Consider the following 72,089-nt stretch of genomic DNA (forward strand, 5'->3'; position numbering starts at 1 on the left):
CCACGGCAGCGCCGTGTGACGACGCCTGGGGACGCCTGCTCTGCGACGCCCGCCGACGCCGATGGCGACGACGCCGGCGACGCTTGTTCCTTGTTTATTATTTATGGCCGTAATTAGTTTCCTTTCCGTTTATTAGCGGTGCCGCCGCCGCTGTCGCCGCCCGCGCAGGCAGAAAGGAAATGAGGGGCGGCGGCGTGTGGAGCGGCGCGCGACAATGCCGTGTTTGTAGGTAAGTTGGTTTATGAAACGTAATTACGGCGGCGCGCCGCCCCTCCCCTACCCCCAACCCCGCTGAGGCAGCGGCCCTCCCTGCGACGCTCCCGTCCGACTCGCCGGAAAGCGCAGGGGCGGCAGCGCGTGCGCCTGGCAGGCAGAACGGCCGCCAAAGTGGCGGAAAGGGACAGCCAGAGCGCGTGACATCGTGTACAGCTGCTAACGGCCGGACACCATCTCAGGAGTCCGGAATACTGTATACAGGGTGGTCCATTAAAAGTGACCGGGCCAGATATCTCACGAAATAAGCATTAAACGAAAAAAATACGAAGAACGAAACTTGTCTAGCTCGAAGGGGGAAACCAGATGGCGCTATGGTTGGCCCGCTAGATGGTGCTGCCATAGGTCAAACGGATATCAACTGCAATTTTTAAAATAGGAACCCCCTTTTTTTTTAAGCCGACCGGTTCTAGGTGCTTAAGTCGGAACCGCGCGACCGCTACGGTCGCAGGTTCGAATCCAGCATCGGGCATGTCTGTGTCTGATGTCCTTAGGTGTAAGTAGTTTCTAAGTTCTAGGGGACTGATGACCTCACATGTTAAGTCCCATAGTGCTCAGAGCCGTTTGAACCATTTTATTACATATTCGTGTAGTACGTAAAGAAATGTGAATGTTTTAGTTGGACCACTTTTTTCGCTTTGTGACAGATGGCGCTGTAACAGTCACAAACGTATAAGTACGTGGTATCACGTAACATTCTGCCAATGCGGACGGTATTTGCTTCGTGATGCATTACCCGTGTTAAAATGGACCGTTTACCAATTGCGGAAAAGGTCGATATCGTGTTGATGTATGGCTATTGTGATCTAAATGCCCAACGGGCGTTTGCTATGTATGCTGCTCGGTTTCCTGGACGACGTCATCCAAGTGTACGGACCGTTCGCCGGATAGTTATGTTATTTTAGGGTACAGGATGTGTTGAGCCACATGTGAAACGTTAACCACGACGTGCAACACATAATTATGCCCAAGTAGTTGTCTAAGCTGTTGTCGCGGCTAATCCGCACATCAGTAGTAGACAAATTGTGCGAGAATCGGGAATCTCAAAAACGTCGGTGTTGAGAATGCTACATCAACATCGATTGCACCCGTACTATATTTCTATGCACCAGGAATTGCATGGTGACGACTTTGAGCGTCGTGTACTGTTCTGTCACTGGGCACAAGAGAAATTACGAGACGATGATAAATGTTTTGGACGCGTTCTATTTGGAGACGAAGCGCCATTCACCAGCATGATCGATGCCCGGCACATAGCTCGCGTGCGGTTGAAGCAGTATTGAATAGCATATTTCATGACAGGTGCATTGGTCATCGAATCACCATACCGTGGCCCACACGTTCGCCGGGTCTGACGCCCTCGGATTGCTTTATGTGGGGAAAGTTGAAGGATATTTGCTATCGTGATCCACCGACGCCTGACAACATGCGCCAGTGCATTGTCAATGCATGTGTGAACATTACAGAAGGCGAACTACTCGCTGTTGAGAGGAATGTCGTTACATGTATTGACAAAAGCATTGAGGTGACGGATATCATTATAAATATTTATTGCATTAGTGTTGTATTTACAGGTAATCACGCTCTAACAGCATCGTTCTGCATTTTAATTTAAAAGAACCTACCTCTTACCAACTGTTCGTCTAAAATTGTTAGCCATATATTTGTGACTATTACAGCGCCGTCTATCACAAAGCGATAAAAGGGGTCCAAAAAAATGGCTCTGACCACTATGCGATTTAACTTCTGAGGTCACCAGTCGCCTAGAACTTAGAACTAATTAAACCTAACTAACACCACACACATCCATGCCCGAGGCAGGATTCGAACCAGCGACCGTAGCGGTCGCTCGGCTCCAGACTGTAGCGCCTAGAACCGCACGGCCACACCGGTCGGCAAATGGGTCCAACTAAAACATTCATATTTCTTGACGTACTACGCGAATATGTAATAAAAAATGGGGGTTACTATTTTAAAAAACGCAGTTGATATCCCTTTGACCTATTCTAGCGCCATCTACTGGGCCAACCATAGCGCCACCTGGTTTCCCCCTTCATGCTAGACGAGTTTCGTTCTTTGTAGTTTTTTCGTTTGACGCTTATTTCGTGAGATATTTGATGCGGTAACGATCAATGGACCACCCTGTATATGGATGGTGATAACCCCTTTAGTATCAAGTAACGTCTGAAGATGGTGCATTGAAGCGCCGAAACTGCTAGCTACACAGTAAATGACATCATAAGAACGGCTGTTATGTGTTCCATTTTCAGAATGACTCAGCTAAGCTACTAGTCTCAAGTATTTCAAGAGCCCTCTCGGATGTCGTAATTCAGTATTTATGCTGTCCAACTTTATGGAAGGCACGAACTTAGTCGTCTGATGAGTTGAAATTCGTAATAAATAAGCCTCTGGGTGCAAGAATGATTTTCAGTTTCGTCATTGAATTGTCGTACCGAGACTACCAGCTCTGTCTTTAGATGTGTGTTGCATAGGCAGCGTGATTCAGCCGCCCCTACCTGTGCGTTTTATGCAACCTTATATATCTTCAAAAACCACGCGTGAGACTTTCATTTTCTCTCTCTCGCTACTGGACAACTATTAGTCCTACAGAGAAAATGAACAATGTTTGTTGGAAATTTCTGTACTGTGATATGTTTTCTCTGGAGGCCACGGTTTTCGAGTTATTAAAGAAAATCTTGTTTGAAGTTCACTTTTGAAAGCTTTTCTTGAATAATGTGAGCACAGTGGCCTCCAGCGAATATATATCCATGTACAAAATTTAACTACATTGAGTTTCCTATAAAACCGCCCCATTGAGTTTTTTTCTGTAGCACTAACAGTTTATACATAGCGGCGAGAGAATGTGAAAAAAACCGCGCGTGGCTTTTGAATCCGTTGCAGCTTGCGTAAAACGCACTGGTAGGGGCAGCTGAATCACTGTATACAAATTTAATCGATGCTAGGTATAATTTCTCTGGGATCACAAACTGCTGTCACCACTGATCAACAATATGTGCAACACTCGTTTGACTGCAACATTACACTAAACTGACAGATTAGCTGCATATAATTTTGATGATCAGCTTTACAGAAAATTGTGTTATAACTCTCAATGATTATGAAATCAGGAGACAGAAAAATATTTTGGGTGAGCACTAAGCATACCCAAATATTACAATGACCGATGCGATGAACAGTACCTTCTTCAAATTCACACTGAAGCGCCAGAAAAACTGGTATAGGAATGCGTATTCAAATACACAGATATGTAAACAGTCAGGGAACGACGATGCTGTCGGCTTTCCTATATAAGGCATGTGTCTGTCGCAGTTATTAGATCGGTTACCGAAGTTACAATCGCAGGTTATCAAGATTCAGCTGAGTTTAAATGTGGTGTTATACTCGCCGCACGAGCGATGGGTCACAGCATCCCCGAGGTAGCGATGAAATGGGGATTTTACCTTACGACCATTTCATGAGTGTATCGTGAATATCAGCAATCCGTAAGACATCAAATGTCCGACATCGCTGCAGCCGGAAAAAGATCCTTCAAGAACGGGACCAACGACAACTGAAGAGAATCGTTGAACGTGACAGAAGGGCAACCATTCCACAAATTGCTGCAGATTTCAACAGTGGGTCGGCAAAAAGTGTCTGCTTGCGAACCTTTCAACGAAACATCATCGATGTGGGCTTTCGGAGCCGAATGAGTGCACGTCACAAAGCGTTACGCCTCTCCTGGGCCCGTCGACACCGACATTGGACTGTTCATGACTGGAAACATGTTGCCTGGTCGGACGAGTCTCGTTTCAAACTGCATCGAGCGGATGGACGTGTACCGGATATAGAGACAACCTCATGAATCCATGGACCCTGCCGGCCGCGGTGGTCTCGCGGTTCTAGGCGCGCAGTCCGGAACCGCGCGAATGCTACGGTCGCAGGTTCGAATCCTGCCTCGGGCATGGATGTGTGTGATGTCCTTAGTTAGGTCTAAGTAGTTCTAAGTTCTAGGGGACTGATAACCACAGCAGTTGAGTCCCATAGTGCTCAGAGCCATTTGAACCATTTGAACCATGGACCCTGCATGTCATCAGTAGATTGATCAAACTGGTCGAGGCTCTGTAATGGTATGGGTCTTGTGCAGTTGGATTCATATGGGACCCCTGATACATCTAGATACGACTCTGGCGGGAGACACGTACGTAACCACCTGTATGATCACCTGCATCCATCCATGTCTATTGTGCATTACGACAGACTTGGGCAATTCCAGCAGGGCAGTGCAACCCCCCAGATGTCCTGAAGTGCTACAGAGCGGCTCCAGGAACGCTCTTCTGAGTTGACAGATTTCCGCTGCCCACCAAGCTCGCCAGACATGAGCATTATTGATCGTATGTGGGATGCTGTCAACGTGCTGTTCAGAAGATATCGCCAACCCCCGTACTAGTACGGACTTATGGACAGCCCTGCGCATTCATGGTGTCAATTGCTTCCAGCACTACTTCAAACATTAGTCGAGTCCGTAGTACGTCGTGTTGCGGCAATTCTGCATGCTCACGGGGGCCCTACACAACATTAAGCAGGTGCACCATTTTCTTTGGCTCTTCAGTGTAATTGAATTTAACTTGATTTGAGCTACTACTATTGTTGTAACGTACTGTTGCTCGCTGTGTACCATCATGGTAGACCTTGGTGCACGTTGCAGCATCGGTGGATCAGCCAGGGAGCGTCCCTACAGTGGCCTGCAACAGACCTTCCCCATTACATTTCTTTTTCTAGGGCTACACAATATTCAAATTGTATTCTTGCCCAGTGGAGGAATTAGCTACAGCAATTCTTGGAGCAGCCATCCACATGCAGAACGCTCCCCACATTTCCCGCCGAATACACATCACTCTGATATGTCATTACAGGCTCTGCACTTAAGTTAATGGTGCTCAGTGTCAACATTTATTGTAGCACTGATCTAAATAATAAAGGAATGAAACACGTTTAACATTGTTGTATTGCTTATTACAACCAGTGACCTATTGGGTACTCAGCACTCACTCAACATGTCTGTTGACAGTTGATGGTTGGACTGACGACATATTGAGTGAGTGCTGAGTATCCAGTAGGTCACTGGTCGTAATTAGCAATACAACAACAGTTGATGGCTGGACAGACAGCATCACAGTTACAGACAGTCAACGTAAATCAGTTATGTTGGCCACTGATGAATCGTGTATATGGATCGTGGCAGCCGTAACTGGTAGCTACACAATAAAAGACGTCATAACGACGGCTGTAGGTGTTCCATTTTCTTACAAATATGTTCATTGTCAATTCCATCATCATACCTCTCAGTGTGTGTACACAACTTTTGAACACCCTGCGTACTGTGTGTCAGTCCAAAGAGTCGATAAGGGCATTCTTTTTGGTGTTTCGGCAGGTATTTGCAATTTCTGTTTGCAATGTGTCGCTGGAGTCATCACACACAAGTACTGCTCACCATATCGTCTACGAGACACTCACTATCGACGGAAAATGTTGTTTGGCTTCCCATTGTAAGGTGGCGGGTTGGTTAACAAAATAATAAATACTCTTTAACCTCTGGAGGAAATTGGAATTGTTGCAAATATTGTTCGCCGTATTTTACAAGAGCCTGGCAAACATTTCTGTGGTCAACCACAAAGCAATGGAGAATATACGGACCATACCTGTAGTTCGCTCTCTGCAAGTCCACATTCTTGTCCAGCCCACTGACTGAAATGTTTCTATTCTCTTTCCGCTCAGCGGGATGAGTACTGTGATTATAAATGAAAGTTTTGAGTGCTAAGTCATACTTATATTTGGTAAAGCTACTCACGCACATCATTGTAATAGTCATTATCTTCATACTGACAGTAAATGATTCGCCCTAAACACACGGCAGCAGTCTCTAAACGACCGCTTTCTCGGACACACAGTATTTTATAACAACGTCATGAATCAATTTAGAAGCATCGTAATTTTTGTATGAATGTTGGTAAATTGGTCAAAATCACAGAAAAAGCTATAGCTCCCCTGCGCTCAAGCTTTGACTTCTAGAATTTTTAAAACGGAACTGACAGTAGAACGTGACCTCTGAACAACAACTTTAACAGACCTTGTATTGGCTGTTATTAACATCAAGGTCCTAAAACTTCTTATAGCTGTATTATTAATAGGTTTCATCACGTGCTGTAACCAAAATTTTCCATCATTAATATAACAGATAATTAATCTACTACAAATAAGGAATTTTTTGTTCCAAATTTGGTTTTCATTAAATTACTCGAAAACTATTAGAGGTATATTAATGGGTTTTAAGTAGTTCTTATTTTTATGTTGAACTGAAGCGTCATACAAATCTTCACATTTCAAAGTTTGATATCTAACGCCTTCAGTTTTTATTAAAAACGTGTATTCTGACCAAAGTATGGCTTTAATCACCTTGAGACTTGAATCAGTTAATTTTGTCACACATCTGCGAATTATGACCAATTACTGGCATCCTAATTTTATTATTTAATGTAACTACTTTGTTTCTTAAAATGATGTATTTAGGTAAAATATTGACTTAAACAATCTGAGACTTCACAGTTTAAACATTATTACAATGAAGTATATGTTGCCAAAGTTTGAAAAATCAACTTTAACTTCTAATTTCATTTTTAATTATGGTGCAATACTGGTGTGCTATGTACAGAGGCGCTATGGTGACGTGGGTTGTTGTTTGGGGGAGGAGACCAGACAGCGAGGTCATCGGATTAGAGAAGGAAGTCGGCCGTGACCTTTCAAAGGAACCATCCCGGCATTTGCCTGGAGCGATTTAGGGAAATAACGGAAAACGTGACGTGGCGCTACTAGTAGTGAACTGGGGTAAGTCCCGGCACACTCGCTCACCTCTGTATCTCTCAAACGATACAGCACTTGTTTCGCTGCACCATTACAAACATAATGATGCATATGTAAGTGAAGTTTTACTTGCCCATTCGACAGAGACATCCCACGATTGTCTAGTGTCATATTTGTTTTAGCGATATGTATTAGCAGGAACAGTTAAACACGAAGAATAACCAGTACTCCATCAGTGACATCACTGCCCTGGGACCCGCCGTCTAGTATCGCTATGCAGCAGCTCTGCTCTATCGCTGTTGGAGTACCTGGTTTTCTTCGCGTTATATTGTCCCTATTAATACATATCACTGAAATAAATATTACACAACACTAATATGGGACCGCTATATCGAATGGGCATATAAAATGCCGCTTTACAAATCATTATGTTTATAACATGAAACAGACCGACGCTGTCCGTCAGCTCTGGGCGTCGCATGAGAGACATGATGAGTAGAACTTCTTTGGAATGACTCCAGTTACACACTACAAAAACGAAATTGCAAATATCTGCCGAAACACAGGGCCAAATTGGCATGACGACTCTTAGGGCCGTCACCCTGCATACAGAAGTCGCATTTGAAGATGAGCTTGGTGGTCCCGAAACCAGTAATACAACAAGGAAATTGCAAAACAATCCTTGCAGCCCGAGGCTAACTTATTTACAATTCCAGTATAGCAATCCTGTTTTCACCGACATGCATTGCGAGAAACTCCTCACTAAACGAATTACAGTCTATTTTTATAGCAATATTAATTACAGCGGTATTGGTAGCAATTTACCTTTTTCAATTGAAACCAGAGTAATTTCTGCTTCCAATACCGTACTTCTAAAAGAGCTGAATTCAGCGACGTTTCACTCTTCAAAATTCAATTACAAGTGTCGCAGTAACCGCAGTATTTAAAATTTTGGAGTTATTATTTTCGTTGTGTAGGATGTAATCGAATGCAGCTATACAGATTTAGCCCATATGTCCACAATAGAGGAAAAAAGTTTCCCTGCTGTGGTTTCTCAGTGGTGGATAATTTGCACACATGCAGATAAACACTTTTCTGGCGGGACGGCCTATAACAAAAGATTAGCTCAGCAGCCGCTATTCCGCTCACATACACTGTATGGCCAGAACAGATTTTTTTTGTTCTTCTTTAATCAAATATTTATGTTGTTCTCAGATTGCGACACTTAGCTTTTCACGCTAATTAAAGCCATATAAGCATGGTGTTTTCCGAATATACTTCTGACCAAAAAGCTGTTCTGGTAGATGGTGTCCAAATTTTTCGTTCGGCATGCCTTTTGCGTTGTTGTGGAGATTTTTCCATGAAAACTTCCATCCCGTGAAATACATTTCCTTATATGTAACTGATAAATGAATTTCCAGTTTGCATTAATTGAGCTCTAAATTTTTTTTAATATAAATAAATGCCCGCATCTTGTGGTCGTGCGGTAGCGTTCTCGCTTCCCACGCCCGGGTTCCAGGGTTCGATTCCCGGCGGGGTCAGGGATTTTCTCTGCCTCTGATGGCTGGGTGTTGTGTGATGTCCTTAGGTTGGTTAGGTTTAAGTAGTTCTAAGTTCTAGGGGACTGATGACCATAGCTGCTCAGAGCATTTCTTTTTATAAATAAATATTTTCTGAAAGAGGTTAATACATTTTTATTTGTTTCTAACAGAGAAGCTAAATACAAATTTTCGTATATATAGCTTTGATAGTACTTTCGTAATGAAATAACGTCGTAAAACTTTTCGCACCCTCTTTCACATCATTAGAAGGCTCAGTTACCACAGGCACTGAAACACAAATTTTCTTATCTTCCAACCAAGAAGTCAGACACCAATTGTTATAAGTGTAGCGTAAAGATGCCTTAGTGGTTTCTCTAATAATGATTTATTTAAGACAACGTTCAGCCACTATTTTAACCCCTTAGTGTTTGAATTTCCGAAATGCTGAAACACATTTTTTTAAATATATATTTCTGTCTAAGAAATGAAATACCAGTTTCCTTATGTCTAGTTACAAAAATGCCCTTGAGTGTGTCAAAATACAATAATTATCTACGGTACAGTTGGATGCACGACACTCGATGTCCTAACCCAGTACCAGGAAGATGTAGGCCCTCAATGTCCTAATCAAATCCAAAGATATCTAAATAACTTGGATCTCTCCTGGCAGCCTACGTTTTGTCATTATAACTGAATGAAATACTGCAGACACTTTTGATACTCCAATTCCTACCCAATTAGCGACTGCTAAGTCAGCAGGTAGTCTTCAGAGTGCTGTAGTGAAAGGAGCGCACACCCTGAACTGTCTAACAGTTGGTACGTAACTGTCTAAGTGTCTGCAGGGCGTCGTATTTTTGTGCCCGGCTGCTGACAGATTGCCATGTCCGCCAATACGAGGCAGGACCAATACTGTCGGTGGCTGGCAGAGTTCCCTATTGACTGTTGTCCACACTATCGCGTGACATATACAGCATGCTCGAGGAAGTGCCACCGAAGAAAGAAGAGGTCTGGGTTTGTGAACGCCACCTGGAGGCTACTGCACGGTACAGAGAGAGACGTCAACCGAGTGGCTCTGCTGTGTGGTGGCGGCCTCTTGTGGTATCTGTTGTTTACCTCATGCTTGGTACACAACAGTTCTGAACCGACAGCTGCCTTGTGTGAAGTTCATGTTGTTATATGGAACTACTGCACCAGGCTGTGCTCTAGCTTGTTGCTCTTGAGAGAGACTATTTACAAAATCGGAATAGTGGAGAGAACTGCGTTTCACAACTGATACAAAACCATACTTGGCCGCATCTGATTACATTGACACATTAAATGGAGCCAAGGGGCGTGGCATATAACGACGATTCTCAGATAACTGTGGTAAAGGGTCTGTTCTTCTCTTCGAACTACCTAAGTAATATAACATTTTAACTACTGTATGGAATGTTGGACGTCACATGGCGCCAGGTCAGCGTGACTATCGCGCCAATAGGCAGCCTCCAACAATAGGCAGTTCAATGAAGGGGAAAAAATAGCGTGTGTCAACACCGAGCGGTTACCATGCACTGTGATGGTATTCTCCACTATAACATGGTCCAGAGACAGCATATGGATGGCTTCACACGCAGAAGAATAACTAGGAACTGGAAGAAGGATAAAGTATGACGAGTGTAGCCCAAGGGTTTGGTGCGTACAGTAAACCTACATCTACATCTACATATACTGAGCAAGCCACCATAAGGTGCATGACGGATGGCTTTCTGTATTACTACGTTATTTCCTTTGCTTATACACTCACAAATAAAGCGAGGGAAGAACGACTGTCTGTATGGCTCTGTCTGTCTTTCTTTCGCTTACGCCATAGTCCCGCAGCGATCGCTGGGTCGGCGTGGTTAGAACGGATTTGGCAAGGTCAGTGTTAGGGGTGGCCGGATGCCCTGCCTGCCGCCACCCCTTAAACCCAGGGATGGAATCAGTGCACTCCAGCATCTGCATATATTGTAAACCGTGAAATAGTGCGAACGTGTTTCAAATTTCTGCAACGTGTGTAACTGAGGCGGAACGTGGGGAGCAGCCCGGTATTCACCTAGCGAGATGTGGAAAACCGCCTAAAAATCACATCTAGGCTGGCCGGCACATCGGCCCTCGTCGTTAATCCGCCGGGGGGAGTGGATTCGGGGCCGGCGCTCCTACCCGAGTCCAGGGAGCACCGCGTTAGCGCGCTCGGCCGCCCTGGCGGCTTCTATATGGCTCTGTATGAGCCCGAATTTCTCGTATCTTATCTCCATGGTCCTTACACGCAATCTATGTTGGAGGCAGTAGAATCGGTCTGCAGCCAACTTCTAATGACAGTTCACTGTATTTTTTTCTCTGTAGTGTTCCTCGAAAAGGACGTCGCCTCCCCTCCAGTTCCTGAAGCATTTCTGCAAACCTACATGTTGTACGGACATACCATTTACAAATCGTGAATGACGACGTCGTTGGGTCATTATGGGAAGTCTAGAGGCTATCTGATTCGGAGCCCCCATGCTCAGATATGGGTACTGAATCGTGTGCTCTGAAACATTTGTGGCTGTACTGCCAGAGCACTCTGCCGTCAGACCTCTCACAAATCGCCGAGTATCCCACTTTGGAGAGCAGGTAGGCACCCAGTGTCTACGTTCTGTGACGAGGTGTGAACGTCCAGCATACTGTCGCCTACACTTATGTTCATAATCCTTCATCAATTTTCCATAGATGTTCATGACAATAGGACGCTTACAGCCGATCTATTTATCCACTCCCACTCTCTCTGTTAATTTCATCCATCTCATACTCCCCTTCGCTCTGTCCATTACACACCCCTTCCTCTACCTCAATCTTCTCTGGCCCTCTTCTCTGTTCATCTCTTCTTCCTCTTTTCTCTGCCCATCTAGCCCTGACTTCACATTTATCCATCTCCTGCTCCCTCCTTTCTCTGTCCACCTCCTCTACCCTCTCTCTGGCTCTCTGTCTCTCACCATCTGACAGTCCGCTCTCTATCTCCGTCTCCTCTCTTTGCCCATTACCTGCTCCCCCCTCTTTGTCTATCTCCTCTTCGTCCTATCTGTGGCCAACTCCTATTTGCCCCTCTCTGTCTGTCCATCTCCTCCTTCTCACTTCTCTCTCCAGTAGCACTTTATCATACCCACTCCAATTGGAGGCTGGTGGTTCTTACCCCAGTAATATTTACTTTCAGATAGTAAGTAAGCAAGTAAGCAACTTTGATTGCAGTCTGTCGAGTAGTTTACGAGGCGCTATGCACCTGCTCATTCATCTGCGTCTGCACAAGTCAGATTTAGTTAAGATATATTAAACATATTTCACACATATTTGTACACACATTTCACCTGCATCTCTAGCGAATTCCAGCAAGCAGTTTTGTTTTCACGCAGCCCAGTGTTGACGACATCATAATTCATGAACTATGCAAACATAGTTAGTAGTAAAAAAAAGAAATAAATAAATAAAAATATCAGGCACTATGGGGTAATTTTTCACACATATCAGTGTTTATGATGTCATCTCTTCTCAACTATGTATCGTATGATCATTTAATTTTGTGGGCAGAATCAGTGGTATATCTGAATATTGCCTGCAAAATGTGTTGCGAATATTGTTAACAGTAAAGCAGTAATAAATTAAAACTTCAGCATAACACAACAGCTGCACTACAAAAACATCGAAAATGTAGCAAGTGAAAACTATTTTCCTTTCGTAATTTTGTCGGCGCGGGGTGAAGTAGCTGGAGGAAGCCTGTCAGTAGGAAAAAGTTTCATAGAGGGTTGGAATCATGTGTAACGTTTACTGCAAGTTGCTAAGTGCTCTCTTTCTCAAATACTAGGTGAATGTAGTCTGGCTGTTTTGCGTACGGAATGTTGTGCTCATTTTTCACCCTGCCCATCTTTTGAGGTGTACATGATTCCAAATTTGGTTAAAATCGATTCAGCGGTTAAGGAGGAGATGTGGAACGTACATACATAGATATATTTTTATAATATTTATGGTTTCCATTTTGAAATACTAGCGTTCAATTTGTGTGTGTTAAAGTATTTTCTGAAATTACAAAAGTTACTTAGGAAAAGAAAGTCTTTTCACAATTGTGAAAAACTCTTTCAAGGTAGAACATAGTCATCTGCCTACGAACAAAAATTCTGGTCAGTTATGTTCCAGTCGAATAAATCTCTGTCAGTACTGTTTTTAATAGTCTTTGAGTTACATTATTACTCAACTTCAGAAATCGAAACCTAATTCAGAGGAAGTATTTTCAGAAATGTTACAAGTTGACCAGATTTTGAAGTAGAAGCTTTTGTTTACTAAGTCCGCAGCTCGTGGTCGTGCGGTAGCGTTCTCGCTTCCCGCTCCCGGATTCACGGGTTCGATTCCCGACGGGGTCAGGGATTTTCTCTGCCTCGTGATGACTGGGTGTTGTGTGATGTCCTTAGGTTAGTTAGGTTTAAGTAGTTCTAAGTTCTAGCGGACTGATGACCATAGATGTTAAGTCCCGTAGTGCTCAGAGCCATTTGAACCATTTTTTTTGTTGCTGACTAACACAAATTTCCAGTTTCAAGAAACGGAAAATTGTTAAGAAATTAAAGAAACTCAGTTCATTAGCAAATGTCACGAATTCAATGGTAGAAGACCTTATTCCATCTCAAGGTACAAGATAGTACACGCTCGTCCACACGTTATGTAACTTGTCTTGAAAATATACTAAATTATACTCACCATAACACTCAGTAACTGAAGAATTAACGAAGTCCTTCACTTACCTATAGTATGTTGTGCAGTACTTAAATATGTAGAACTCTAATGTTTCCCTACATTGCACGAAACACAATCTCATGTCTCACAAGAAGAAAAACAGTAAAAAAATGCAGCAAACTGTTAAGGGGACATTCTATGTCCTATACCACCAATGTTATATTATTGAATTTTGTGACCCATTATCTTGGAAACTTTTTAAGACATCAACTTACAATTTTCCATAATTACTTAATGCACCTTTCTAGATACACTCAACTAGAATTATTACTAAAATTATGTTGTGGGGCATGTTATCTTTTTTTTCAAACACTCAATGTTTGACAGAATTTTGTAAATGGACAAAAAAACAAAACAAATCAGTATATTTTAATTATTCTAGTTCCATATTTGTTGAATTTCACACCTGGCACGCTGTGAAAATTTAATGTCTCTACCATCACAACTTTTTCAGAAAATGGGTCATTTATTGCAAAAAAATGTAGTTCAGAGATATTGAGGTTTGAAACATTTTTTATTACAAATTCTCATACAGACTTACATTTCTGCGTCTTTTATTCACTAGAATTGCCTTGGTCCATAGTCTGTGTCTTCTTCAGTGTCACAACAGCCCAATGCTTGCCTCCTCCTTTTCTTTCTTGCTTCTTCTGTCATTTGCTGAGCAGCTAACTCTGCTTCATGTACAAGAAGCTCATCCAGTTCACGCAGTCCTTCAGCTGTGTTCTGTCCAAGTCTTACCCCTAACTTCTCCTGAACCTTAAGTATTTCATAGTTCACGCAATTAAAAGTCATTACAGCATCAGGCACTGCTAACGTAGGAGTCATAAGGTCAACAAATACGTTTTTATTCACTCGACACCACACAACATTACTGAAGGATTCTTCCACATTCTGTGTCTTCCCATATAAACACGTCTTTAGTAGCTCAGGATTTGCGAAATTTCTGTAAATAGGTTTGATTGCCTCCATTAATGCCAAAGGAAGAGAACGTTTATGTGTAAATTCATGCAGCGTGCCAGAAAATTCAACTTGCTGGTATTTATACCAAGTGTTTGGTGGAGGTGGACACAAAGCATGACATGGCGTTTCACCGGGTGATATTTGATGAAAGAAAGTGCTCCATACAGCTCTTTTCATCTTCTCTAAATTGTCACAGTTATCTCTAATTGCCTCACCATAATATTCATGTGATTCATCAATTACTTTGTACGTTTGTCTTCCAGCACATTTTATTGTCTTGTCATCGGACAGTTTTGGGCTAATCAGCTTAGGTTTTAGGTTTATTCGTAATGACAACTTCGGAGACGTAGCAGTAGCCAAAAAAACAAAGCAATTCACAACCATTTAGACTGTGCACTTCCCAAGATACGACTGCTCCATTGTGAAAGTATATGCGTAGCCGCGAAATTTGACAGTCACACGTCAACATTCAAAATATTATTTGAAGGTCTCACAGTTTTAATGTATTATATACGAAAATTTTCAGGAAAGTCCAAAGTACACTATGGAGTAGAAAACAGAAAATCGATCTCTATATTGAAACAGCGATCAGGAAATGTGTTTTCAGGTACTCTGTTCTCACAGTAGAACACTTTACCTTATCTTTAAATAAAATAAATGTATCTGATAGAAAACGGCACAGAAGTGTCAGTGTCTCGCAATCTGATTGTTGTACATCCAATCTGGTAACGTTCAAAACCTTCACACTTTTCTCAACTAAATGATGGGAATTAGAGCTCTGATACGAGAGGTAGCAAATTAATTACGTCGGTCACATTTAGGAGTAAATAATGCGACGGTTAAATTTTTATCACTCATATTCAGATTTTACTGAGCGCATCGACAAATACCTGCCACAGTAATATATTTGACGCTAATAATTAACTCGACAGCTTCGCGGATAAATTTGTTCGGTCGACTATCAGTACGAAAAATTCACGACCTCGTAGTGTTTCGCGATCTCTGACATTTTTCTATCGCCCGAGTGAGAAATTCCGTGCGCTTTCATTCAAAATATGGTCTGCGTGATATTCTCTGAGTTTACTCTCACAACAGCACCTTCATGTACTGTTCTCCTGGGAAAACGGTGACGTATACGTAACAGAGACTGCAAGAAACTTGCCGCCACCTAAAACGTTTCGTTAGTTTCGTTGGGAAGGTGTGTTTTCTTTTTTACTCTGGCTTTCCTCCACGCTCACAAACATTGTAACTAAAATGACTTAGAGTCTCTCCAATATCGGAAACATCGGTGATGATTATCTGTCTGATTAAAAAAGTCAAGGAGCCCCAACGGGAGAATGAAACGAAATGAAACTTCATGGGTTGAGAGGGCACGTGAGGTTATTTCCGTGATTCCAAAATTTATTAAAATTTGTAAAGTGCTTAGCAATATGAGATTCTTATCATTATGACGTTACACCTTCTCCGACGTGGATGGAAGAGCTGATACGGTTAACAAGGGGGTCATAATGCCGTGGTACCTTCTCCTGATGGAAGCTGGCACACTGCTGTTGTATATCTGGTCCTTTATATCCCCAATACCGGCATTCAGACGAAGTTAACATTCGAACTGGTCCCACCCATGTTCTATAGGGGACAGGCCTAGGGATCCAACTGGCCATAGGAGTACCAGAATATCACATCGACAGTTCATAGAGACACGAACCCTTTATGGATGTGCTTTGACCTGCTGAAAACTGACAACATGTTACTGTCCCTCGAAAGACTGGAACATACCCGTTACTCTTTCGCTATTAATATTTACTTTAGGTATTGATACTACCTATTGTCTCATTATTAACTGAATACGAAACTGAATTTTAATTAAATACAAGTCCACGTTTTTGCAATATGCTATGGACTTAGTGAAGCCACTGTGCTTCTTACCTTGAGCACACAATGGCTCTCCATTTGAAAGTTTCACTGAGTGCAATGTTATCTGAAGTCAACAATAGAATATAAATAATTTTAACCTAATGATTAAGCCATAACATTTATTTCTCTTTTATTTATTTACCCTGATCTGATTACAGCCATCACGTCCTCCCTTACATCGGAAAAGGGTTTCATACATACAGTACATTTGTTGCATCATAATTACCTAAGAAATAACTTGTTTAATAAACACAGTCGTTGTTAATTTTTAATTTTTAGATTCGCCGGTTTCCAGATTCTGTGAAGGGGAATAAAACATAGTGTTTTAGTGACAATCGAACTGAAGCATTTCTTATTAATTTTCACATAATGTAGATCTGATGATGATGTGTTAGAGGATCGAACCTAGTCATCTAAAAATTAAAAATATTAACGATTTAAATGAGACCACGACTGTGTTCATTAAATGAGACATAATATTAAGATATCGTAGTCTTTCATGGAACAATGTTGTTACGCTTTTTCACTCTGCACTTGCCCGCGAAAGGCAAAGGTCCCGAGTTCGAGTCTCGGTCGGGCACACAGTTTTAATCTGCCAGGAAGTTTCATATCAGCGCACACTTCGCTGCAGAGTGAAAATCTCATTCTGGAAACATCCCCCAGGCTGTGGCTAAGCCATGTCTCCACAGCATCCTTCCTTTCAGGAGTGCTAGTTCTGCATGTTTCGCAGAAGAGCTTCTGTAAAGTTTGGAAGGTAGGAGACGGATACTGGCAGAAGTAAAGCTGTGAGTACGGGTCGTGAGTCGTGCTTCGGTAGCTCAGTTGGTAGAGCACTTGCCCGCGAAAGGCAAAGGTCCCGAGTTCGAGTCTCGGTCGGGCACACAGTTTTAATCTGCCAGGAAGTTTCATATCAGCGCACACTTCGCTGCAGAGTGAAAATCTCATTCTGGAAACATCCCACAGGCTGTGGCTAAGCCATGTCTCCACAGTATCCTTCCTTTCAGGAGTGCTAGTTCTGCATGTTTCGCAGAAGAGCTTCTGTAAAGTTTGGAAGGTAGGAGACGGATACTGGCAGAGGTAAAGCTGTGGGTACGGGTCATGAGTCGTGCTTCGGTAGCTCAGTTGGTAGAGCACTTGCCCGCGAAAGGTGAAGGTCCCGAGTTCGAGTCTCGGTCGGGCACACAGTTTTAATCTGCCAGGAAGTTTCATATCAGCGCACACTCCGCTGCAGAGTGAAAATCTCATTCTGGAAACATCCCCCAGGCTGTGGCTAAGCCATGTCTCCACAGTATCCTTTCTTTCAGGAGTGCTAGTTCTGCATGTTTCGCAGAAGAGCTTCTCTAAAGTTTGGAAGGTAGGAGACGGATACTGGCAGAAGTAAAGCTGTGAGTACGGGTCGTCAGTCGTGCTTCGGTAGCTCAGTTGGTAGAGCACTTGCCCGTGAAAGGCAAAGGTCCCGAGTTCGAGTCTCGGTCGGGCACACAGTTTTAATCTGCCAGGAAGTTTCATATCAGCGCACACTTCGCTGCAGAGTGAAAATCTCATTCTGGAAACATCCCCCAGGCTGTGGCTAAGCCATGTCTCCACAGCATCCTTCCTTTCAGGAGTGCTAGTTCTGCATGTTTCGCAGAAGAGCTTCTGTAAAGTTTGGAAGGTAGGAGACGGATACTGGCAGAAGTAAAGCTGTGAGTACGGGTCGTGAGTCGTGCTTCGGTAGCTCAGTTGGTAGAGCACTTGCCCGCGAAAGGCAAAGGTCCCGAGTACGAGTCTCGGTCGGGCACACAGTTTTAATCTGCCAGGAAGTTTCATATCAGCGCACACTTCGCTGCAGAGTGAAAATCTCATTCTGGAAACATCCCACAGGCTGTGGCTAAGCCATGTCTCCACAGTATCCTTCCTTTCAGGAGTGCTAGTTCTGCATGTTTCGCAGAAGAGCTTCTGTAAAGTTTGGAAGGTAGGAGACGGATACTGGCAGAGGTAAAGCTGTGAGTACGGGTCATGAGTCGTGCTTCGGTAGCTCAGTTGGTAGAGCACTTGCATGTGAAAGGCGAAGGTCCCGAGTTCGAGTCTCGGTCGGGCACACAGTTTTAATCTGCCAGGAAGTTTCATATCAGCGCACACTCCGCTGCAGAGTGAAAATCTCATTCTGGAAACATCCCCCAGGCTGTGGCTAAGCCATGTCTCCACAGTATCCTTTCTTTCAGGAGTGCTAGTTCTGCATGTTTCGCAGAAGAGCTTCTCTAAAGTTTGGAAGGTAGGAGACGGATACTGGCAGAAGTAAAGCTGTGAGTACGGGTCGTGAGTCGTGCTTCGGTAGCTCAGTTGGTAGAGCACTTGCCCGTGAAAGGCAAAGGTCCCGAGATCGAGTCTCGGTCGGGCACACAGTTTTAATCTGCCAGGAAGTTTCATATCAGCGCACACTCCGCTGCAGAGTGAAAATCTCATTCTGGAAACATCCCCCAGGCTGTGGCTAAGCCATGTCTCCACAGTATCCTTTCTTTCAGGAGTGCTAGTTCTGCATGTTTCGCAGAAGAGCTTCTGTAAAGTTTGGAAGGTAGGAGACGGATACTGGCAGAAGTAAAGCTGTGAGTACGGGTCGTGAGTCGTGCTTCGGTAGCTCAGTTGGTAGAGCACTTGCCCGCGAAAGGCAAAGGTCCCGAGTTCGAGTCTCGGTCGGGCACACAGTTTTAATCTGCCAGGAAGTTTCATATCAGCGCACACTTCGCTGCAGAGTGAAAATCTCATTCTGGAAACATCCCCCAGGCTGTGGCTAAGCCATGTCTCCACAGTATCCTTCCTTTCAGGAGTGCTAGTTCTGCATGTTTCGCAGAAGAGCTTCTGTAAAGTTTGGAAGGTAGGAGACGGATACTGGCAGAAGTGAAGCTGTGAGTACGGGTCGTGAGTCGTGCTTCGGTAGCTCAGTTGGTAGAGCACTTGCATGTGAAAGGCAAAGGTCCCGAGTTCGAGTCTCGGTCGGGCACACAGTTTTAATCTGCCAGGAAGTTTCATATCAGCGCACACTTCGCTGCAGAGTGAAAATCTCATTCTGGAAACATCCCCCAGGCTGTGGCTAAGCCATGTCTCCACAGTATCCTTTCTTTCAGGAGTGCTAGTTCTGCATGTTTCGCAGAAGAGCTTCTGTAAAGTTTGGAAGGTAGGAGACGGATACTGGCAGAAGTAAAGCTGTGAGTACGGGTCGTGAGTCGTGCTTCGGTAGCTCAGTTGGTAGAGCACTTGCCCGTGAAAGGCAAAGGTCCCGAGTTCGAGTCTCGGTCGGGCACACAGTTTTAATCTGCCAGGAAGTTTCATATCAGCGCACACTCCGCTGCAGAGTGAAAATCTCATTCTGGAAACATCCCCCAGGCTGTGGCTAAGCCATGTCTCCACAGTATCCTTTCTTTCAGGAGTGCTAGTTCTGCATGTTTCGCAGAAGAGCTTCTCTAAAGTTTGGAAGGTAGGAGACGGATACTGGCAGAAGTAAAGCTGTGAGTACGGGTCGTGAGTCGTGCTTCGGTAGCTCAGTTGGTAGAGCACTTGCCCGCGAAAGGCAAAGGTCCCGAGTTCGAGTCTCGGTCGGGCACACAGTTTTAATCTGCCAGGAAGTTTCATATCAGCGCACACTTCGCTGCAGAGTGAAAATCTCATTCTGGAAACATCCCCCAGGCTGTGGCTAAGCCATGTCTCCACAGTATCCTTCCTTTCAGGAGTGCTAGTTCTGCATGTTTCGCAGAAGAGCTTCTGTAAAGTTTGGAAGGTAGGAGACGGATACTGGCAGAAGTGAAGCTGTGAGTACGGGTCGTGAGTCGTGCTTCGGTAGCTCAGTTGGTAGAGCACTTGCCCGCGAAAGGCTAAGGTCCCGAGTTCGAGTCTCGGTCGGGCACACAGTTTTAATCTGCCAGGAAGTTTCATATCAGCGCACACTTCGCTGCAGAGTGAAAATCTCATTCTGGAAACATCCCCCAGGCTGTGGCTAAGCCATGTCTCCACAGTATCCTTTCTTTCAGGAGTGCTAGTTCTGCATGTTTCGCAGAAGAGCTTCTCTAAAGTTTGGAAGGTAGGAGACGGATACTGGCAGAAGTAAAGCTGTGAGTACGGGTCGTGAGTCGTGCTTCGGTAGCTCAGTTGGTAGAGCACTTGCCCGCGAAAGGCAAAGGTCCCGAGTTCGAGTCTCGTTCGGGCACACAGTTTTAATCTGCCAGGAAGTTTCATATCAGCGCACACTTCGCTGCAGAGTGAAAATCTCATTCTGGAAACATCCCCCAGGCTGTGGCTAAGCCATGTCTCCACAGTATCCTTTCTTTCAGGAGTGCTAGTTCTGCATGTTTCGCAGAAGAGCTTCTGTAAAGTTTGGAAGGTAGGAGACGGATACTGGCAGAAGTGAAGCTGTGAGTACGGGTCGTGAGTTGTGTTTCGGTAGCTCAGTTGGTAGAGCACTTGCCCGCGAAAGGCAAAGGTCCCGAGTTCGAGTCTCGGTCAGGCACACAGTTTTAATCTGCCAGGAAGTTTCATATCAGCGCACACTTCGCTGCAGAGTGAAAATCTCATTCTGGAAACATCCCCCAGGCTGTGGCTAAGCCATGTCTCCACAGTATCCTTCCTTTCTGGAGTGCTAGTTCTGCATGTTTCGCAGAAGAGCTTCTGTAAGGTTTGGAAGGTAGGAGACGGATACTGGCAGAGGTAAAGCTGTGAGTACGGGTCATGAGTCGTGCTTCGGTAGCTCAGTTGGTAGAGCACTTGCCCGCGAAAGGCGAAGGTCCCGAGTTCGAGTCTCGGTCGGGCACACAGTTTTAATCTGCCAGGAAGTTTCATATCAGCGCACACTCCGCTGCAGAGTGAAAATCTCATTCTGGAAACATCCCCCAGGCTGTGGCTAAGCCATGTCTCCACAGTATCCTTTCTTTCAGGAGTGCTAGTTCTGCATGTTTCGCAGAAGAGCTTCTCTAAAGTTTGGAAGGTAGGAGACGGATACTGGCAGAAGTAAAGCTGTGAGTACGGGTCGTGAGTCGTGCTTCGGTAGCTCAGTTGGTAGAGCACTTGCCCGTGAAAGGCAAAGGTCCCGAGTTCGAGTCTCGGTCGGGCACACAGTTTTAATCTGCCAGGAAGTTTCATATCAGCGCACACTCCGCTGCAGAGTGAAAACTCATTCTGGAAACATCCCCCAGGCTGTGGCTAAGCCATGTCTCCACAGTATCCTTTCTTTCAGGAGTGCTAGTTCTGCATGTTTCGCAGAAGAGCTTCTCTAAAGTTTGGAAGGTAGGAGACGGATACTGGCAGAAGTAAAGCTGTGAGTACGGGTCGTGAGTCGTGCTTCGGTAGCTCAGTTGGTAGAGCACTTGCCCGCGAAAGGCAAAGGTCCCGAGTTCGAGTCTCGGTCGGGCACACAGTTTTAATCTGCCAGGAAGTTTCATATCAGCGCACACTTCGCTGCAGAGTGAAAATCTCATTCTGGAAACATCCCCCAGGCTGTGGCTAAGCCATGTCTCCACAGTATCCTTTCTTTCAGGAGTGCTAGTTCTGCATGTTTCGCAGAAGAGCTTCTCTAAAGTTTGGAAGGTAGGAGACGGATACTGGCAGAAGTAAAGCTGTGAGTACGGGTCGTGAGTCGTGCTTCGGTAGCTCAGTTGGTAGAGCACTTGCATGTGAAAGGCAAAGGTCCCGAGTTCGAGTCTCGGTCGGGCACACAGTTTTAATCTGCCAGGAAGTTTCATATCAGCGCACACTCCGCTGCAGAGTGAAAATCTCATTCTGGAAACATCCCCCAGGCTGTGGCTAAGCCATGTCTCCACAGTATCCTTCCTTTCAGGAGTGCTAGTTCTGCATGTTTCGCAGAAGAGCTTCTGTAAAGTTTGGAAGGTAGGAGACGGATACTGGCAGAAGTGAAGCTGTGAGTACGGGTCGTGAGTCGTGCTTCGGTAGCTCAGTTGGCAGAGCACTTGCCCGCGAAAGGCAAAGGTCCCGAGTTCGAGTCTCGGTCGGGCACACAGTTTTAATCTGCCAGGAAGTTTCATATCAGCGCACACTTCGCTGCAGAGTGAAAATCTCATTCTGGAAACATCCCCCAGGCTGTGGCTAAGCCATGTCTCCACAGTATCCTTTCTTTCAGGAGTGCTAGTTCTGCATGTTTCGCAGAAGAGCTTCTGTAAAGTTTGGAAGGTAGGAGACGGATACTGGCAGAAGTAAAGCTGTGAGTACGGGTCGTGAGTCGTGCTTCGGTAGCTCAGTTGGTAGAGCACTTGCCCGTGAAAGGCAAAGGTCCCGAGTTCGAGTCTCGGTCGGGCACACAGTTTTAATCTGCCAGGAAGTTTCATATCAGCGCACACTCCGCTGCAGAGTGAAAATCTCATTCTGGAAACATCCCCCAGGCTGTGGCTAAGCCATGTCTCCACAGTATCCTTTCTTTCAGGAGTGCTAGTTCTGCATGTTTCGCAGAAGAGCTTCTCTAAAGTTTGGAAGGTAGGAGACGGATACTGGCAGAAGTAAAGCTGTGAGTACGGGTCGTGAGTCGTGCTTCGGTAGCTCAGTTGGTAGAGCACTTGCCCGCGAAAGGCCAAGGTCCCGAGTTCGAGTCTCGGTCGGGCACACAGTTTTAATCTGCCAGGAAGTTTCATATCAGCGCACACTCCGCTGCAGAGTGAAAATCTCATTCTGGAAACATCCCCCAGGCTGTGGCTAAGCCATGTCTCCACAGTATCCTTTCTTTCAGGAGTGCTAGTTCTGCATGTTTCGCAGAAGAGCTTCTCTAAAGTTTGGAAGGTAGGAGACGGATACTGGCAGAAGTAAAGCTGTGAGTACGGGTCGTGAGTCGTGCTTCGGTAGCTCAGTTGGTAGAGCACTTGCCCGTGAAAGGCAAAGGTCCCGAGTTCGAGTCTCGGTCGGGCACACAGTTTTAATCTGCCAGGAAGTTTCATATCAGCGCACACTCCGCTGCAGAGTGAAAACTCATTCTGGAAACATCCCCCAGGCTGTGGCTAAGCCATGTCTCCACAGTATCCTTTCTTTCAGGAGTGCTAGTTCTGCATGTTTCGCAGAAGAGCTTCTCTAAAGTTTGGAAGGTAGGAGACGGATACTGGCAGAAGTAAAGCTGTGAGTACGGGTCGTGAGTCGTGCTTCGGTAGCTCAGTTGGTAGAGCACTTGCCCGCGAAAGGCAAAGGTCCCGAGTTCGAGTCTCGGTCGGGCACACAGTTTTAATCTGCCAGGAAGTTTCATATCAGCGCACACTTCGCTGCAGAGTGAAAATCTCATTCTGGAAACATCCCCCAGGCTGTGGCTAAGCCATGTCTCCACAGTATCCTTTCTTTCAGGAGTGCTAGTTCTGCATGTTTCGCAGAAGAGCTTCTCTAAAGTTTGGAAGGTAGGAGACGGATACTGGCAGAAGTAAAGCTGTGAGTACGGGTCGTGAGTCGTGCTTCGGTAGCTCAGTTGGTAGAGCACTTGCATGTGAAAGGCAAAGGTCCCGAGTTCGAGTCTCGGTCGGGCACACAGTTTTAATCTGCCAGGAAGTTTCATATCAGCGCACACTCCGCTGCAGAGTGAAAATCTCATTCTGGAAACATCCCCCAGGCTGTGGCTAAGCCATGTCTCCACAGTATCCTTCCTTTCAGGAGTGCTAGTTCTGCATGTTTCGCAGAAGAGCTTCTGTAAAGTTTGGAAGGTAGGAGACGGATACTGGCAGAAGTGAAGCTGTGAGTACGGGTCGTGAGTCGTGCTTCGGTAGCTCAGTTGGCAGAGCACTTGCCCGCGAAAGGCAAAGGTCCCGAGTTCGAGTCTCGGTCGGGCACACAGTTTTAATCTGCCAGGAAGTTTCATATCAGCGCACACTTCGCTGCAGAGTGAAAATCTCATTCTGGAAACATCCCCCAGGCTGTGGCTAAGCCATGTCTCCACAGTATCCTTTCTTTCAGGAGTGCTAGTTCTGCATGTTTCGCAGAAGAGCTTCTGTAAAGTTTGGAAGGTAGGAGACGGATACTGGCAGAAGTAAAGCTGTGAGTACGGGTCGTGAGTCGTGCTTCGGTAGCTCAGTTGGTAGAGCACTTGCCCGTGAAAGGCAAAGGTCCCGAGTTCGAGTCTCGGTCGGGCACACAGTTTTAATCTGCCAGGAAGTTTCATATCAGCGCACACTCCGCTGCAGAGTGAAAATCTCATTCTGGAAACATCCCCCAGGCTGTGGCTAAGCCATGTCTCCACAGTATCCTTTCTTTCAGGAGTGCTAGTTCTGCATGTTTCGCAGAAGAGCTTCTCTAAAGTTTGGAAGGTAGGAGACGGATACTGGCAGAAGTAAAGCTGTGAGTACGGGTCGTGAGTCGTGCTTCGGTAGCTCAGTTGGTAGAGCACTTGCCCGCGAAAGGCCAAGGTCCCGAGTTCGAGTCTCGGTCGGGCACACAGTTTTAATCTGCCAGGAAGTTTCATATCAGCGCACACTTCGCTGCAGAGTGAAAATCTCATTCTGGAAACATCCCCCAGGCTGTGGCTAAGCCATGTCTCCACAGTATCCTTCCTTTCAGGAGTGCTAGTTCTGCATGTTTCGCAGAAGAGCTTCTGTAAAGTTTGGAAGGTAGGAGACGGATACTGGCAGAAGTGAAGCTGTGAGTACGGGTCGTGAGTCGTGCTTCGGTAGCTCAGTTGGTAGAGCACTTGCCCGCGAAAGGCAAAGGTCCCGAGTTCGAGTCTCGGTCGGGCACACGGTTTTAATCTGCCAGGAAGTTTCATATCAGCGCACACTTCGCTGCAGAGTGAAAATCTCATTCTGGAAACATCCCCCAGGCTGTGGCTAAGCCATGTCTCCACAGTATCCTTTCTTTCAGGAGTGCTAGTTCTGCATGTTTCGCAGAAGAGCTTCTCTAAAGTTTGGAAGGTAGGAGACGGATACTGGCAGAAGTAAAGCTGTGAGTACGGGTCGTGAGTCGTGCTTCGGTAGCTCAGTTGGTAGAGCACTTGCCCGCGAAAGGCAAAGGTCCCGAGTTCGAGTCTCGGTCGGGCACACAGTTTTAATCTGCCAGGAAGTTTCATATCAGCGCACACTTCGCTGCAGAGTGAAAATCCCATTCTGGAAACATCCCCCAGGCTGTGGCTAAGCCATGTCTCCACAGTATCCTTTCTTTCAGGAGTGCTAGTTCTGCATGTTTCGCAGAAGAGCTTCTGTAAAGTTTGGAAGGTAGGAGACGGATACTGGCAGAAGTGAAGCTGTGAGTACGGGTCGTGAGTTGTGTTTCGGTAGCTCAGTTGGTAGAGCACTTGCCCGCGAAAGGCAAAGGTCCCGAGTTCGAGTCTCGGTCGGGCACACAGTTTTAATCTGCCAGGAAGTTTCATATCAGCGCACACTTCGCTGCAGAGTGAAAATCTCATTCTGGAAACATCCCCCAGGCTGTGGCTAAGCCATGTCTCCACAGTATCCTTCCTTTCTGGAGTGCTAGTTCTGCATGTTTCGCAGAAGAGCTTCTGTAAAGTTTGGAAGGTAGGAGACGGATACTGGCACAGGTAAAGCTGTGAGTACGGGTCATGAGTCGTGCTTCGGTAGCTCAGTTGGTAGAGCACTTGCCCGCAAAAGGCGAAGGTCCCGAGTTCGAGTCTCGGTCGGGCACACAGTTTTAATCTGCCAGGAAGTTTCATATCAGCGCACACTCCGCTGCAGAGTGAAAATCTCATTCTGGAAACATCCCCCAGGCTGTGGCTAAGCCATGTCTCCACAGTATCCTTTCTTTCAGGAGTGCTAGTTCTGCATGTTTCGCAGAAGAGCTTCTCTAAAGTTTGGAAGGTAGGAGACGGATACTGGCAGAAGTAAAGCTGTGAGTACGGGTCGTGAGTCGTGCTTCGGTAGCTCAGTTGGTAGAGCACTTGCCCGTGAAAGGCAAAGGTCCCGAGTTCGAGTCTCGGTCGGGCACACAGTTTTAATCTGCCAGGAAGTTTCATATCAGCGCACACTCCGCTGCAGAGTGAAAACTCATTCTGGAAACATCCCCCAGGCTGTGGCTAAGCCATGTCTCCACAGTATCCTTTCTTTCAGGAGTGCTAGTTCTGCATGTTTCGCAGAAGAGCTTCTCTAAAGTTTGGAAGGTAGGAGACGGATACTGGCAGAAGTAAAGCTGTGAGTACGGGTCGTGAGTCGTGCTTCGGTAGCTCAGTTGGTAGAGCACTTGCCCGCGAAAGGCAAAGGTCCCGAGTTCGAGTCTCGGTCGGGCACACAGTTTTAATCTGCCAGGAAGTTTCATATCAGCGCACACTTCGCTGCAGAGTGAAAATCTCATTCTGGAAACATCCCCCAGGCTGTGGTTAAGCCATGTCTCCACAGTATCCTTCCTTTCAGGAGTGCTAGTTCTGCATGTTTCGCAGAAGAGCTTCTGTAAAGTTTGGAAGGTAGGAGACGGATACTGGCAGAAGTGAAGCTGTGAGTACGGGTCGTGAGTCGTGCTTCGGTAGCTCAGTTGGTAGAGCACTTGCCCGCGAAAGGCAAAGGTCCCGAGTTCGAGTCTCGGTCGGGCACACAGTTTTAATCTGCCAGGAAGTTTCATATCAGCGCACACTCTGCTGCAGAGTGAAAATCTCATTCTGGAAACATCCCCCAGGCTGTGGCTAAGCCATGTCTCCACAGTATCCTTTCTTTCAGGAGTGCTAGTTCTGCATGTTTCGCAGAAGAGCTTCTCTAAAGTTTGGAAGGTAGGGGACGGATACTGGCAGAAGTAAAGCTGTGAGTACGGGTCGTGAGTCGTGCTTCGGTAGCTCAGTTGGTAGAGCACTTGCATGTGAAAGGCAAAGGTCCCGAGTTCGAGTCTCGGTCGGGCACACAGTTTTAATCTGCCAGGAAGTTTCATATCAGCGCACACTCCGCTGCAGAGTGAAAATCTCATTCTGGAAACATCCCCCAGGCTGTGGCTAAGCCATGTCTCCACAGTATCCTTCCTTTCAGGAGTGCTAGTTCTGCATGTTTCGCAGAAGAGCTTCTGTAAAGTTTGGAAGGTAGGAGACGGATACTGGCAGAAGTAAAGCTGTGAGTACGGGTCGTGAGTCGTGCTTCGGTAGCTGAGTTGGTAGAGCACTTGCCCGTGAAAGGCAAAGGTCCCGAGTTCGAGTCTCGGTCGGGCACACAGTTTTAATCTGCCAGGAAGTTTCATATCAGCGCACACTCCGCTGCAGAGTGAAAATCTCATTCTGGAAACATTCCCCAGGCTGTGGCTAAGCCATGTCTCCACAGTATCCTTTCTTTCAGGAGTGCTAGTTCTGCATGTTTCGCAGAAGAGCTTCTGTAAAGTTTGGAAGGTAGGAGACGGATACTGGCAGAAGTAGAGCTCTGAGTACGGGTCGTGAGTCGTGCTTCGGTAGCTCAGTTGGTAGAGCACTTGCCCGCGAAAGGCAAAGGTCCCGAGTTCGAGTCTCGGTCGGGCACACAGTTTTAATCTGCCAGGAAGTTTCATATCAGCGAACACTCCGCTGCAGAGTGTAAATCTCATTCTGGAAACATCCCCCAGGCTGTGGCTAAGCCATGTCTCCACAGTATCCTTTCTTTCAGGAGTGCTAGTTCTGCATGTTTCGCAGAAGAGCTTCTCTAAAGTTTGGAAGGTAGGAGACGGATACTGGCAGAAGTAAAGCTGTGAGTACGGGTCATGAGTCGTGCTTCGGTATCTCAGTTGACAGTCGTGTTCCTTCACTCGGCCAGTGCACATCGCTCGGTGACGGGCGGTAGCGCTTGCCAGTGTTTACGTCGCGAGCAGTGCTGGGGTGGAGAGCTGAGCAGCGTGTGCGAGCGCTGTTAACGTTTGTTTCTGTATAACTGTTGTAAGTAAGATGTCGACAATTAACAGAGCGAACAGCGTTCAGTGTGTTTTCGATCGCGCTGCCTTGCGACCGACGGCGTTTGAAATTTATGAGTGGATCTTTGAGGATTTGAAATTGCCTGAAGACATAGTCGACACATTCCAGTTGGACTTTGTGCAGTACTCGTTATTTATCAAATTTATTTCGAGTGACACTTACGAGAAATTCGCTGAGGAGCATGTTGGTGTGAGACCATTCCGTCATAATGATGGCAGTATTAGTAATGTCCAAATCGTGCCTTCGGGATACGGAGTAAGAACCGTCAGGGTATTTAATGTGCCACCTGAGTGCCCTAATGATCTGATTGCACGTTCTCTGTCACTGTACGGCGCTGTTTTGTCAGTTACAAATGAAAAATGGTCGAGTGCCTATCGCTACCAAGTTAATAGCGGGGTGCGCAGTGTACGTGTAGACTTGAAAAAGGATATACCTTCGTTTGTTGCCATTGGCGGCTGTCGTGCACAAGTAACTTACATTGGTCAACCCCCTACCTGTTCGATCTGCCATTGAACTGAACATCTGCGGATGAACTGTACACGTAGACGTCCATTTCAACTTCCACGGGAACGTCCTGCAGACGGTAGTGAAAAGCTAGTACCACTATTGAGTGAGGTGGTCGCGGGGGCTGTACCACCATCCCGGCAGCCGGAACATGTCAGCGAGGCGGAGGTGCCAGTTCAGGTGGAATGCAGTGCCAAAGACATTCGCGGTAGGACGGACGTCGATTCGGCACCGTGGCAGTTACCGCTGGATACCAACGATGCGCCAGCCACCTCTGAAACTAAGCAGTGTGAGATACAGGAGCGGGTGCAGATCAGTTTGCCTGAACCACCCCTATCGGTAGAGACTGTTGCAGACACGAAGAAAGGCCGCCGAAGGAGAAGCAAAGGGAATAGTAGCAAAGAGGAAAAGTCGAATGATTTAGGACCCGTACACATGTCAGAAAGTGGCAGCGAGACTGAACCTCAATCTTCTTGCTCCGTGCGCTGCGAGGACACCGCGAGGCAAGAACGCATTCGTGAACAAACCAAACACCTGAAGGCACTACTGAGCGCTGAAAGGGATCAGAGCACCGTAACGGCCAAGAGGAAGAGCGAGCAGAGCAGCGAGCAGCTGCAGCAGCGCTCCCGCAGGAACTCGCTGACGTCAGTCGCAGCCCCGCGTTGTGGCCAGGCGGATGCGACCACGTTGACGGACTCAGCCGGCGGTGGCGGGCAGGGCGGCGCGCGCACCGCGCAGCACCCCGACAGCAATGAACCGTGGTGGCAGCAGAACGTGGAGATGCAGCAGTAGCTGCTCTCGCGCATGACCATCGCGCTGCGACGTTCCCCTCCCTGGCCCGTTATTGGTTTTGACATTTCGTTTCGTACTCCAAACGTTACCAACGAGTTTGGTTCAAAGCCGGAGAGAAGGACGATGCGAAACTCACAGCTCATTGTCCTCTGAACCATCATGGGTGACAGCCAAACCTACAACATTACCACACTTAACGTCAATAGAATTCAAAAAGCGGTGAAACTGCGTTCGCTCGATGATTTCTTGTATGGTACCAGCGTTGACATTGCCCTCCTACAGGAGGTAGTCACAGCCTTAGAAGTGCCCGGTTACGTTCTTATTGATAACATCAATCTTCAGGATGCTGTAGGCACTGCCATCCTTCTGCGCGACGGTATACCCTTTACGGATGTGCAGCGGCTGCCCAGTGGTCGTGGCATTTCTCTTCGAGTGGATGGTGTGCAGATTGTTAACGTGTACGCCCCCTCAGGTAGCACTCATAAGAGAGATCGTTAAAAATTTTATAAAACCCAGGTTCCCATTCTTCTTAGCGGTTATCGTGAACATCTCATCCTTGGTGGTGACTTCAATTGTGTGCTCAACGACAGAGACCAAACTCCTAACACGAACAGATGTATCGAACTTGAACATTTAATTCATGGCATGCGTCTTCACGATACATGGGAACAACTGCACGGTGAACGGGTAGCGTACACCTTCGTAACCAGTCATTCTGCCAGTCGGCTGGATAGGATCTATGTGTCCGATGCCCTCCAGCGACACACTGTGAACTGTGACATAGCTCCTGTCAATATCTCCGACCATTGTGCATATCAGTGTTACCTCAACCTACACCGCCAGCCAATTTACCGCGGGAAGGGCTACTGGAAATTGAATGTCAGCCTTCTGCAGGATGCCCAACTTGAAGAGGAGGTGAACTTAACGTGGCAACAGCTCCAGCGGCACCGACGTCGTTACGCTAGCGTTCTACAGTGGTGGATTCAGTGTGCTAAGCCTAAATTACGCCTGACCGTCATGAGCTACGCCCGACAAAAAAGCTTTTGGCAGAAACAGACTATTGAATTTTATTATCGCTGTTTGAGAGAACTGTACAGTCGCACTAACAATCCTTCTCGAGACATCGACGTAAAGATCAAACGATATAAAGCGAAAATCACGGCGATACAACGCCAACGAATGCATGGCATCATCGTGCGAGCCCACCCTAAGGACGTTGCCGCCGAAGAACGGGCCTCTCTGTATCACATCCTGAGAACGACGAAACGGTGTAAAGCCATGTTGATTGAAGCCGTCGTTGATGACGCTGAGAATGCCATCACGAAGCAACGTGACATCATCTCGCACGTCTACGACTATTATAGTCAACTTTACAAGAAGCAACTCGTTGATGAACACTCGTGCGAGGATTTTCTTAGGACCTTGAGCTGTCGCTTGTCACAACAGGATAATGCAAAGTTGGAATCTGTTTTCACACAGGACGAAATCCGACTGGCGGTTCACAGTGCAAAGAAAGGGAAATCACCAGGACCTGATGGTCTCAGCGCTGAGTTTTACCAGCGATACTGGAACGTCCTCGGTCCGACACTCCTCGAGATAGCGAATGAACTCTGGCGCCTGGAAGTCATACCCAAAGCATTTACGGAAGGTATCATCCTGCCCTTACCGAACAAAATCATCACCAGATCGATTAAGCTAAGGATGCAAACCGTTATGTACAAGGTTTTAGGCAGTTACCAGTACAGTGCAGTGCAAGGTCGAAGTGCAATCTCAGCTGCCTGCGATTTGAGGGACATCATCTGTTCATATGCTGAAACTAAAGGACAGGGCGCTCTGATCTTTCTAGATTTTGAGAAGGCTTATGACCGTGTACGTCATAATTTCCTCTTTCAAAGCATGAAGAAACTAGGATTTGGACCTCAACTCATAGAATTAATTCGCAAACTTACTACAATCGCCTCTTCACGGATTCTCATTCATGGCCATTTTACAAAAGAAGTTTCCATCGAGCAGTCCATCCGCCAAGGATGTCCTCTCTCAATGATTTTGTACGCCATTGCAGTAGAGCCGCTCCTGAACAACTTAGTGCATAGCGGGATCGGGCTTAGCGTCGAGTCTGTCACTATCCCATGCATTGCGTATGCTGACGATATATGCGTAACTGTGTCATCATCGCAACAACTTCTGTCAGCAGCAACTCTTCTACAAACATTCACGTTTCTTTCAGGAGCAACACTCAATAGAACTAAAACCACAGTTTTGCAGATCGGTGGCGGTATCGGAGACATATCCCATGTTACCTGGTGCAAGGTAAAGGATTCTCACACAACCCTCGGTGTTACTTTTGAAGCCAAACCAGACAAATTCCTGACGAAGAACTGGTCACACATGCTTCATAAATTACGTGCTGCTTTGATACTTCACTCCGACCGTGACTTGAACATACTACAGAAAGTTAAGACCATCGAGATCGCCATTACGAGCAAGATGAATTATTTGGCGCAAATTCTTCCAATCTCCGACCACCTAGCCAAGAGTATACAACAAGCGTTATGTTGGTTTATTTTTAGGGGGCATATTTTCAAAGTTCAATTCGATACCTTAACCTTACCTTCGTCCAAAGGTGGCCTTAACCTCATTAAAGTACACAAAAAATGTGTCACCCTGCTCCTAAATCGCATCAGGAAGGAGTTTCGTACCCGGAGGACCAGTCTCATCAGAAACCTCATTCAGCGGTGGAAACCTCATAGCTTGGACCCAACCGTTAATATCGCGGGCATTCCACTTTCTTACCGACATGTGCGACTATACTACATGGAAATGAGGTACATTCGACACAGCATCGTCGATACCGGAAGCCTGACGAACAGGAAGCTTTATGACCTTCTCATGACAACAAACCACAGGAATCGTCTCGAAGAAAAATATCCACATACTCATTGGAGTATAATATGGCGGAATGTGCACAACGACATGTTATCATCACGCGTCATAGCAGACTGGTATATCACAGTCAACGATAAAGTAGCAACGAATGAAAAGCTACATAAAATAGGCCTTCAACCAACGCCCAACTGTGACGCATGCGGAAGAGTCGATACGCTCCTTCATAGGTTCACTTGCGGACATGCAGAAGAAATTACAACATTTCTTCGTCAACGATTGTCAGTGATAGACCGTACGACGCCCAGTGGTGTAGAACTTTTAGAGATCACTCAGCCACAAAAACTGAGGTATCCGCGAGCAAAAAACAACGCTACAACGTGGATCATGGGCCACACAGCATCGTTTATTATGCAGAATAGGCATGCTACTTTTCTAGACTATTATTCTTACATAGAAATTGAACACTTTAAAATAAGATAACATTGTGACTATAGGAGGATATTTGGAAATATGCTGAAAATCATAATTAACGGTTAAATGCTTCAAATACAATATTTGGATAGTAGAGGTTGCCAGTTGCCTGTATGTATGAATCCTATTTGCTTCCTGGGACTTTATTTCTTGCCGAAATTTTACGATACTATTCAGATGCTCACCAATGCAAAAGGCATTTTTTTTCCTTCCCATTTTCCTCTCAACATTTTCCTCTCTCGCAGAGCAGCGGAGCAACTTTCCTTTCGACAATGATGTGATAGTCTTTTGTGCACCTCAAGAAGACATTTCCTTTCTTTTCTTATATTGCGTAACGGCAGCCTACAACTCATAAATACTATTTTCATTCTATTTTCATTACGAATCGAAGCACATGTTTATTTTTCCCCGCCTAAAAAAAAAAAGTTGGTAGAGCACTTGCCCGCGAAAGGCAAAGGTCCCGAGTTCGAGTCTCGGTCGGGCACACAGTTTTAATCTGCCAGGAAGTTTCATATCAGCGCACACTCCACTGCAGAGTGAAAATCTCATTCTGGAAACATCCCCCAGGCTGTGGCTAAGCCATGTCTCCACAGTATCCTTTCTTTCAGGAGTGCTAGTTCTACATGTTTCGCAGAAGAGCTTCTGTAAAGTTTGGAAGGTAGGAGACGGATACTGGCAGAAGTAAAGCTGTGAGTACGGGTCGTGAGTCGTGCTTCGGTAGCTCAGTTGGTAGAGCACTTGCCTGCGAAAGGCAAAGGTCCCGAGTTCGAGTCTAGGTCGGGCACACAGTTTTAACCTGCCAGGAAGTTTCATATCAGCGCACACTCCGCTGCAGAGTGAAAATCTCATTCTGGAAACATCCCCCAGGCTGTGACTAAGCCATGTCTCCACAGTATCCTTTTTTTCAGGAGTGCTAGTTCTGCATGTTTCGCAGAAGAGCTTCTGTAAAGTTTGGAAGGTAGGAGACGGATACTGGCAGAAGTAAAGCTGTGAGTACGGATCGTGAGTCGTGCTTCGGTAGCTCAGTTGGTAGAGCACTTGCCCGCGAAAGGCAAAGGTCCCGAGTTCGAGTCTCGGTCGGGCACACAGTTTTAATCTGCCAGGAAGTTTCATATCAGCGCACACTCCGCTGCAGAGTGAAAACTCATTCTGGAAACATCCCCCAGGCTGTGGCTAAGCCATGTCTCCGCAGTATCCTTTCTTTCAGGAGTGCTAGTTCTGCATGTTTCGCAGAAGAGCTTCTGTAAAGTTTGGAAGGTAGGAGACGGATACTGGCAGAAGTAAAGCTGTGAGTACGGGTCGTGAGTCGTGCTTCGGTAGCTCAGTTGGTAGAGCACTTGCCCGCGAAAGGCAAAGGTCTCGAGTTCGAGTCTCGGTCGGGCACACAGTTTTAATCTGCCAGGAAGTTTCATATCAGCGCACACTCCGCTGCAGAGTGAAAATCTCATTCTGGAAACATCCCCCAGGCTGTGGCTAAGCCATGTCTCTACAGTATCCTTTCTTTCAGGAGTGCTAGTTTTGCATGTTTCGCAGAAGAGCTTCTGTAAAGTTTGGAAGGTAGGAGACGGATACTGGTAGAAGTAAAGCTGTGAGTACTGGTCATGAGTCGTGCTTCGGTAGCTCAGTTGGTAGAGTACTTGCCCACGAAAGGCAAAGGTCCCGAGTTCGAGTCTCGGTCGGGCACACAGTTTTAATCTGCCAGGAAGTTTCATATCAGCGCACACTCCGCTGCAGAGTGAAAATCTCATTCTGGAATATATAAATGTTTGTAAAAGTTTCTTTTTGGGGGAAAGGCAACAGCTTTTTTATATTTTTGTAGCGCATGGAAAGATGCTAATGCTTTTCATCTATTATTATTCCTAGACTCTTTGCTGATGGAGAGAAGTTGCTCTTTATCCCGTTTAGAGTTGAACTTGGTAGGGATTCCCGACATTTCGACTTAAATGAACCTAGAGCGCCCAACCAGTACCTCTTGGGTATGGATGGGTTCAGCTTCAACTAGTGCACACAGGTCGATATTGAGATTCTTGGTTTTGTACTTAGATACAACTGGAGGTCATCAGAGTACATGTGGTATTTGCAATAGGACAAAACTGATAATACCTGGGGCTCGCCTGATACTATTTGCCCCCACCGTGACCTTACGGAGCCGAACATGACCCACCGCTGGCGAGACGCTAGGTGTGATCGAAACCATTGCATTGCACTGGCCGACGGCTATGTATTCCAAGATCTTGAATACCGCAGGAGAAATGAAAATAGGTCAGTAATCAGAGGGTGATGTGACAGTGTCCTTTTTAGATAATGGCTTAACTCGTTTCTGGGTCGTGTACGCCCGTTTTGGTGTGCGGTTGGTCCCGACTTTACGGACGACATCACCCTCGCGCAGGGGATCGCTGAGGTGTCGTACACGCTGGAGTGTTGAAATACTGAACATAAGAAAAGGAGTGCGTATTCTCCGGACCTAAACGTAATAGAGCATGTCTGGGATACTCTTGGCAGACGTATTTCTCAGCGGATACTCCTACCGCGAATCGTATAAGAACTGAAAACCGTGTTGGTAGCCGGGGTGAATAACAGTGTAAAATGTGTTCGAGTGTCAGAGGAGGGAATATTCCTTACTGACAGTACAAAATCGACCTTTATGTTGGGAGTTTGACCAGTGTCGAACATCAGCGTTATTAATGTCTATTATACTGCTTCGTGCTGAAATCTGTACCGTTTTTATATAAATATAACACGGCACACCTGTTACCTATGTACCGTTTCATGTCGTCCATAACTGTCTGAAATTTTTCATGTCCAACAATGTCTGTTTCTCAGCAGTTATGAAGCAAATTATTCTTGAGATGGAGCTACGTAAGGAAAGAATGTGTGGAAGATGGCCAATTGTAATGTGAGCGTTTGAAAGTAACCATGTACATCCGATGCTTATTTGATCACAAATGGTATCTGTGGTGTCACCGCCAGACACCACACTTGCTAGGTGGTAGCCTTTAAATCGGCCGCGGTCCGTTAGTATACGTCGGACCCGCGTATCGCCACTATCATTGATTGCAGACAGAGCGCCGCTACACGGCAGGTCTAGAGAGACTTGCTAACACCCGCCCCAGTTGTACAACCGACTTTGCTAGCGATGGTTCACTGACAAAATATGTTCTCATTTTCCGAGACGATAGTTTAGCATAGCCTTCAGCTACGTCATTTGCTACGACCTAGCAAGGCGCTATTATTAGTTACTATTGATATTGTGAATCATGTACCGTCAAGATCGACGTTCATCATTAATGGATTAAAGTTAAGTATTCCACCAGTTACGTCCGTTTTCTCAATTCTAATTTCCTTGTCATGTTCCAGACCTCACGCCAGCCTGTGTGAGCTAAAACACGTGCCTTCCGGCCTCCTCTAGTAACACGGTGTTTGCTCTCCTGCCAACCACAACAATATCTTTGTGGATATTCTGTTGATTGTCGAGATCTAGAACACCAAATTCGTCAGAGAGAAACACTAACAGTAGTCTACCAGATAAATGCAGCAAAACAGCGTTTTTATTTCTTGTTTTTTTTTCGTACTTCATACCTTCATTAGTAGCAGTGCTGAGATATACTCTCCATTCTTGAGCCTATACTTAGCGTCTTTCATTAGTAGTTGCGCCATGGGCTGCGATGTTTACTATGTAGATGTGACCGCTGGTCACTGGTTAAGCGATGGAGGATACGACCTACCACCCACGTCCAGAAACCTTTGTTGGATATCGGACAGTAGTTTCCGTCAGGTTGTAGCAGTGACGCAAGTGAGATGAACCGTCATGCTTGCGTGATTTCTGCCCAGACGCCAACGCGGAGACGGGCCTGTTCTCATTGGCTTCACCACTGTGCTCCAATCGCCGTACGGGGAGCAAGCTTGTCGAGTCCGTGAGCAGCGGGCGTCATGTTAATTAAACCTGAATCAAAACAAGCAAGGCCGAGCGTGCAGGCTAATCCGGCGAGACCGCGCCTGCGATAAGGCTATTCGTAATTCAGACTGCCGCCGCGTTATTACGCCGATAACCTCCGCCGCCTGGCGAGCCCATTCGCCACTAACGCGAGGGCTCTCCGGCAGGCCGGGTAATTCATTAGGTGACCCCCCAACCCCTTCCCAGGTACAAGTGGCTGGCGGCCGGTTATCGGCGACCGACTCAGTCGAACAGCCGGGCCAGGTCCCCGTCCGCTGCGCCACGCGATAAATCCCCGTCTCGACACGCCACCCCTGCCGAGTCACACGCCACCTGTTTCGTTTCAGGCCACAGCCGAACCAGATGCATTCCGCTCTGTTGTCCTGAACCGTTTTTCTCCCTTTCGCCATCCTGTCAATGCTATACGAGGAATGCTTCAGGGGCGTTGGGAAAGTAGGAGCAATTGTAGATCCCACCTCCCCTCCCAACTTATGTGACACGGGGATTCTTTGCACATAAACTTGTATGAAACACCCTTGTGCTCTACAGTTTAGCGGTGCTACCCATTTTAAGGGCAAATTCTGTGAGAAGGTCCGGTGGAATACTGCGTTAACTGCAGGTAGCTGGTGAGTGTGGTGTATGGCCATTTGGGCTGACAAAGGCGATGTGGTGCGTCGTCATACACGCTAAGACAACAGCGATGTTGATTTATTGCGAGACAGGGTAGTCTGTAACACCATAGCTCTAATAATCTACTGATTTATTTTGCCTTTTGCTTTATTTAATGTTACATCGTTGACCTTTTGTAAATGTGTTTGATTGAATAGGTAACACTAAATTGCATACTCCTTTCTTTGTAAAACCTTTGATGTCATGATTTGATTCTATGAAATGTAGTGTATCTGTCATTTAAATTCTTTGCCCCAATTGGAGGGTGACAAAACTTACTCTGTACATTTAGAATTTGGGTGAATAATTTTTTTGTAGAAATACCAATATGTGCAAATGTTCTGTTTCATTTTAAATGTTTGTTTGCTGTTATGTAAACTGCTGACATTCACTTAGGGTTCTTAGATCGTTTGTATCTTAGAGGTATAGTGGTTCCCCTCGGGAACGGAACTGTGCAGCGCTCGCAAATTGTGGTTGGCTAGGTAGAAAAGGTGGAAACAAGAGTCAGTTGGGGACGACTTACCAAACTATGTACTGCCCATGTAAAAGTTGTATATTGTGCTGGTTCCGAGAGAGGCTTTTCCTGCCACTTTCCAATGCCTCGGATGGATGGATAAAGAGTTGGAAATATTTTGGAATTCATGTCTACCATCGCCACCAAGAAATGACAGGCTCCGGCAATTCTACCCGCTATTCCACCTACCAACATGCAGTTGCCACCACATTGCGCAATCACTGTAATGGAGCACTATAGTAATGCACAGCGAAGGATCAGCTCATTGGATGTTTTAGTGTGCACTAATATAAGGTAACTTATGACTGAATTCATGTACCTACCTTGATTTTTTCCCTATCACAACAGTTCTAAGGTTCCTATCTATTTGAACTATGATTACCGAAGGTACTAGTTTGTAAAATAAATGAAAGCCTCAGAGCCAAATAGTTAATTGAATAACGTTGTTTGATCTTTGGTAAGAAGGGAATATTCAGATTTACTGTCGATTTAGTGAAACTGTGGAAGGTAGTAAATGTAGCTTTGTGAAAGCCTCCCATTGATGGAAACAGTCCAATTTAAAGTTTTGTAGAGTTTCAAAGTCACCTATTTAATCATTTACTTGAAAGTCGAAGACTGTGTTAATAAAGACAATTTGCTGTTTCTTTTAAAGATTAAAAGTTCTTAAAACTGAGGCTTATAAAGTTTTGCTTAGTTAATGATCATAGTGCTGCCTGTAGTAAATTTTAAAAGGTGAGTCAGTTTCTTGAAAATTTGTCAACATTGTGTCTCACTGTAGTAAAAGTGGAAAACTGCAATACTGGAAAGTTATATACTCATGACTGCCAAGTACTTGTTACTTTTGGGCAATGCAAGTGCATATTAACAGTGTAATAAGATCCACAGGTTACTCTTTTAACACTATTTATGAAAACAATAATTTCTTTATTCTAAAGACAGTGAGAAGTTACCTGTTAGTGAATTCCATTTAACTTTCATTCTAAATAGAATAGTATTTAGCTAAGAGAGACTTACCCTGTGACCAGTTCATAATTTTGCAGTGAACTACATTTATAATTTTATGTCAACTAGGAAAGTGTTTGAAAATTAATACTTAACCTATCTCCAATTTATGATTCTGCAGTGAATATTAATAGTAATGTTATAAAGCTTGTTCGGTTTGAATAAGCCCTGAATGTAATAGTGTGTTCCGTTATCTGTTAGATTTATGCAAATAGTCTGTCCTGCTCTGTCAGCTTCCAGTCTTAACCGTGAACATATGCAGGTGTCAGAGTTGATTGCACTCGCGTGTGGCAAAATATAGGTTGCGTTTGTCCGTTAAAGTTACTCATACCTACTTTCTTAAACAAGAACGTTAATCTTTCTCTTGCATAATTAGGCTGGCGACCGTTTTCCTTATTCTTTAAAGAGTGTAGCTAGGTAAAACATTATTTGTTACTGTCTCAATATTTACGTAATTCTGACTTTCACTTCCGATAAGCCACCTCCGTTAGGTACAACGCGGTCAATATAACAAAATTCCTCTCAGAGGGTAACACTGCTCTGTTGCTTTATACCATAATTATTCTAATAAAACAGTTCTGTCTTACAAACTGCCTCCAGCTTCGAGGTTACTGGTATCGCAATAGCGGATGGTCGTGTTATACATGGCTTTTCCGTGACAGGACTATTTATTCTTTTGGGGCATAGAACGTAATAAGCCAGGCATGGTATTTGATTATATAAGCTACGTAAATCCAGTTGCAGTGTTACAAGTCTTGCTCGGTGTAACGTGCCAGCACAGTGATAAAGTCTGACGCAGGCAAGTGGGTTATGGTGGTGTGGCCGAGTACCTGGTCTGAAGTGGAACTGCTGTCTGGAATGAATAGCTGGCGATTCTGTATCAGAGCCACTCGCAGCCAATCAGTCTACCAGGATGAAGGGACTAAGCCAGATGAAACGACACTAAGCCTCCAGCAGCAGTCACGGTTTTGAGTCTGAGTTGCAGAACCAGCTTTTCCACACTAATCCCACGCACTGGACGTGGTTCCACAGTGCAGCTGGCCTTCGTGGGTCGCTCCAACAGCCGCCGGAGTCTTGAGCAGAGACAGTGAGTCGCACACCTGCGCACAACAGCCGCCTCCCAACAAGCAGTGGACGCAGGGGTTGGCTGCACACTTCAGGCGTCTGTATGCAGTCATTCAACACGTAGTTGCGTACCTCTGCATAACTGCTATATGTCTCCACACGTCGCTGACGACAGTGCTCTGGATACACAACAGGGGTGCGTGCCAAGCACCTTTAGCAGACGTCACCAAAGCAAGGTACGAGCGTTCCAGCCAGCTGGTCGATCACTAGTAGCCATCTGGCGGACCACCAGCCCTCCTTCCCACGGGGAGGGAATGTGGTTGGCTGGCCGGAGTGGCCGAGCGGTTCTAGGCGCTAAGGCCTGGAACCGCGCTACCGCTACGGTCGCAGGTTCGAATCCTGCCTCGGGCATGGATGTGTGTGATGTCCTTAGGTTAGTTATGTTTAAGTAGTTCTAAGTTCTAGGAGACAGATGATCTCAGGAGTTTAAGTCCCATAGTGCTCAGAGCCATCAGAACCATTTGAATGTGTTTACCTCCCCACGTCGAGTCCATGTTGATATGCAAATTGAAAATAACTTATTGATTTTAATAGACGCTGCCCTCTGGCCTGCCAGTCAACCTCAACCTTCACTCGTCTGACATCTTGACGACATATCCGTCCCTCCATCCCCAGAGTCTATAACAGAATGAAAAGGAAGAGGACTCCAAAATAATACCGATGTTGCTTGGCTTGCTTAGCTCCTTCTGTGAAGCACAGGAACCAGTGAATAGTGGCACGGTGCCACAGTCATGTCAGAAATCCGTCTGGTCCTCTGGGTAGAGCCCTCCCACGTGAGCGTGTGTCCAGAGACATGTAAGGTACATCCTGTCAAACGGTTTTGGATGTAGGGGAAGGAGGCTCATTGGACGATAAGGATCACACATCCCTGCATTCTTTGGGGCGTTGCAACGATTTCAGCATGCATCCAGACTGTCTGGAATTCTCTTGAGCTAATTACTTGGATGAAGTTTGCTGCGACGTTTAGGTGTCTTTGTAGGATGTTGGTAATTCGGGAACAGTGGGGTTTACTTGTTTCTTGACTTATTGCGGTCTTATGGGATCTAAGGTTCTTTTGGTTCACTTATAACTACTGGTAGACACTCGTCGACGTGTTCGACGTCCTCAGCATCCACTGAGTCGGTGATTAGCGTAAAATTACTGACAAAGACGTCAGCCTTGGTGTTTACGTTCGCATTAGGTTCACAGACGGTGCAGTTGTCCACTGGAAGCGGCGGAACTTCGTGTGGCGTTTTAGTGAACAGTAATGTCGCCTTCCACACGGTCTCACCTTCAAGGGACAGGTTCGTAAATTGTTTCTGTCAATAACTGCATTCTATGTTCTTCTACTGCAGTTATAATGAGCAGTAGAAATTTGCAGTGTGGCAATTGACACAACCAGTGGTTGAGTCATTCTTACGGTTCCTTCTCTTACTTGTTCTTCGAACTCTGGACTGAATGGTGGGAGAAATAATGAGGACATTAGTGAAAGGGGAACCAAGTGTGCAACACCATGGAGGACTCGTGGACTCATTGGCAGCTTAGGTACAGAAGAAGAAGAAGATGAGCAGGATACACGCATGCGAGATGCAGTTCCATAGAATCAGGATAGGGCTAACTAGAGCGAACAGAGTAAGGTGTGAGACGAGATTAAGACGATACTGACATATTTAAAAGATGAGATTTTGCTAGGTACAAAGTTAGGCTCATGAAATAACAATAGGAGGCAACAGACGAAGAGGGAGACCCCGAGAAACATGTTTTTGAATGTCCATTCTTTGGTCTGGAGATCAGGGGGACTACGGCCGTTCATTTATTGTGTGGCTACCAGTTTCGGCCCTTCAGCGCACCATCTTCATGCCTCGGTTGATGCTGAAAGGGTTACTGCGATTCATATGTACGGTGTATCAGTAGCCAACAATTTGTTTACGCAGTCTGCCTGTAACTGTGATACTGTCTCTCCAAAAATCAACTGTCACATGTCTGTTGTCCGTTGACAGTGACAGGGACGGCTGTGAGTCTTTCATTTTCTTACAACTGAGAGACGTGGGTCGTTGGAGGAAGGAATGTTGTGAAGAAGAGAAGACGCTATTCGCAGGCAGCCCGTGCTTCCCTGTCAGGCACCACTCCATACGCAGCGGTTTTTGTCGCGGCGTTAACCGCAGCCTACACATGGAATGGTAATTCTCTAGTGGGGCTGTCGCTAGTCCCGAACCAACGGTGTGGGTTGACATAAAATGTTGCGTGAACTCCATTACTTGTTCTCGGATAATAGGCACAGATGTGGAGGGATTCCAGTGTGCTTCATGCACAATTCGTGACTCTCTCTTGCGATGATCAGATGTGGTTCTTGAGGACGCATATACCTGCATTGACATTCCCATGCAGACCAACATCGGGTCACTGTCATATCCCAGTGCCCCAAAAATCTGGATATTGCAGCGTTCGACCAGCTACCGAAACGGAGACCCCAAGTGGGGTCGCTTTCAAACACTGTCAGGTGCTGATAGCGCTGTCTCACACGACAACGTGGCGTGTCACAGTCCTTCACAGTGACTGCTCAACAAGTGACCCTGTTAACGCTCCTTATATTCCCTGTTAAGCCTGGAAACAACACGAAACAGGCACACCACAAACAGGTTCAGGTGACCGTTCCACATGTCACATAAAACTGAAACTCTTAATCATTGACATACCCACCGATTGCATCCAGCTGTACGTTGTTACATAGAGATCGAATCATGCTTTATTTGTCACGTAGTGTATTTAATTCTTTCCAGTGGGTGCGTTCTTTGCTACTTGGTCGCCCTTCTCAGTGACATCACAAACCTGGTCCCGTGGTGCATACATATGAGACTTCTGTATAGTTTTCCCGTAGAGCCGATACAGAAACAGGTATATTCCCTTTATCCTCCCCAACTGATGTTAGAGTTTGTAACGCGGAGAGCAAACTCGTTAATCATCCTGTGTAGGCTTTCACGGTCGGCGTCTTCATCATTAAACACTTCCGGGCTGAAATGCTGAGGTCGATCTGCAGAATTTCTTCTGCCTGACGTTTCGTTCTCAACTACGGAGAACATCTTCCGAGGTGAGTCGACGACTGGCTGCTAGGAGCTGGGGCCGCCGCTTATATGGAGATCATAGAGGGTGCCATCGCACGTCATGTGGCGTCGATGTGTAGCTATCTCTGGCTATCGTCTGTTCTCTCGATTGCAGGCAATCGATTGTCACCTGATTGATGCAACGTCGACAGCTAAATTTTGTCCAATTTTAATCCTTCTTCTTTAGGATTAAAATTGCATTGATGTTTGTGGATTTCAACTGCCTCTCTATACATACGTGTATAATAATGCGACGTCCTCGCTAGCACGCTTGCTCACCGAATTTTATTTCGTGATTTTCATCCTTAAAAACATGTTCCGCTACTGCCGATTTGTCGATATGTTCCAGGCGACAGTTTCTTTTGTGCTCCGTCAAACGTGTATTGATGCTTATTTTTGTAGTTTCTACACTCCTGGAAATTGAAATAAGAACACCGTGAATTCATTGTCCCAGGAAGGGGAAATTTTATTGACACATTCCTGAGGTCAGATACATCACATGATCACACTGACAGAACCACAGGCACATAGACACAGGCAACAGAGCATGCACAATGTCAGCACTAGTACAGTGTATATCCACCTTTGGCAGCAATGCAGGCTGCTATTCTCCCATGGAGACGATCTTAGAGATGCTGGATGTAGTCCTGTGGAACGGCTTGCCATGCCATTTCCACCTGGCGCCTCAGTAGGACCAGCGTTCGTGCTGGATTTGCAAACTGCGTGAGACGACGCTTCATCAAGTCCCAAACATGCTCAATGGGGGACAGATCCGGAGATCTTGGTGGCCAGGGTAGTTGACTTACACCTTCTAGAGCACGTTGGGTGGCACGGGATACATGCGGACGTGCATTGTCCTGTTGGAACAGCAAGTTTCCTTGCCGGTCTAGGAATGGTAGAACGATGGGTTCGATGACGGTTTGGATGTACCATGCACTATTCAGTGTCCCCTCAACGATCACCAGAGGTATACGGCCAGTGTAGGAGATCGCTCCCCACACCATGATGCCGGGTGTTGGCCCTGTGTGCCTCGGTCGTATGCATTCCTGATGGTGGCGCTCACCTGCACGGCGCCAAACACGCATACGACCATCATTGGCACCAAGGCAGAAGCGACTCTCATCGCTGAAGACGACACGTCTCCATTCGTCCCTCCATTCACGCCTATCGCGACACCACTGGAGGCGGGCTGCACGATGTTGGGGCGTGAGCGGAAGACGGCCTAACGGTGTGCGGGACCGTAGCCAGCTTCATGGAGACGGTTGCGAATGGTCCTCGCCGATACCCCAGGAGCAACAGTGTCCCTAATTTGCTGGGAAGTGGCGGTGCATTCCCCTACGGCACTGCGTAGGATCCTACGGTCTTGGCGTGCATCCATGCGTCGCTACGGTCCGGTCCCAAGTCGACGGGCACGTGCACCTTCCGCCGACCACTGGCGACAACATCGATTTACTGTGGAGACCTCACGCCCCACGTGTTGAGCAATTCGGCGGTGCGTCCACCCGGCCTCCCGCATGCCCACTATACGCCCACGCTCAAAGTCCGTCAACTGCACATACGGTTCACGTCCACTCTGTCGCGGCATGCTACCAGTGTTAAAGACTGCGATGGAGCTCCGTATGCCACGGCAAACTGGCTGACACTGACGGCGGCGGTGCACAAATGCTGCGCAGCTAGCGCCATTCGACGGCCAACACCGCGCTTCCTGGTGTGTCCGCTGTGCCGTGCGTGTGATCATTGCTTGTACAGCCCTCTCGCAGTGTCCGGAGCAAGTATGGTGCTTCTGTCACACCGGTGTCAATGTGTTCTTTTTTCCATTTCCATGAGTGTATGTAAACACTGCCACAACTACACGGAATTTTATATACCCCTGGGGTGACTAGGGGTGACGAGCATCTTTTGTTGATCTTAGGCATTCACTAATTTTCTTAGTAGGTCTGAAAATAGTCTCCACCTGAAACTTGGCTAGTACTTTCCCAATGCGATCGGTGATCTTATGGATGAAAGGAAGAAATACTTTGAAACGTCGCCTTAGAAAAATTATAGAAGACTAGTTATTATTTTCAGTGCTATGTTAATGTGTTTTCTTATTTTGCTCTTCAAATTGTGCTTTTCTGTGTTGTTGTGTGAAATATAATGACTATAATGGCGTGTGAAAAACTTAATACTAGGCTCCAAAGTAAACTGAGAAATGACAGTGAAGACGAAAGCAGTGTGTTAGCGCCACCACGTAATGAATTAACTAATGTTCAAAGGAGTAATTTGGTAATTGTACATAGGGAAATGGAGCGGGCTGCAAATAATGGTGTAGACAGTGAAACAATTAGTGAACAGGGTAGCATTATCGATCGATCGGTCGGCAACAGCTCGCCTCAGGATTCCGAAATGACAGGACACATTCTTGCAAATACTGTAGATTCAGGTTTTGTGTCCTCACCGTTTTCTCAAATAAGTCAAGACACATTTTCTGTTTTTCAAACTGCGAATATTGCCGGTTCAAATGCATTGCCGAATAGCACTAAGGAACATGTTTCAGACACCAGTGCACTGTTATTAAAATTAATGCAACAAATGGGACAAAAGCTTCAAAAGTTAGACACAATGGAACAAAATCAGAGACAAACACAGCAAAAGCTTCAAAAGTTAGACACAATGGAACAAAATCAGAGACAAACACAGCAAAAGCTTCAAAAGTTAGACACAATGGAACAAAATCAGAGACAAACACAGCAACAGTAGGACACAATGGAACATAATCTTCAAAAGTTAGACACAATGGAACAAAATCAGAGACAAACACAGCAACAGTTGGACACAATGGAACATAATCTTCAAAAGTTATACACAATGGAACAAAATCTTCGGAAGTTAGACACCACACTTGAACAAACACGTGAAGATTTAACTACTGAGTTACATAACATTGAATCGAAATGTCAAAAAATCTGTAATGACGTAAAAACACAAATTTGTGAGTATTTTCAACCTATTTTTTTGCGGCATGAAAACGCATTACAGAATCACGAAGCAGCCATAAAAGAATTGCAAACTGTTGTTCGTGAAAATCACGACACCTTGCAAGCTAAAATGGACTCAGTTGCATCCACCGATTCGGTTACGCAACTTGCAAGAACTCAGGAAACCTTAAAGGACACAGTAAATTCGATTTCAACACAAATGGACACTCTGAAACTTGGTTCAGAAAAACACACTGAGGAAATGTGTTCACTATCGGAGAAAGTAGCTGAACTTTCGGATCAGTTCACTAATTTATCTATGAAGGTAGATGATAATCTGAATGACACAAAACCGGTAGTCTTTAATGACACAGAAGAGTGCGATCAAATTAGGAAATTCAAACAAAGTCTGAATCAAATTAGTACGCAACACCAAAGAGAAATCCGGAAGTACAAGATCAGCTGACACAAGTAATACAACAATTACGTATTTCAGAGGACACTCGCGCTCCAATAAGGGAAGAGGGACATAGAAATACGGAACAGCCACAAAATAATAACACAGGGCACTTCGGAAATTATGAAACAAATTGGCAAGGTACACCGAATTTTGAGATGGAACCGCCGAAACGACGTAACAATGACCGACATGCGACTCGCCGACATGATGATTTTGACTATAAGCTGTTCATTACTACACGTAAATTCAAAACATTTAAGAATTCTGGCAACGACATTCATCCATAAGCGTGGCTTCATCAGTTCTCTCATTGTTTTCCTCCCAACTGGTCATTAGAACACAGATTAGAATTTATGTATGGCTACTTGGAGAATGAACCAGCTGTAAGAATGCGATCGGTCATTCACGATTGTCACAGTGAAGGAGAATTTTATCATGCTTTCCTCTCAGCATATTGGTCTCAAGCTACACTAGACCGAGTAAAACATAGCATAATGATGATGAAACACTTTGAACAATCTGAATTTTCCAGTCTTGTCAAATATTTTGAAGACATGTTGCATAAGAACCAATATCTTTCAAACCCATATAGCCCTTCAGAACTCATCCGCATTTGCATAATGAAATTGCCTGAACATTTAAAGAATATTATTTTGGAAGGGCGTTGCAAAGACAACATTGAAGCTTTTCAGGGACTCCTACAAGAATTAGAAATTGACACAGACAGTCACGGGCTGCGAAAACAGGAAAACAATCACTACAGTTCACATCCGTCACAATTCCATGACAACAGAAACAATAACTGGACACGAAAGTCTATTCTTACAACGCAAATCGTGACCAAAACAGACACCACCCATATGACAGCCACTGGCGGAGTAATAATAGTTACAGAGAAAGATCGCATTTCCGTAGTAATGACTATCACAGAGACAATCAGAGAAACAGACAATATGGAAACCAAAATAATTATTATCAAGGGAGACAGAATAACTTAAGACGCAACGGTCCAGCGCGCAGTTACGATTCAGGGAGAAATTCTCCACCACGTGACCGACAAGAAAGAAACTATGGAATCTGCCGACATGACGACACACGATATGATCGTAACGACAGACCTGAATTGCAGCAGAACTGGCTGGATTCAAACAGAGCAGGGCCCTCTCGGCAAGGTGTATTTGTAGAAGTTAAGTCTCCTAATCCCAATAACGACGTGCGCCAACAAAGACACAATAGGCAATGACTCATACCGCTGGCAGCCACAAAACGTACGCATGAAACTGACGACTCAGCTGCCGTAGCTAGTAATTACGTAAAAATAGAAGACATTAGGGACATCTTACTCCAGGAACACGACGTAAAACATAACAACATTGCATATCCTGTGATTCACATTACTGTAAATGACGTAAAATTTACGGCAGTACTTGACTCAGGCAGTCCCATTTCAGTAATTAGTGAAACAGCATTTAGCAAATGCAACAAATCGAACGATTGCCCCACGCTTCCGTTACGCAAGATTAAATTACAAGGTGCAGTCATTGGAAAAAGTGTAGATGTACGTCAACAAACCAACTTAGAATTCCTTTGTCAAAGCCACTGCTTCCCTATGAACTTTCTTATTGTTCCATTATTGTCGACGGAAATTATACTGGGAGAATACTTTTTGAATGAATACAAAGCGATCTTAAACTTTCACGATGCTGAAATAAGTTTAGAGAAAGAAGGTAAGTCAATAGCATTGAAATTTGAAGATAGGCTCTCAAACCATGACGAGGAAATTAATCGGCTTTACCTTCTGTTAGACAACAGTTCGGAATTTTCTACGGAACTAGACACTAATAATCACTCTGCAAGTACTGACAGAGATGATATCCACGGCATATTTGAAACTAATGAGTTAATTCAAAATAAAATTCAAACAATTGAGAATTGTAATGACACTGATAGGCAGGACTTTTTGAGATTTTACAAGCACATTCCACAGTTTTTACACACAATACAGGAACAATCAAGGGATTTCAGTACCAATGTCGTGTTCGTGAGCATACTAAATTTTGTGTTAGACCATACGTAATTCCAGCACATTATAGGGACCGTGTTAGAACAGAAATACAATCTATGCTTGACGAGGGCATTATTGAGCCTGCAGTAAGCTCATACAACAATCCATTACATGTTGTTGAGAAGAAAAATGGATCGATCAGGCTTGTCTTAGATTCGAGACAAATCAATACTATCATTATTCCTGAAACAGACAGGCCGCAAACGTTGGAAGAACTACTTCAAAATTTTAATGGTGTAAAAGTGTTGTCTTCCATTGATCTCAGATCCAGCTTTTATCAGACCGAACTTCACCCAGAATGTAAAAAATACACAGCTTTCCTTTGTTTCGGTGTTTGTTATCAGTTTCGGAAACTTCCTTTTGGTTTGAACGTTTCTTCGGCAGCATTCATTCGCGGGCTAAATTCCATATTACCTGAGTTCTTAAAACGTCACATCACCTTATATGTGGACGATATTCTGATAGCAGAAGCCTCATGGGAACAACATAATCGCATCCTCAACAGCATGTTACATAATTTTGCAAAATCTGGAATTACAGTTAACTTGGAAAAGTCTGAATTCGGTAGGACAAAGGTGAAGTTTTTGGGACATATTATTTCTTCTGAAGGCATTCAGCCGGATCCTGAAAAGTTAGAAGCAATCAGAGCCATTCCCGTTCCATCCACAAAAAAACAAGTCCGCAGTTTTCTAGGCCTCGTAAAATTTACCGTCGTTTTCTGAATATGCAACTTCTAGTTACACCAAAACTTTGTCCTATCACTGGAAAAAATACTATTTAGAACTGGGACGAACAAGTACAGTTGGAATTCAGTTCTTTGAAAGAATCGCTACTTAACGCGCCAATACTAGCTCATCCAGATCTCTCACAAGATTTTTGCCTTAGCACGGATTCTTCTAAAGTCGGTCTTGGTGCCCATTTGTTTCAAGAAACCACAGAAAATGACATTACTATTCAGAAAACCATTGCTTTTGCTAGCCGAGTGCTAACAAAATCTGAAAAAAGTTATTCCGTTACTGAATTAGAAGCTTTAGCTATCGTTTGGGCATTTAACAAATTCCGTTTCTTTCTTTATGGTAAGCACGTAAAAGTATACAGTGACCATCGTTCATTACAATTTCTTATGTCTTCAAAATTAAATCATGACAGGTTAAAACGTTGGGCATTGTTTCTGCAAGAATTCCACTTCACAATAGCCTACATTCCCGGCAATGAGAACATTGTTGCGGACGCACTGTCACGCGCACAGGCTGGGTTCGAGAAAAGTAACACAGAAAGCAACCTCGATAAAAATTCCAGTATTCCTTACCGACTTATACCACATGATAATTGCGTTCAAGTTGAAACTCTGCGTACTAGGAAGAGTAAATGTTTACACCACATTTCACATGTAAAACCGTTTATTGAAAGATAATCTGCTTTTTAACATTGTCTTTGCCATAAAACATTTCACTTCACATTTCTAGTATGCTTTGTCACACTGAGAAACTGTTAACATGCAACAATGTTTTGACGTTAACTATCCAGTCTAGAACCTAGGGAACATTTTTAAAGAGAAATTACGAATGCATTGTTATAGTGCACAGACGTCACAATGTTATTGTGTGTGTACATTCTTGCTTGTTAGTTGCACGATTACTTAACGACTATAAGGCTTACATACTTAGAACATTTACCAGTACTGCTAATGAGATTTTAATGCAACATTTTGGTTTACTTGAAAATACATTCTTTATTTGAAGTACATTCGGTGAGATTAAAGATGACTTAGCATTTGGTTTCTCTGATAGCTACACGATTATATCACGACGCTACTAATTTGTGACACGATTTACATTGTTGCTTTTGCGGTGTATCTGTTTTAAATCTGCACAGTTTTTATGTATTATTCTGGAAAGTAAAACATGTTTTAGTAGTGACTTTGTGGTATAGCTACAATGAGACAGCCTTTTCTGTAGCACAACAATACGTTACAGTACAGTACTTACTTCATCACGGCAATAAGCGTAGTAACTACGATATCTATACGCAAAGCATTTCACTTTTGTTTATCATGAGGTCAGTACATTGACTTCTGCAGAACTTAGCTTTCGGAGGACGATAACTACGACACTTCCACAGAGATTATCTTACAACAAGACGCACAGTCTAGTGCTACAGTACGCGTATTTGAGTGACTAATTTTGTACTTAAAACACTATTTTTAAAGATATTTGAAGTTCAATGATACAAAGGTTTTCCGTGATACATTTAATTCCATTGCTGTAATCTGTAACACCTGAGAATATAATTACATTTATCCTCAGTGGGGTACACGTTTACTTTGTGTACCATATGTTTGGCAAGCACAAGGAGCCCTAGCTAATGTAGTATTTGCTTATACAATTTTACACATCGGTACCATATTTCTCTAACACAGAGTTACACAGCTATCTGATTATTTGACAGAGAAACAAACATATTTTTACTACGTCAGTGACACATGTTTACGCAATTACGCAGGTGGATAACTTCACACTTATGAAATTGTATTTTGTCTGTACTTTGTGAACTGTTCATATTTTTTCGGAACCATTGTGATATTATGAGAGCTTTGAATGATGTAGTTGGTATGGGATCATGATTTTTAAAGTACATTTGAGGTAGATGTCACTTTTGCCATGAGCAGAGATTTTTTTTAGGTTTTGAAATTAGTGGAGGAAGCTACGACGATTTTAAGATTTGACTGAGGTGTTATGATGTTATTATTACGACGACGAAGTGAATTATGCAGGTGAGGTATGTTTAAGCTGATGCTATATGAGTTATTTGGTTATGCTACGTATCTGTTATGATGAAATATGTCGACGAATAAGGTAAGGAATAATGGGTAGTGGTTAGGGACTCTGGTTTCTGAAAAAGGATGTTGGAAACCGAGAACCGTACTTTAAGAGTTATGAAATGTATCACTATGCTGGCGAAAATTTTTTGGACACTATTCTATTTGAAGGATTTTGTTTCTACATATTTGTAACGCAAATTCTTGACCTGTGAATTTTTTTTATATGAGACTGCCACTGTAGCGGAAACTGGTGTCGTAAATATTTCGGAAGACAGTTAAGTGACCACCTGGACGTAATGCGTCGTGGGCACCCAGCTGGACGACAGCCACCTGGAAACAAGCCATTAGTGTGTGCCTCTCAGAGGAACAGGTAGAAAAAAAAAGGGGGCCATTATGCTCGCTATTGACATTTCTTTGTAGAAAGCATCGCAAATACGACACGCTCAAACTTGAAAATATATTATTACACTTTGGAGTTCTTCATTTATGATATTTACTGAAATGAAATGATGAGAAACATTCCATGTCTATTGTCTTGCTACTTGGAAGATTGTTTACTGCATTATGAAAAGCCATATGGCTAGCGAACGACGTTTCACGCCTTGCTTCGCCTATTTTGTTTAATATCTAGTTTCTAGCTGCCCTGCAGCATTGGTTAAAGTAAAATTTTATAGATGCACTAATATAAATATTTCATGCCTACAGACCCAGTAAAGAATAACTTCGTGATATACATCCAAAAAAATGAGGGAGCACAAAAAGAAATTGCCCTTCACAGGAACTGCATACATAATTTTCTTTTCAAGTACTTGGTAATTTATTTCATTGAATAAGTAGTGGTGCACCATTTTAATTACATAGACATTAAGATGTGAATATACATTTCCCTTATCTGCGTTGTTGTCTTCAGTGTACTATTTTTTCTGCTTGTGGGTTTGTTATGTTTAGATATAAGTTATTACATTTATTGCTGCTTGCTTTGCTTACCTGCACCTTTTTTTTTCATTGCTGTTTGTATTAATTGTTTTGATCTGCTGCATTGCCTCGTCCCTTAGTTAAGCATCTGAGCTCAGTAGATTTAAGTTAGCTTAAGAGGGGGTAGCCTATATAAGAGAATGAGTTGCGATGGATTTAAAGAAATGCCCTGAGACGTTATATGAGAAAAGTACAGAAAGCAGGTATCGGTAGGATTTTTTCGGAAATAATGATGAGGTAAGATACTGGAAAATAAATGATGAAGTAAGAAATATGTTAACATATAAATACAGAAAGCATGCTTGGATAGGATTTTTTTGGTGGAAACAAATGTTGAAATAAGACGAAAGATCTAAGGAATGAAGTTTTGGGTTGGAATGCAGTACCAAATGTTACACTGAAAACAAATCCTGCCCTTTCCTCTTGTGTTAACCCACTATGTGTTTGTGTATCCTTGGGTATTTGTGTTCTTCCTGTGCTTATGTGTTTATCTGATGAGAGTTACGTAGTAGAATTTTTATGATAGTGTGTTATTTACTTTGTAAAGATGTTTAGACATTATTTATCTGTTCTATTTTATTGCTCATGTGTGAAGTTGATGTTTCAAAAGTTATTCTGATCTTTTATGTATGTACTTATGTCGTAATTTTTGTAACACTGATTTATTTGCTATTTCGATTCTTTTGTAAAGCCTGTACTACTGCAAATGTTATCTGTATTGTTATGTTCTTTAAAGACGTATTTTGTACCTTTGTTATTGCATTCTTATGTTATAAAATTGTAATTGACACCAGTTCATCAAATTAAGTAACTTGTAAATTACATTTCACTGCACACGTTTCTGTTGGTCATAGTATATGGACAATATGTGAGAAGTAGGGACTGATAGTGTTTGCACATGTGTTAATAACTCAGTAAGGGACTGGATAACAGCATTGCTGGTTGTAAGGACATTTCACAAACAATTTCTCTGAGTGCACAAGTGGTGGTTATGGACTTGTTATATTATCCGCAAGACTCTTCAATGGTGATTGTGCACCTGCACAGTCAAACAGATGGCTGCTGGCCATCTGTACAAGGACTGCAGTGGGTCTACACCTTTGATGACCCACCAATACCATTATTTCTACAAGGACTGCAATGGGTCTGCACCTCTGGTGGCCCACCAATAGTAATCTCTACCAGGACTACAGTGGGTCTGCTCTGTGATGACCTACCTACCGATAGTCTTCAACGTCGACTGACTCTGCTGTGGCCCATTACCTGTCTGCATGTCAAGAGTCAGCACTGTCTTTCCGTTGGAAGGACAACACTACTTCTTCAAGACTGCATGGAAATCCACTACTTCCGTGTGCATTTTCTTTTATTGCTCAGTCTTTGAGAAAAACACTACTATTTTACTGTGATGAATGATCAGGACTGTCTGTATGGACTGTGAGAAAATTTTAGCTTTTGACCAACATTGTATCAATAAGTGTGTGCATTTGATATCTTTGTTATAGTAATTATGAAAATTTTTATCAAATCATTATTGGCCACTACCCAAAAAAATTGTAAAAATTTTTTGTGGGGAGCGTGGGGGCTATGTAAGTAGGCTGTTTAGGTTTTCTTATTGGTAACGCCACATAGCGCTCTGTATGAAAAATCACTGGCTGTGCTGTGCGCAGTCTGTGGCTAGTTTGAATTGTTGTCTGCCATTGTAGTGTTGGGCAGCGGCAGCTGGATGCTAACAGCGCGTAGCGTTGCGCTGTTGGAGGTGAGCCGCCAGCAGTGGTGGACGTGGGTAGAGACATGGCGGAGTTTCGAAATCTGTAAGAATTGGTGTCATGAAGTGATATATATATATATATATTATGACTATGAAGGTAAATACATTGTTTGTTCTCTATTAAAAGCTTTCATTTGCTAACTGTGCCTATCAGTAGTTAGTGACTTCCGTAGTTTGAATCTTTTGGTTAGCTGGCAGTAGTGGCGCTCGCTGTATTGCAGTAGTTCGAGTAACGAAGATTTTTGTGAGGTAAGTGATTTGTGAAACATATAGGTTAATGTTAGTCAGGGCCATTCTCTTGTAGGTATTATTGAAAGTCAGACTGCGTTGCGCTAAAAAATATTGTGTTTCAGTTTAAGCACAGTCTTGTATAATGTTTCTAAGGGGACGTTTCAACTTTTCCAGCTGATGGTTGTTGCTGTCTCTTATTTTTAGGCATTTTTCTACTTGGGTGAAGTGCTCGGTTAATCTCGTTTTTCGTGTAACCATTTTTCGCAAAAGCCATTCGTAAATGATTTAGTTCGTCTTGTGAGTAGCCTGGTTCACAAATATTATTGGCCCTATCCACTAGTGTTTTTATGACCCCCCTCTATTGCCTAGGGAGGTGGTTTGAGTTCTTGTTAATATTGCAATAACGTCAGCTTGCGTTGTTATACTGAATCTCAGCACACTTTCAATAAGTTAAAAGAGTTCCACCGCCTGAACTGATGCATCTTTCGATAAATGGAATAGTCCACTCTCCTAATTTTTAGTATCTACATAGGGAAAGCCACAGGAATCAGCATATCTGGACCCATCCGCATACATACGCATGGTCTCTGCGACCGGATGACAAGAATAATACGCACTTTGAGTTACTGAAAGTGCTCCAAAAGTACACATGTTGTAGGCAATACTGAACTGGCTGTTTAAAAAGGAGGAACCAGTGCTCGGAAGTGAACGTGTCAGATGGGGCGAGGCCGCAAAAGAGCAACATGTATGAGGCATATTTTCGTAAACAGCTTACGTTTCCAAAGAAACAACAGCCTGGCATCCGGCGGCGCTACGTATGAAAACAATGTACAAAAATATGTGGTGTCCACGGTGGGCCGGCAGGGGTAGCCGAGCGGTTCTAGGCGCTACAGTCTGGATAACACGCGACCGCTGCGGTCGCAGGTTCGAATCCTGCCTCGGGCATGGATGTGTGTGATGTCCTTAGGTTGGTTAGGTTTTAGTAGTTCTAAGTTCTAGGGGACTGATGACCTCAGAAGTTAAGTCCCATAGTGCTCAGAGACATTTTTTTGTCCACGGTGGAGGGAATCAATGTTTTCAATTCATTCTGGCTTTTCGACGATGGAGGCCAACTTATTACAGCGATTTCCAGAAATGAATTTAATGTATAATGCAGCAGGATGTAGTTCCCAGATATCTGAAAGCTGTATGAATGTAGAACGACTATTTTTCTGCCTTTCTTAATAGCAGACTTCCTAATAGCAATTTGTTGCCAGGGATACAAAATTTACAATAAATTTAGTCATTTAAGCCTCAGAGGTGACGACGATTCTCAACACATAATTGTTTGCTTAGTATAATTTTTGCAGATTCTGTTGAGAGATTTGACAAAAGGTTCACTATTGAAAACCCAGCAACATTTCCTGTGAAACGCAAAACACGCAGAATATTTTGTGTAGAGTACTCGAGTAGCTTTGCTCCACAATGAAAAAGATTTCTGCATGCAGTGTAGTCAAATAATTTTCAATCTATTCTTTTTACGGTGTTTTCAACAATAATATTCACACGCCAAGGTCATTTCCTAGCACCACCAACACTTTTGTAACAACTAGTGGGCTGCAATTTTACTAGATAACAGGTCTATATTTGCTCCCATCCTATTTGAATTATGCACGTAATTTTATGTTCATTAGAGATGTTTCGCCACTGTTGTTGGAATCTGTACCTATGCCCCGTGAGAGCACGTTTGTTCATCATGACGTTGGACCATCCCACTTTCGTACGGATAGCTGAAGAAGACAAACGTTAATCACTATATTTTAAGAGAAGGTCCTTCCCCATGACGACCTCGTTTACCGGATCTCACATGCGTCAATTTTTTCTTTTGAGCTTTGAGAGCAGTTGTTGGTTTACGAAACCCCACAACAAACAGAAGAGAAATTCTCTGGCAGGAACCTATATGCCGGTCGAACTGTATAGCAGAGATTTTTGACAGAATGCAATATAATTTTGGTATTGTCGTCACCGATGCTATGAAACCGAAGGTCTTCACTTTGAACGGATAGCCACGACAAGAATATTTGAGAAATTAGAGGCACGACAGAGGCTTACCGACAATCATTCTTCCCACGCGCAACTCGCGAATGGATCAGGGCAGCGGGGATCAGTTTGTGATACCACAAGCAATCTCTGCCACACACCTCTAGGTGGCTTGCCGAGTATGATGTAGATGACATGAGCTTAAGTTGTCGCTACAAGGTGTAAGTTCTTTATACTAATAAAAAAATCATTTAGTATCATTAGTTGCTTATCTAATAGTGCTCCGTTTAGAACCCTTTAAAGATAAAGCGAACGTCAACCCCAAAATTAATGGCTGTATGACACGATATACGTTTTTACCTTCCACCGAATTTTGAACTGGATCACCTAAAGAATATAGAGCGTGTCCTTTCCCATGAGGATTTAGTTAAACACTTTCTAACCCCTCCACCTAAAAAATGCAACGCAAAAAAATGCAAGTATTATAAGACAGTATCGTATGACTCATTACCAGTGCAGAATGTAAGTTTCTACTCCAAATATTAAAAACAAAAACAAAACAAAAAACAACGGAGTTTTGGTTCGCGGAAGGTAAAGAGACATGAAATGCCATTCAGTGTCTTAGCGTGATGGGGCGAAGAATGTTAGAAGTTAACTAGGACAGATAATCTCTTTTGTTGATGGTGGAAAAGGCATTTTACACAGATCACTGGAGTACACTTATAATGCTGATGTAGACTACGACAGGATCTCCCACGCGTTGCCGACAATGATATTTCTTTGGTGAGTAAGAAGACTTGGCAGCCAAAATCGCTTATTGTAATTTTTTTTTAATTTCCTCAGCATGTGCATATCGCTATCCCATAGCTTTTTTCTGCTAAGTGTAATAATACAAGGAAAACAGATAAAGATAATTACGGATTCAGATGATCAGTAACGTGGGCAGAATCAGAGGAGGACTTATTTATATACGTAATCGTTCTTTTGGGCTTGTCCGACAAAACAGACACCAGATATATAACTAAGGCGATGACGGCCACTGATCCCTTCAGTGCAGAACCACACCGGGGTAGAATTCTTACGGCAATCGAAGAGACGCTGCGGCTAATGAGGCTAATGGTTGCTTGGTTGATTTGTAGGACGAGACCAAACAGCGGAGTCATCGGTACAAACTGATTATGTCAATGATGGGGAAGGAAGGCAGCGGTGCCCTTTGAAAGGAACCTTCCCGGAATCTGCCTGAAGCGATGTAGGAAATCGCGGAAAACCTAAATTAGGAAGGCCGGATTTGGGTTTGAACCGTCGTCCTCCCGAATGCGAGTCCAGTGTGCTAACCACTGCACCACCTCGTTCGGTAAATAAGGCTAACGAGCAGGAGCACACTTCAGCAGTCTGTGGTATAAGTTGAGGGTTTGGGTCTCATGGACCGCCGTGCTACGGTACTCTGGGCAACTGCAGTAACCATTCTGTCCAGATGGGTTAGTGGTCAGCGCAACTGCGAAGTAAGCAGGAGATCTGGCTTCGAATCCAGGTCCGCCACAAATATCTGCCATAAATATCTGCCACTTGCTCCATTGATACAAATTAAATCCGACTGGCAGGTAATGTCTTCTAGTTTCATTGAGTCTTGGAACACCTTATGGTGCAGAGGTCTGTAAAAAAGGGAAAAAGAGTGTATAATGAGGAGATACCTACCAGTAGGAATTGTAATGAGAATTAGGAAACGTCAGGGTTGACTCAAAATATTACTGCGGGGAAAGCTCTCAGAACAAATAATCTTTTAAGTACTTGGGATGCTTGGATACTGGGTAAGAAAGATATTTAGAAGAAACAAGAAGTGGAATGTCTGTGGGTAAAAGAGGTTCTGAAAAGACGAAAAGTCAGAACTGAGAAAGAGATTCCCTAATGTTTCATTTGGAATGTACTGTTATATGACAGTGAATCACGAGGAGTCAAAGTGAGAAAAAATTCTTGCGTTGCTTTAAAACGCAGTTGTGGAGAAAAATTCCGAAAGTGAAATGGACTGACAAAGTGAGGAATGGAATATTTCAAGAAACAGAATACTGAACGAGGAAATGATCCAGTCCGACATGTCGAAACGTACCTTGAATTCGTTTTACACCGAAAGAAATGTATCGTGTAAACTTTTGCTGCTGAGGCCCATGGCAAGTATTTAAAAAAAAATTAAAGTTACTCAGTTTTGTTGGACCAAGAACCGCTTATGAATCGGCAAACGAGCACATGGATCCATGACAAGAGAACGTAGCGCCGCGTAGCACAAAAATCCAGGTTGCATATACGCGAATTACGTTCATAAAAACCATACGAAAAATGTCACAAATTTTTTGGATAACTTTCTTTTCACATCGACAGCTAAACTGCTCCAGATAAAAGTCTCACAAGACTGACTAGTAGAGGAAAAAAAAAAGGCTGTGTTTGATGTTGCATTACAAACGACTTCTATCAATCGAGAATTTAATCTGTTCAAATCAAATATTTCTTAGACGTACATAATTTTATAACGATTCCTGTAGCACAAATTTATGACTATTTTTTAATAACATATATTTTATTAACAGTGTAAAGTTCCTTGTTTATTTCTATAGCCCTCTACTGAGCGACGAAAACAAACAGTTTTCTTACACTACGCATAAATGGAAACAGAAAAATTACTACATTGAAGCATTTCACAGTAATTACCACCTTTTTCGTATTGTGACGGAATAAAATATGGTCCCAGTCGGTGTTCTGCATGTTGTCCTACGTACAAGACAGAACTGACTCAACTCACCTGAAGTGGCATTGCAGACTCATAGTGCATAAATGTCTGAAGTTTAAGAATACTGTTCTGCTGATATACCTGAAATGGAAAAGGGCCATCGGAAATCACGTCGTCCGCCGTTTCCTGAAAAATAGTTCCTATTGTCGAAACAAATATTATCGACAGGTTGAATCACGTTAGGAGTTCGGGGGAAATCTGAATTTCATCAACAGTCACTTCATCGTCGTCATAGACAGGGCTGTCGTTATGTCCTGACAAAGTGTCCAACAACAGCAATAGATTCTTTTCTGCAACTTGCAGGAGGGTATTACGAATGCAATGCTGAAAATTATTGTTTCCCGTTTTTCCAGCACTGCAATTATTATATACAGATGTGGTACAGACTTAATCATTTTCTGAACTGATTGTGATCTTTTTTCGTACCGAAATGATAATGTGTTGCTTGCACTCAGTTCTTTCGCGATACCTGTCTTATCGGCTTTATAAATAGCAGATGCGGGGATAACAGCAAGTTTCGTCATCATGTCAGCCATGAATTATTTTTCAATAATACTGGTTGTTAACGGCACCTCCTCTACATGTTTACTTGAAGTAAGCTTCGTAATTTTGCGACTTCATGATATCTATGATTTCCTTGACCTGCTTAACAAGATCGAATAAACCTGGAAATCAGCAACGTTCAGCCCACTTGCTATTCGGAAGGCCCAGTTTCGCACATTTCCTTCGGTAACGATGCAGTGTCCCTGACGAGCAGTTCTAAATCTTTCGAGAAGTTTTTTTCACACCTCTCTGAATTTCATTTAGGTTCTTTTTTGTGTAAGTCTGTCTTCCACTTTTACAATGCACTTTCAGATTTTATGAAACGAAACTAGCTTTGCACGCTCCTTACTGTAAGTGTTTTCTTTGTCGCTGGAAGCTATGAATGCACAAGTTTCCTCTGGCATAGGAAAGCATTCTTGTTCCATAATATTATTGGCACAACAATCATCGTTTGTACCACTATTCACGGAATTATCAGAGTTGTTTCCTATTTCTTCTAATACTTCCACAGTTTTTTCTAACGAAATATTGACAACATTCGAATTAAAGCCCAAGAAATTAACAAACAAATAAAACATACTTAGGTCTTGAGGAGAAGCAGGTGGTTACGCTTGCATACCATACTCTTTACATTTCATCTATACAAGCCTGAGAACGTTAACTCTATTCCACATTGCTATGAAACCCTGGAACCTATAGATTGACAGGTGCTATTAGCAGGCATATATGAAGAAAACAATGAATATTAATTCGTATTATTTGCAGTGTCTGTGTTTAACGGTATAATAGACATGTCTGAAGGAACAGACGCTGCTGCCATCTAAAGCTGTGTGAAATGCAAGAAATGTGTTTACCATGTGAATACGATGAGACAGCAACTGTGGAATTGATTGGTGAAATATTAAAATTTGTGCTACACCAGCACTCGAAACGGGTTTCCCGTTTTCGCGATTGGTTGCCTTAACCACTTCGGCTGTCCGAGCCAACCTCCATATGTCACCACGTGTCCACGCCCTGCACCCGTTGTATTGCTGTGATTTCCGCACGGGAAGACTTACTCATAATTGTTACGGGCTCTGCTTGGGCATGTAAATACGATTTGCCGTGTCTGTGTGTTTAACGATCTACTATCCAATGTCCTTCAGACATGCGTGCGTGTCTCAAGGAACGGACACTGCTGGGATCTACAGCAGTAGGAAGTACACGAAACGTATTCACAGTTGCGAACACAATGAGAGTCCAACTGTACAATTTACTATGGGAGTGCAGGATGTGGACACACGGTAACATATTGAGATTTCTGTCGGAAGCTTACCCAGATAGTCAAAATAGTTAAGGCATCCCCTCACGTAAAGTGGGAAAGACGGGCAGGAATCACAGTCTGGCAGAAATTTTCATTTGCTTCCACTACATTGTTTAGCTATGGTGATACGCATTCACAGTTTGTGAATACGTTTCATGATTTAATACCGCTATTAGTCGCCAGCAGTTCCTGTTCCTTCGGACGTGCATGCATATATATATTTTCATATTTCCGCTATAAATAGTACAGTTGGAACCTCACCGTTTTCGAAATTGCGAATCTATATTTCTTCTAATATTAATGCACTTTTGTCTACATTGTTAAGCCGGTAATTGTTATGAACAACAAATAACTTCCAAATTCTAGCGAATAGTAACTGTCTCATAGAAATTATCAACGGAAACTGAAATTCGCTTTACAAATTACGTTCATGCTGTGTCGTGTTATCTACATATCGATGAGCCGTCAACCAAGCATATATTCCTACCTTGTTGCCCATGTGTAACTGTGCAGTCTGCTACAGCTTCGATGGGGATGTACATTCCTGGAGCCACCTGGTAATTTACAAATTTGGATATTTTCAAGATCAAAAGAAATACTTAGATTCTCAGAAGCTAAAATTGTAACACTGTTCCTTTAGGTGTATCCTTCATGCATACAATATTTCAACGAGTTTTGACATGTCGTATTGATGCATTCTCTTATAACAGAATTGGAAATGATAAGAATGAAAAATAGTATTTTGGCTACATAGAAATAACCTTCAACGAAGGGAAGTGAAGTGGTAGAGTGAAATAAAAATACATGGAATGCTGAATGACATTTAAAATACGCGAAGTTAACAGTAAATTAAGTAATGAACTCAGGGTAGGGGAAGGTGAAGAGTGGGTAATCGATATCTGTTTTAAAACACAGACACCAAAGAAGAACACACTTTTCACTACTGACACAGGTGGATGAAGTCATAAGGGCAGAAAATTGCAAGGCCCCTTTACGGACTGAACACCAGACGTTTGATATGAACCCATTTTACCAGTCAATGGTAACAAGGTTCTTTGGCAACATGTTTAATTTTGACGTTTAGAGGATTTTTCTGTTGCTTACATCGACACTGACAGTTCCATCAAACTTTAAAGTTCACAAATTACGTATTACAATTACCAAGTTCCTCAGTAGTACAATTTATACTTTTTACTACAATAAATAAAACTTACACAGAATAATTATGTTAATAGTCTCCGCACCAGTTCAAAATATTATTTAAGTAATATAGATGGTACACCTTCTTTTGCGACTGTAATAAGTCTTATGTAGACCATACGTGTTTCATTTTCTTTTAAAGTACCTTCGGTGCCTATATTATGCACTAGGTAGAAATATATATAGACAATATGGAAACATAAACATATCCTGTCTCAGAGAAGCTGAATGTTCCAAAAATCGGGCAGCTTTGTGAGGAAGAAAGTTAAGAACGAAATAAACAGCAGAAAATATGACCACTGAAGTTGCTATGAAATAAACCGGAATGTGTACGGTCTTCATAAAACTATTGTTACAGTCGCAGAAGAAGGTGTATAAACTATAAACTACGTTACTCGTATAACTGCGACTGCGGAAAGAAGGAGCCTCCCCCCCATAAAAAACACCTTAAAACTATTTAGTCACATTTCATTTGACCTTCGGTAGCGTCTAAAGAAACAGTTTGTTATTAGTACACCATATGACTATTAACTGCATCGATTTTCGCTGAATAAGTAAGCAAACACAATTAAACACACATTAGTTTTCATATACGTCTGTACGAAGACATCAATAAAATATTTCCCGTACAGTAAACGATTTTCTGTCGATGATATGTTTGACATACTTTCATTTGTCGATTCTTACACCACAAATAAATGATATCTTAAGAAACTGACGAGACCTACAACTTTCCATGAGAGTGGCTCATAAAACTTTACCACTCTGGACACTATCAGGAGCTACACCGCATGCGTGAAAATTACCAGCCACTGCTAGTTTACTTAATTTCATATCTAGCATGCACCGTTCTAAATCTCAGACTTCCGCACTTATTAACGAAATTTTGCGTGTTACGTGAACTGAAGCAGTAACAACGCAGGTTATGAAGAAAGAAGGGTTAAATTTTAACGCCTCACCGACAGCAACGTTGTGAAAGACAAAGAATAGCTAGAGTGGGGGAATGTGAAGAAGCAGGCCTTGAACTGCAGAAAGAATTATCATAGCATTCACCCAAGTAATTTTAAGAGAGTACAGATGAAATAAGCTGATCAGTCCGTACTCACATTTGACTTCAGGCAGTTCCATCATTAGCCGAGCGAAACGCTACATTAATGTAAAAAGACTCAGAAATGTCACTAATTTTGATTTTATTCAAAGCGTGCGAAAATTAACAAGTTATGCTGCAAATTTAATTTTACTAAGTTAAATTTAACCCAGGAACTTATGTTCAGCTTCCATATTGTACGCTCCCTGTTAAATCTTACCTTGATAACTGTGCAAGACCAAACAAATCTACATGTACATCTACATGGTTACTCCACAAATCACACTATTATTCCAATTTCGAAGAGAGCGTGGAAAAAACGAACACCTAGATATTCCCGTGAGAGCTCTGATTTCCCGTATTTTATAATGATGACACTTCCCCTCTGTGTAGATTGGTGTCAACAAAATACTTTCGCTTTCCGAGGTGAAAGTTGGTGATTGAAATTTCGTGAGAAAATTTTGCCGCAACGAAAAACGCCTTTGTTTTAATGATGTCCACCCAAAATCCTGTAACATTTCAGTGACACTGTCTCTCCGATTTCGTGATAATACAAAACGTGCCACTCTTCTTTGATCTTTCTCGGTGTATTCCGTCAATCCTATGTGGTAACGATCCCAGACCGCGCAGCAGTACTCTAAAAGAAGACGTAGAAGCATAGTGTAGGCAGTCTCTTTAGTAGGTCTGTTACCTTTTCTAAATGTTACGACAAGAAAACGTACTGTTTGGTTCGCCTTCCCCACATCATTTCCTATGCGTTCTTTGCAGTTTACGTTGTTCGTAATTGAAATTCCTAAGTATTTAGTCGAATTTACGATGTTTGGATATGACTTATTTATTGCGTAATCGAAGTTTAACGATTTTGCGTCAATTGCCAATTTTCGCGTCACACGTATCTTTTGTAAATCATTTTGGAATTTGTTTTGATTTCCTCATGACTGTACTAGACGATAAGCGACAGCTTCCTCTGCAAACAACATAAGACGGCTGTTGAGATTGTCTCCCAAATCGTTCACTGATAACGGACTGCATAGGCTCTATAGTCCTACCTTTGGGAACGCCAGAAATAACTTCTGTTTTACTAGTCGACTTTCCGTCAACTACTACGAACTGTGACCTCTTTGATAGGAAATCAAGAATGACGTCACATAAGTGAGACGAAAGTGCATAAGCACGCAATTTCACTACAAGACGTATGTGTGACACAGTGTCAAAAGCCTACTACCGCTCAAGGAATACGCAGTCAATTCTAAATCCCTTATAAACAGCACTCAACACTGTATGTGAGTAAAGAGCTAGTCGTGTTTTACAAGAACGATGTTTCATAAATCCGTGTTGACTGTGGGTCAATAGACCGTTCTCTTCGAGGTTAATCACAGAGTGTGAACACAATATACTTTTACGTCCCAAAATCCTACTGCATATGGACCTGTAATTTAGCACACTACTCCTGCTGCCTTTGTTCAGTACTGGTGTGACCTGGGCAGCTTTCCAGTCTTTCGGTACGGATCTTTCGTCGAGGAAACTTATATATGGCTACTAAGTAAGGAGCTGTTGCATCAGCATAATCTGAAAGTAACGTAACTGGTATACAGCCTGGACCACGAGAATTGATTTTATTAAGTAATTTAAGCTGCTTCACTATTTCGATCTTGTCTCCTGATCTTGATTCGAATTTTTGAATATTTACTTCGTCTTCTTTGATGAAGGAACTTCGGACGGCTGTGTTTAGTAATTCTGCTTTTGCAATACTGTTCTCGATAGTATATCCATTGCTGTCGCCCTGAGAAGGCGTTGACTGTGTCTTGCCGCTAGCATACTTCACATACGACCAGATCGTCTTTAAATTTTCTACCAGGTTTCAGGACAAAGTTTCGTCTTGGAAACTATTAAAAGCATCTCGGATTGAAGTCCGCGCTATATTTCGAGCTTCTGTGAAAGACCGGCTGTCTTGGAGATTTTGCATTCGTTTAAACTTGGCATGCTTTTTTTTATTAATTATGCAACAGTTTTCTGACCCGTTTTGTTTACCAAGTGGAATCAGCTCCGTCGATTTAATTTATTTGGTATAAATTTCTCAAAGTCAGCACTTTTTCTTTGAATTCGAGCCACATCTGGTCTACACTTACATTGTAAGCTGTTCCGTATTATGTAAGACACTGTGATTTGCCTAGAATGAGGTATTCACTCTGCAGCAGAGTGTACACTGATATGAAACTTCCCGGCAGATTAGTACCGTGCGTCAGAGAGAAACTCCCACTCGGGACATCTACCTTATGCGGGCAAATACTACCCAAGTATGACTCATGACACGCTTTGCAGCTTTACTTCCAGCAGTACTTTGTCTCGTAAGGCAAAGATCTCTAGTCCGAGTCTTGGTCTGGCACACAATTTTAATTTTCCAGTAAGTTGCACTTATGTGCACCAGATTTGCATCTAAAGACCCACAATCAATAAGAAAATACGTGGTTCTGTGATGTGTACCTCCCAGATAACTGATTTAGCTTGCCTGATACTTCAGTGTCTTACACTAGGGCCAGATAATATGACTGCTGACACCATTCAATTAACATGGAAGGAAAAAGGGTGTGAAAAATTTGCGAATAAACATTAATTACGAAAACTGTATGAGATATCATAAACAACTGTAATCTACAACTGTACGAGGGCTATACATGTGCTGGTACACAGGGGACAATTTTCACCACATGTAAACAAACTGGCCAGTTGACCTAGCTCCTCTTTTGTAAACAAAGCACTCGGCCCATGTTTTGCTTATTTAGAATGTAAGTAATAGGTAATAATAGTCATGATAATTGCAACTGATAGTCCATAACTGTCATTATAATTACTTTTATACTCAAGTTTGCGACTGAGTAGTGCGCTTGTGTTCATGCTTACCCCAGTGCCTGAATGCTTTTAGCATATACTGATAACTGTTATTACAAACATGGAAAGCTTACTGGTGAATGTAATTCTGTTGGGAAATATGGTTTCATTGAGTCCCTCCATACCATCCAAGTGTTTGCAAAGAAAGACTCCAGTCTTCATCAAAATCTGAAGCTTTGCATAATAAGTGTTGACTGGTGGCCAGTGCTACATTAACCATATAAATCACGGCAGGTTTGTCGGTAATGTCGCTAAGGTGCTGGCTGCATGGTCTGGAACTGCAACCACTAAGACATTTAGAAGTCGTTGGTAAAAATAATATATATATTGTACTTAACTGTTTGTACAGGATTCTTCTTGGCTGCATATATATAATTATAAACAGATAGCAATTGATGCCTGACTTAGGCCATACGTTACTAAACGCCTTGCTAGAGGTTTCTTCCTATCAGCTGAAGGCTGTGCTACTTGACTACTTGACGTCCCGAGCAAGAGTGGCCGAGAGTTCGCTAGAAACTTGATAGAATCCGCGGAGCGGCGCTAACGGTGCTGATCGCGACTCCAACGCAGTTGATAATTGCAACGCCTAACAAGTGTGGCATCGATCGTTACTACCACAAGAATATGGAGATCTTGTGGGGAGTGTGTCCTTCTGTTGTATTGTCTCTGCAAGTTTCTTAAACAGCACTCACATAAATCAGATTGAGCCCAAGAGCCATAGGGTAAAGTGTGGCATCATCGTCTTGGAGAACGAAGTATAGCTCTAAATGGTCTTGGGTAGGACACTAACTTGATCGTTGTGCAAGCTGAAATCATAAACTGCTCAGTGATGAAATGGGCATAATACTCACACACAGTTTGGACAAATATGGATATATGTCATGGGATGGGAATGTTGATGCACAAATGCGACCAATATGCCACTCAAGTCGTTTGAGCTCAATGAGCATCATTCTTCCAGGATTATACTCGGAATATGATCGGAGACGACTTATTCTCCTTTAGTATTTGAGCATACAGCTTGCTATTTCATTGCATTCCGTTCTGATGCCTTTTTAAGGCATATACCGCATTTGTGCAGAGAGTAAATGAAACTTGTTCTTGACCCGTACAGAGTGGTATGTGTCAGCCTTGGGGAATAACAGTGAATCTAGGTGTTTCACACACTGACTGGTTACTTTGGAAAAGTAGAGGGGCCGGATAATTTTATGCCATACTTCTTTCTCTTCCTGCACAGTGTGCTCTTCTGGCTCGCTTCTATCTTTCTTCGAGATAAAAACATGAACTAAATAAGATGGATCCTGCCCCCCAATAAGGTATGTCTAGAATTGTAGCAGGGAATGAGATGTAGTTAAAGTTAAGAAGTCTGCGAAAGTTGTGCATTCCATGTCCTTATTAGTACAATGTCTTTTGCGAGACAGTATTCATGATGCAAAGAAGAATTCGTCAGTGAGACTTTGAACATTGATACATGTCTTTCGAAGCCAATTGTGGGTCTCTTGAGAATTTAAGGATCTGCCTTTGCAGTGAAGGTATACATGTGTTAAGGGAAAAATCAGAGTCTATGTATTCCACAATAGAACTATCTATGTGTGCATATGAAATCAACTCCCTAAATGCACCTGCAATCACTGAGTAGCATAATACTGTTATGCAACTGACCTGGTCCAGTCCCAATTCTATGAGATGCGTGAAGGAGCTGTGGCTTGGTGATTTTAATTAAAGACACCAGGAAAGGTGATGGGGAGAAATGCCATGACGACCCCATGGACTGTGTTGTCGACTGAGACTACACCGATGATGGGGCTGTAGATGGAGTCATAGGTGCAGAATTCATCCACGACGCCATCACACATGGGGACTGCAGCCCTGAGGGGCCTGGATGTGGTGGTGGCACCATAGATAGTCCCACATAACGGCCTGCAGCATCTATGAAGATCAAGGACATGGTGGTGGTGACACCAGATGCATCACCAATCGATTGGGGAATGGTGCTATTTCTGACTTAAGTCTGCCTCCAGATGGCTTGCTTAAGTATTCTGCAAGAAAGAAACAACAATGGTAAGTATCATTTATCTGCTTTCTGGAACAAGAAAATAAAATATGTGGAAATGTAAACAATAATGATTCTTTGTACTTCTTGGTACATTTGTCTGTTTTGAACATAGTACTCATCATTATTGTCTATTTGTGGGCATCATCTTATCAGCATGTCCATATCATCATCATTATTATTATCTATATTATCTAGTGCACCTAGAAACAAAGGAAAATATCATAAGCATTGCATGTGAGTATGGCACACTAATGGAGGAGAATGCAGTCGTAGATGGACACAATCTTGATCCCTGCTGCTGTACTCTCAATCCATTCCCCTATAGCCTCACTGTTATCGATAGCACCTAGAAGGAAAAAGAACATCCCATAATCAATGCATGGAAGTGTCATTTATAGCAAAATAAGAATGAATTACTATTATGTACGGATGCATTCATTTATTATTCATGTCTGTCCATGTGAGGCAATGGATGAATATGGCGTCATGGCCAGGGACAGATGATTTTTGTAACAACATCTGGAAAGAAGAAGAACTCAGCAACATTGCATGCAGAGATAGTAGTAATAATAATTGTTGGCTAATTATTTTCACCATATACATATCTGTTCATTGACAAGCTGGGTGAAATCCTGGGAAATCAGAGCCCAAAACTGTATTAAGAGTTCCACATACAATCTGCACAAACTATTTCTATAAAAAGAAAGAAAACAGCTAGTATCATTTCAGTATCATGCATTAGAAAACGTCAAACTCTGACAGAATAAGGATCGCGTTAGCACCTACCGTTTGTGGATCTAGAAGACCGCCTACACCCTATACATGAGCTTGCTGGGTGACCATGCCATGACCTAGGAGTACACAGGTGTAGGAGGACTGAACTCAACCTCCAATACATAACTGAAAAATCTACAAAGAAAAAAATATGTTGGACAATCATAGTAGTATCCACACACACAAGCAAAAATATATGTAAATATGAATACACTGTTCAGTTTTTCAAACCATGGCACGCTGCTGCTTTCACTAAACGTCTTACACGTTAATCTCTTGATGCTATACAGAATGTCGTGCAACAGCTGGTACCAGGACTGAAATAATGTTTTTTTTTTTTTAAAAATATTTATACATGGACGAAATGGACCCCCCCCAAGACATTTTAACAGTGATGGAACAAGATTAGTCTTCCACAATCAGAACGCCCAACAATTGTAGCCAGTATGGTATTTTTAATGACTTACCCTTTATTTTCATCTCAGCATCAACATCATTGGAGGACCATTTAATTGCTGCGATGTCCTTGTGACGAAGATGCTTCTTTCACTCAGGCACTCAGGCATGGTCATGACTACAGGTCTACATTAGCAGGCAAGGTATTGTACAGAGAAAGAAGACACATATTGCTCTTACCCTTTTATTCATTTAAAAAACATATCCAAGGATGAATCTACATACTTAAATACCCTCACAGTTCAGTGCCTGCATCAGGCGTGGTTGGTTAATACGTACTCCAACGTATCGATCCACAATATGCATCATACAGTTAAATGATGATTTCTTCCGATGTATTAGATTTTTGGTGTGCCAGTCTATCAAATTAGTACAAATTTTCTCGTAGAGTTTGTATACATATGGCTGCAATGTTAGCGGCCTGTCTAGAGCACTCTGAATTCCATAACTGACGTACATTAACACTTCGAGGGTCATCCGTATGTGCAAATCTATTTACCCCAGTGCCAGCCCATTCTGTCTGTCTCCTTCATTCAATACCGACTATGCCCCTTTCGTACAACTCAAGAATAATATTAAATATGTTTTTCTTAGACGGGGATAAAGTCCATTATTTTCTCTTCAAATACATATCGCTTATGGTGCCCTGCCTTGTAACTTTTCATCATCACCATCAAAACTAAAGAAGCTGTTTCCGGGTAGGAAAAAATTGTTTTAATGCATTATAGACTGTTTATGTATACAAAAATGTATGTATTTATATACAGAGATGATGACCGTCTTGCACGTTTTGTCCCGCTTCCGCTTGACGTCTGCGAACGCTTCAGAGGCTCTGAGGGGCCTGCAACAGGTACTGGCATCGTGCTTTCAGTGCCCGTACTCGATTGTAATGTAATATGTATATGGTGAACGAATATGAATGACATTTAGCGTAAGTGCGAAGAAATAATAAAAGAATGTATCACAATAGATTATCACATCTCAAAACATACGCAGGAAGTATATGCAGAAGTATAAAAAATTACAGCAATTTTCTTATCTAATTTTGATTCAGCATATGTTGTATCTTCATCCGTGTCATCGACATCAAAAATATCACTGAGATTATCTTCCTATTTTTCAAGGAAAGAGTCACTCAGTTGACTGCTGCCACTTGACATGTTACGTCAAATAAGAATACGCTCTCAGTGGTGTCTCACCGTCGGGTGCCGCATATGCTTTCTTCTCAGAGCCAAAAGTTTTGTGGTGCGTCCAAGTGTGAGAAACGTGTACTTCAAGCGTTTCTATCTCTTCTGAGAACTGCCGGACCAGTAATATCACGCGCAGGTGCTAGGAGTAGAATGAGGGGCGCCAACCGTAATGTTATGTGCACGGCAGTTCTCGCTAGAAGCAACCAACGTAACATTACGCCCACGGCATTCTTCACACAGCTGGGCTTGGCACGATAAATGTTCCATGGACGAGTGGTCTCCTTTTTGCTGTAAACTCTGGCCATGCCTGGAAAGTTCCGTAACGCAACCTTATAGTAGCGTAGTATCACTGTTGAGCCTGACCAACTCCATTGAACAAGTTCATCAGAGTTAAACACAGGCGCATCTATTCATCTAGGGATATTATGGTTTTGGTATCACTACGTTATTTCAGAAAGCCATCAGGGGGTAAAACTTGCAATCTCAGATTATCCAAGCACAAACACATTTGCTGTCACTTTTTTAAACTGTAGGTGGAGTTATATAATATAATTCTGATATTCGGTGTCTTCCCCTCGCCTGTGGGGCAGGAAGAAATGTGTTAGATACACATATATCATCACATTCTCTTCTTTATTCCAGCACCACAAATACAGGGTGTTTCAAAAACAATTACGAATGAGTATATTTATTAAACTTTGAGACATACAAATATGAAGGTTTACACACATATTAACGAAACTCTGAAGGTCAGATTACACATGTTTAATATGTCCTCCATCAGCGACACGGACAAAATCACATCGATACTGAAATTCGTCCCATACTCGGGCAAGCATGACCTCCGTCACTGATGCTATGGCAGTACGGATACCGTTCTTCAACTCTTTCAGGTTCTGTGGCAGTGGTGGTATATAAACGTTGCTTTAACAAAACCCCACAGGAAAAAGTCAGAGAGCGTCAAATCCGGTGACCGTGGAGCCCAGATGAGACATGCTAAGTTGCCAGCTCCTTGACGATCAATTCAAAGGTTCGGTAGAGTTTCATTCAGATATTCACGCAGTTGGTGACTCCAGTAAGGAGGGGGGGGGGGGGGGTATAGTTGAAAAATGAAGTAGTCTTGTTGCGGCCTTGGAAACAACCAGTCTTGTAACATAACGAGATACTGCTGATCTTTAACCGTGTTTCCATCAAAGAAGAAAGCGCCGTAAACAGATGATTGGGATATCACATATAACACATTGACTTCGGGCGAATATAGTACATGTTCATTGACTGCTTGTGGGTTCGGTAAGACCCCAAACTCCAACATATCGTTTTTTTTTTTTACCTGACCGCTAACATGGAAAGTCGCTTTATCACTGAACACGATGCGTTGTGCGAAAATGTTATCATTGTCAATAGCATCAAGCAATTGCGTTTG

General features: G+C 43.5%; 7 non-coding genes across 7 annotated transcripts; all 7 read left to right on the forward strand.

The window, feature by feature from the left end:
• Positions 1 to 17,719: 17,719 nt before the first annotated feature.
• Positions 17,720 to 17,794, forward strand: Trnas-uga (transfer RNA serine (anticodon UGA)). The gene has a single exon. It is a non-coding gene; the product is annotated as a tRNA-Ser (tRNA).
• Positions 17,795 to 19,519: 1,725 nt separating this feature from the next.
• Positions 19,520 to 19,594, forward strand: Trnas-uga (transfer RNA serine (anticodon UGA)). The gene has a single exon. It is a non-coding gene; the product is annotated as a tRNA-Ser (tRNA).
• Positions 19,595 to 21,319: 1,725 nt separating this feature from the next.
• Positions 21,320 to 21,394, forward strand: Trnas-uga (transfer RNA serine (anticodon UGA)). The gene has a single exon. It is a non-coding gene; the product is annotated as a tRNA-Ser (tRNA).
• A 1,124-nt stretch (positions 21,395 to 22,518) lies between these two features.
• Positions 22,519 to 22,593, forward strand: Trnas-uga (transfer RNA serine (anticodon UGA)). Its single transcript has one exon. It is a non-coding gene; the product is annotated as a tRNA-Ser (tRNA).
• A 525-nt stretch (positions 22,594 to 23,118) lies between these two features.
• Positions 23,119 to 23,193, forward strand: Trnas-uga (transfer RNA serine (anticodon UGA)). The gene has a single exon. It is a non-coding gene; the product is annotated as a tRNA-Ser (tRNA).
• A 1,124-nt stretch (positions 23,194 to 24,317) lies between these two features.
• On the forward strand, positions 24,318 to 24,392 carry Trnas-uga (transfer RNA serine (anticodon UGA)). Its single transcript has one exon. It is a non-coding gene; the product is annotated as a tRNA-Ser (tRNA).
• Positions 24,393 to 26,117: 1,725 nt separating this feature from the next.
• On the forward strand, positions 26,118 to 26,192 carry Trnas-uga (transfer RNA serine (anticodon UGA)). The gene has a single exon. It is a non-coding gene; the product is annotated as a tRNA-Ser (tRNA).
• The last annotated feature ends 45,897 nt before the right edge of the window (positions 26,193 to 72,089 follow it).

This window comes from Schistocerca gregaria, chromosome 6 (assembly GCF_023897955.1).
Source record: "Schistocerca gregaria isolate iqSchGreg1 chromosome 6, iqSchGreg1.2, whole genome shotgun sequence".
NCBI classification, from domain to species: domain Eukaryota; kingdom Metazoa; phylum Arthropoda; class Insecta; order Orthoptera; family Acrididae; genus Schistocerca; species Schistocerca gregaria.